General features: G+C 46.9%; 2 protein-coding genes across 2 annotated transcripts in view; both read left to right on the plus strand.

The window, feature by feature from the left end:
- Nucleotides 1-24,201: 24,201 nt before the first annotated feature.
- On the plus strand, nt 24,202-44,842 carry GASK1A (golgi associated kinase 1A). The gene is made up of 4 exons (XM_082638827.1): nt 24,202-25,503; nt 41,331-41,453; nt 43,456-43,559; nt 44,180-44,842. The coding sequence occupies exons 1-4, from the start codon at nt 24,256-24,258 to the stop codon at nt 44,388-44,390; spliced, it is 1,686 nt and encodes a 561-aa protein (XP_082494953.1). The 5' UTR covers nt 24,202-24,255; the 3' UTR covers nt 44,391-44,842.
- Nucleotides 44,843-67,608: 22,766 nt separating this feature from the next.
- Nucleotides 67,609-71,262, plus strand: part of POMGNT2 (protein O-linked mannose N-acetylglucosaminyltransferase 2 (beta 1,4-)) — a 19,226-nt gene continuing 15,572 nt past the window's right edge. The window contains exon 1 of the mRNA XM_082637690.1: nt 67,609-67,974. The gene's annotated coding sequence lies outside the window, so the exon portion shown is untranslated. The remainder of the gene's footprint in view (nt 67,975-71,262) is intronic.

Genomic DNA, 71,262 nt, shown 5'->3' on the forward strand with positions numbered 1-71,262 from the left:
GGCAGGCGGATTCTTAACCACTGCGCCACCAGGGAAGCCCGGCTTTGGGATTCTTGAGGGAGGTTTTTGGAGTGATGGAACTGATGTGTCCTGATTGTGGCAGTGGTTCTATGCACATGTTCAGACTTATAGAACTGTATACAAAAATTTTAGTTTTACTGAAAAAATAATAGAAGAAATAGTTAAAAAATAATAAGAAGAGGGAAAAGCAGTCTAGCAGAAGGAACGACATGAGCAAAGCCCTAAAGGCAAAGGTGAGCTATCAGAGTTGCCTGGGAGGGAGTTGGGGGAAACCTTCTGGCAATGGGGGAGGCAGAGGCTGGAAATGGGGTACAAGTGGTGTAGCCAGGAGGGGATTTGTGTTATTAGTCTGAGGACAGAGCGGGCAATGGAAAGACTTTGGAGCTTGGAGAGGTGGGACTGTGTTTGCATTTTAGAGAGCAGTTTCCAAGGGAGGGGAGAGTCTGGGGTGTGGGGTGGAGGGGGAGCGTCTGGGGAGCGATTATGATCCCAGTGGACCAGAGGGAGGAATGGCCCTGTGGCTGGCCAGAGGGAGCAGGGGTGGGAGATATTTGGGCAGGAGAACCTCCAACCCTTGGCAACCTGAGGGCAAGTCAAGAGCGACTTCTGTTTCTTGCTCAGGCATCTGGGTTCAGAGGTTTCTGTGCCTTTCTCCTCTCTCCTCATCTTTATTTTATTTATCTTATGGGGTCCTTTAACTAGTCACATTTAGAAGTAAGCATGATATAGAAGGTACTTATTTAAAAATGATACTAACCATTTCAGCTGTATAAAATGGATCACTATGGTATATTCTTAAGAGCCACGGTGAAGTGTTTGACATTTCTCCCTTCATCCTCTGGATTGGTTTTGCCATTATAATCATAAAAATAGGCTAGATATAGTTGCAATGGTAAGTGAGTACGGTGTTATTTATGCCGCTCCAGCCACCTTGCCTGCAGCCCCTGAGGCCCTCTGCCAGGCAGCACAGCCACAGAGGTCCCCTTCCTCCTGGCCCCCAGGCCCTGCTGGAGGGTGGGCAGGGCTGCGGCTGCTCCATCACTCCTGGCCAGCTTCCCTGCCTGCCATGGGCTTGGGCTTGGGTTTCTGCTAAGTGGCCACAGGAAGGGGCTATGTCACATGCTATTTACTTGCGGCCAGTTTTTGTTTGGCTTTCAAAGGTATTTGCTTGCAGTGAGCAAACAGCTTCTTCTAGAACCATCTGGAGACTTCAGATCCTTCCATCTTGGCTTGGGCAGCATGGTCATGGTTCCACGTTTAGAAGCCAAGTCGGGTAGGGGTTTTTACAAAAATGCCCTCAGCCAAAGAACTGGTCAAAGACAGCAGAGGGGTTAGGGCTAGAAGAGAGAAAGGGAGAGAAAAAAGAGAAGAGTAACAGCTGGAGGTGTATGAATGTGAGACAAGTAGACTGAGGCTCAGAGACAAAAAGGACGGCCCAGGGGAGGCCCTTTCACCCGTCGGCACGCGTGTGGAGCCCACAGGTGCCTCTCGAAGTCTGAGCATGCCAGTCAGGGGACACAGGATCGGGGCTGCGCTGGGCACAGTGCTCCGGACTGGCTTTCAGCAGCGTGCTGCCCTCTGGCAGAGCAATGATGCCTTCTGCTGGCCTGGCTGCCTAGGGCCGACTGCCACTGCCGCTCTGCGCTTCCTGTGTCCCCGTGTCTGCCCTGTGCTCCTGCCAGGGAGCTTTATCAGCAGAACAGACTTGGTTGTCCAGCGGCTGGCCTTGCCTCTGTCCAGACTGGTTTCGCACCAATGCTATGAGTTGCCTTCCAGTGCACTAGGTACCAGACAATTCTCAAGACATTCTGTCTCTTATATCTCAGTCTCCACGTTTCCTGAAAGGAGTTTATCCATGAAAGTCCAATCCTCCATTCCAAGTTTCCTTCATATACACACACAGGCAACTTATACCTCCCTCAGTGATTTCTACAACCTAAGTACTTAGTGCAGCAGTGTTGTGTATGGTCATGTTCTCACCTGGACTGTAAACTAAAGGCAGAGGCCGTGCCTTTCTTCTTCATTCTGGCCACGATTTAAAACTTTGCTCTAGTACTTTTGAATGCTTGGGGTCTTATTTGAGGTGGGAAGGGAAGACCCACATACAGTTAAACCTGTTACCTTAGAAGGTCATAATTTCAAAAAGTACAGGGTCCATAACCCCCTTCAGCCTTTTCTCCAAAGGAAATGAAGGAACTCCAGCCCCAGGGATAATGTGATAACTGGTTTCCAGCCAGGTGGATGGAAGAGGCAGGGGTGGGGGAGTAACAGACTCACGCTGTGCCCAGGCTGGGATGAGGGCTTTGGGTCGTGATGCCTGGGCCCAGTGGAGGTGGAGGCTGCAGCCAGTTTGAGGGCTTGAGGCTGGGATGGCCAGTGAATGGACCATTTGGATGCCCATCCCTGTTAGCTGGGAGGAGAGTGGGGGCAGGGCACACAGGCCTCTTTCTCCAGGACAAAGTGGCTCTGTTGTCTGTTCACACAGAAGCTCAGTGTGGACCTGTTGGGGGACCTGGTTCCCGGCTGGGGAACTGGCCACCAGCAGCGGTGGCCTCCTGGACAGTACTCCCTCCCGGCCTCCCCTCACACACAGCCACTGTTTGCAGGCCCCAGTCCGCGTCAGCTCCTACAGTTCTGTCTCACCCTCCTCCCCCCTGCTCTCCCCACTTCTGATGCCCTAGAGATCCTGTTGCAACTACAAAGATGCTATTGTATTCCTTCCTTTCAGAACATTATCTCTTGAAACTCTAGTTTAAATCCCCTCATTTCCCTTTCGGAAGGGCGTAGGGAGGGCTGGGCAATGCCACCCTGTTCAGCCACTTCTCTGGGTGTCAGGAAAGGCTCCTGGTCCTTGTTCACATTCACCCATCTCCTGGGCAGCGGCCCAGGGTGACTGGGCTTAAACTGTAATTGTCACAATATCTTACTTGGTATGGTTTTAAAGCATGAAGGATTCAGAGGTGAGTTGTAATCAGAACTGAATTCAAACCCTGCTTATCACCTGGGGCAAGTCAGTGAACCTTTAACCTCCTGGCCTCTGTTTCCCCTAAGATAACACTGCCTCCTTGTGGGGTTGTGTGTTCGACCTGTAATGAGCATAAAGCACCTCATACAATAGTCATCAGCACATAGTAAGTGCTCAGTTAATGGGAGCTGTGGTTACCTTGTCCCTAGACAACAGATAGAAGATGCAGCAAGGAGATGCAGCAAGGACTGGGCCACTAGGACTGTTAGTAGGATCCTTCAGTGCATCAGGGGAGCAGGAGTTGGGGGGGGTATCCTTGGGCCCTAGCTCCCATGCAGAAGAGGTTCTGGAGTGGGGGAATTAGGGGAATATGTGCTATAAAGGGCCTGCCTTTATAAGCCATATGGATCTATCCCTATAATGGTGAACTAGAGAAAGGCAGAATCAAATGATGCCAGGTCAAGGGTACCAGTTCAAGGATTCTTGACTGGAATCCATGCCTAGAATTCAGAGGAGCCCTAAACTTGGATGAAGAAAAGTTCCATCTTTATTTTCGCTAATCTCTAACGGAAATTCAGCATTTCTTCAATAATGAATGTAGGCACTGACCACAGTAGCGTTAGCAAGACCTGTGACTTTGTCACCAAGAGGAATCAGAGAGTTTACAACATGAGAGTAGAACCAGATCCTTTGAAATATAGTCTTTACTCCTCACTACTTTGAAAGTGCATTGGTTATTAGATGTGCTGACAGATCTCATTATTTAATGGGTTAATAAAGAAGCACATGCATTATTATATCACAAATTTGTTTTTTGGAATATTTTGATGACTGTGTTTCAGTATAATCGGTTGCCTTTGTAACCCTATGCCTTTTATTTGTACGTTAAAAAAAAAAAAAAAAAAAAAAAGCATCCTGAGAAAGAGCCATGTCTTTACCAGGTGGCTGAAGTAGTCTTTGGTACTAAACAGATTCAGAAGCCCTGCTTCTGTGTAGATGTTTGTCTGTGTGATCTGATCTTGGAATATGCCAAGAGTCCCCTTTGTCTAAAAATGTCTTTCCTCACCTTCTACTCCAGGATCATTAAAAAATAATCTTCAACAAACTTCTAGTGAGTGCTGGCCTCTGTGCTGGCTGAGGGAAGATCATTGCCCCTTAGAACTAATAACAACAAATATTTGTGTTGGGCTTTGTAGCTTTCCTATCCATTATCTCATTGAGTCTTTAATCCTTCAAGTGTTAAGGCTGGTATCATTAGATCCATCTTAGAGAGCAATAAATAAAGTAATGTAGAGATCAATGATGCTGTAATTGCTGAGTCATGCAGTTCATAAGTATGAAGGACTTTAAGGTGGACCCTACAACCAGAAATCTGAGTCTCTTTCCACTTGATCAACCTGAAAATTCTCACACTTAGATGCAGCTGTTTTCTTTTGGTAGCATCTATGGAAATTTCGTTGAAAGTAAATATTCTTGGAAATTAGTTTCTTGTGTAGAGCGTTACCCTGAGGGTCTGGGTCCCAGGAGTGTCTTGTTTAGACGTAGGGGAGGGAAGGGCAGGGGCTGGAGTAGGAGCCCTGGGAGTGGGCGAGATCTGGATTCGTGGAGAGGACAGAGGACAGCCTTGAGGGGCGTGAGGGCAGGAGACACAGGCAGTGGGGTGTGTTGGCGTTTGACTCTCCTTGTGTGTCTTGCTTGGGGAGCCTCTAACACTTATGCCAGACATCGAAGCAGCATCGCCATGACGGGGCTGAGAGAGTCCCGGTCTCTGGAGCCTCTGAGGAGACTGCGTGGACTGGGCCGAGAGGGCATGCAATGGGCAAGCAGAGCATTTTCTTTGTATCATGAAAACAGAGACCTGCTCCCCTTCTCTGGCTCTGAGAGGGTCCCTGTGACACCAAGGGGTACTTCCTGTCATCTCTGGTCGCTGGCTCTGGCTTTCTCCCTGGTTAGATAGTGAACCACTAGAAGGCAGCAGCTCTCCCCAGAGCTCCCAATGTGGCACAGACGTAGAACTCAACAGGTATCTTCACTGGATGGTAGCCTCCACATCTTATATTTAAATCTCTCCAGAGTCCAGCCTAGTATGACTTTCTGAGATGATGGAAATGTTCTCCTCTTCGCTGTCCACCACGGTGGCCACTACTCCCAGGTGACTGTTGAGTACTTGAAATGTGGTTCGAACAACCAGGAATGGAAAATTTTAATTTTAATTAATTTAATGTAAATAGTCACACGTGGCTCATGGCTCTCATATTGGACAGTGCAGCTCTGGACCAAGAAGTATCAACTGAAGTGCTTATGGAGCCTGGGCTGCTGGCATAAGCAAAAGAAGTGGGCTGGGTATAATGAAGAAAAAACCAATCTATGTTTTGTTTTCTCAAGTTGTCTTGAGCTGTGGTCAGAGAAGTGTTTATCTCCTATGAAAAACAATAAAGCAAGTGAGATTCCAAAGGCAACTGTCCTTCCTTCTCTTGGGAGACAGACAATAGGGAGTGGTGGAGCCTGTGGTGAATGGCAGAGAGAATATCATTGAGAGAGGGAGCCATACTCGACTCTGGCCATGTGAGAATGTGGGCCCAAGTTGTGGCTAGAACTTCCCCCTTTTCAGAGGAAGCCAGAAATCTGGATTTTTGTGGGAAATATCCTGGTTTTTAAACATTAGCTCGTATTTATTCAAAACATTTCAAGCCAGACAAAACACATCTGCAGGCCAGATTTGGCCCAAGAATCCCAGTTTACAAACTCTCCTCTAGGCCTTATTCTGGAGAAGTCCATATGACCTGCTATGACTGGGATGGATTTAAGGCAAAGAGTGAGGTGGATTTTCCCCTTAGTGTCCCTAATTGGCTCAGCCCCCTGTTGTCACGGGTTTGGTTGGAATTGGGGGGAAGTGTGTATGTAGGACACAGACCTGCTCCCCATCCCCCGCCAACTCTTCTCTGGGGCCGTGTCCTGGCCTCTGAGCAGCCAGAGAGTAGAAATCTCTGGAAGGCTGGCACAGAATGGCCCAGAGAGAAACTTTAGTTTTTCAGCCTCAATCCCCACTCCCAGGCCTGAGACCAAAATGTATGGCTATTAATTCCAAGGCAGCCAGAGAAAATTTCCAACAAATGGCAGGGTCTCGAATATTCCATCAGGCCTGCGGTGTTCCCACACTAGTGCTCTTGTGAGCTGGAACAAAATGGTAATTCAGTTATGGGTATGGAGAGGGCTCTTGGGGCAGCCAGTGGAGCTGGAAAAGCCCCAACATATAATCAGTGCAGAGATCGGGGCAGAGCAGCCAGTTGGCAGGGAGGCGGGGAGAAAGGACGTGTCGTTTAGCCCCCTCCCATCTCGGGAGTTGGGGGTTCGCACGCCCACCTGATGGGCATGGGTTGTGAGCGCAGGTTCCAGGAACCCTGCCATGGAGGTAACCCCATGGGTCCTGCCAGAAAATTATGATCAGTTATGAGTAAACATAACTATATTTCAGGTCCTGTTTTGAATGTTTTACCTACAACAGCTCATATAACTTTCACAGTACTTGGTGGAGTGATCTTATTTTCATGAGTGACAAGTCACATTTTTTTCCCCACCAGAATGTCACCATCATAAGGGGAGTGACTTTTGTCTGTTTTGTTCATGATGTTTCACTTCTGCCTGGAGCAGTGCTTGGCTCAGGAATATCTACTCAATGAGCTAGTGAACGGTCCACCCTATGAGGGGGGGTGCCATTCTTGTCGCCATGGTACAGGTGAGGAAATGGAGGCCCAAGTTCACACAGCCAGGATGCAGTGGAGCTGGGATCAACATTCAGGCAGCCTGCCTCCGAACCTATGTGTCATTAAGGGGCTGGTGGTGGTAGGTGAGCCTGGGGAGCTGCTGCATCCCTCTGGGCCCAGAGATGAAGCTTGCCAAACGGCTTGGGGACTGGGGGAAGGTCGTGGTGAGCAGATTTGCCCTGGGGGTTGGTCCTGAGGTCAGGGACTGAGTGGGGCCCCCGGGGTCATTTGGATGTGGGTGTTCAGTCCCTTGCTCAGCCTATACCCATGGGCTGTGGGCCGTCCAAACTAAGCCTGAGGGCAGGGGGCTCCCTGGAGAGTGTGCACAAACCCCAAGAGGCTGTTTGTCTTTCTGATGACAAGTAGGTCACTCTGTCCTGGAGCGGAGACCTGGCAGCTGTGCCCCTGCGGTGGGAAGCCATCTTAAAGACTGTGTGGCCCATCCCTGCAGCAGCCAGGGTAGGGACTGTATTAGTTTCCCCTTTCTGCTGTCATAAATTACCATCGACTTCGTGGGCTGAACCAACACAAATTTGTTCTCTTACAGTTCTGGTCAGAAGTCCGAAATCAGTTTCACTGGGCTGAGGTTAAGGTGTTAGCAGGGCTGCTTCCTTCTAGAGGCTCTAAGGTAGGATCCTTTTCCTTGTCTTTTCCAGCTTCTAGGAGCCACCTGTATTCCTTGGCTTGTGGCCCCATCTTCTATCTTCAAATGGCACCACTCCAGTCTCTGCTTCCATCATCATACTGCCTTCTCCTCTTCTGTACTCAAGTCTTCTTTCGCCTCCCTCTTATAAAGACACTTGTCATTACATTTAGGGCTCACCCAAGTAATCCAGGATAATTTCCCCAGCTCAAGATCCTTAATTTAATCACATAAGCAAAGTCCCTCTTTGCACATAAAGTAACTTTCACAGGCCCCAGGCATTAGGTCCTGGATGTCTTTGGGAGCCCTTATTCAGTTTACCATAGGAGTCATCGAGCTTCTGCTTAGAGGATCATGAGTTACTCCCCCCTCATTAGCTGGCCCTGTGAGGTCAGGCTCGGGCCGTGCTCTCCTACGGGTCCTGTGGGACCAATGTGACTTCAAATTCCCAAATCAGTAGTAATTAGGTATTTAACAAATAACTTCCAGAGTTAGGTTTACAGCTCTTCAATCGAGTTCTTTTTTGAGTCTGTGGAAACACGGAGCTGCAGAATCTCAGAAGTAGAAGGAACTTAGAGAGCTTATAAACCAGGGGTCTCAAACTGGTGGCCCCTGGGCCAAATTAACCAGATTCTCCAGGCTTGGTCCTTGATGCTAAGGAGAGATGAAGGAATCTGGGAAATTGGCTTTCAAGACAACAGCCTCATCTACAAGTCTGTGTATTTCCACATAATTCTATTTTGCATGTCAGAAGTTAGAAGGTCTAACTCCTTGTACCTTTTTGTAACATTCTTCTATATCATTCCCAGATAGATGGATAAGATGCAGCTCAGGGTCTCAGGAATGCAAACAGGAATTAATACTTTGTAAGCACTATCCTTCTTACACTTGTTTTAGAGTGCTACTCCCAAGAGATGAACTGTATAATCATCTAACAAGTGGCTGAGGTCATGGACAATTTCGTTTTAGATGTATTTGGGGATAGAATGGGGGCATAGAGGACACTGAAGACTAATTCCTCCTCCTTGCTAGTTTTGCCTTTTAAAGTCTTGCCCTGGACACACCTCCCCCACCAAATTTTACATTTTCTTGCAGATGGGGAAAAATCTCATTCTTTTGTCATACACTGGTGAGGTACCCAGCGGATGCCTGTCCCAGGAGGGAGATGGAGTTCAGCCATATTTTCCTGCCTAGGAGAGCTCTCTCCTTGGTTCCTCTTCCCTTTTTCCACCTCTGCCCCTCCCCCGGTGTGTCCACCGGACACACATCCCAGATGCTCCAGTGTTGGGAACACCCAGCACCAGATCTTCACCTTGGCAGAACTCTGTCTGACCAGGGCTCTGGCATGTTTGCTTATTTATTCATGAATACAAAGCTGCAGATGGGGGAAACACATCGATTGACTTTATCCCTTTCAAAGAGGAGAGCTGAGATTCAAGGTGGGGTGGGGGCGACAGCTCCTGACTTCCAGAAACACCTGATTTTGCCAGGAGCTTCAGTGAGAAATTAGGGAAACAACATAGGTAAAGGTGAAGGTGGGCCCCTCGGGGTTGTCATCAGAGGTCTGGCATTGGGGGGTGTCTGGGGCAACATTACTTTTTTTTTTTTTTTTTTTTTTTAGTGGCGTTACGCGGGCCTCTCTTTTGTGGCCTCTCCCATTGCGGAGCACAGGCTCCGGACACGCAGGCTCAGCGGCCATGGCTCATGGGCCCAGCCGCTCCGCGGCATGTGGGATCCTCCCGGACCGGGGCACGAACCAATGTTCCCTGCATCGGCAGGGGGACTCTCAACCACTGCGCCACCAGGGAAGCCCCAACATTACTTTTTAAAATTTACATGACCAGTGAGAGGGCAGTCAAGCTTGCTTTGGAGAAAGAATTTCTGCGGGCTAGAGAGGCTTCCTGCCAACTGGATCCTAGGCTCACTTCTTCCTCTTATCCTGCAGGCTGCTGCCCCTCTCCTCAGGCACCCTTCTTCCCACCTGAGGTTGTGTTTCCTCAAGGCCCCCAGCTGCCCTTGAGGCAGCTCCCTGACCTTTTTCAAAGTCACACACACACCCCTCTCCTTTTTGGATTCTTCTTATTACCAGAAACTGCACAACACGGAAACTCTGCTGATTAGAAATCTGGTGGTAATTATTGCTAGTCTTCTTCCAAATGTGAATGGAGCTAAATGGGTCTGCATTCAGACCTTCCTCCCCCAGAATCTCTTGGTAGATGGTCCAAGTGTTTCTCAAGACACATGGTCTCAGAGGCTGAGTGTGCTACTGGAATTTCCCAACTCTGTGGTTTTATTTGTTTGAGACAAAAGTCTCAGCCTCTGTTCTAAGGTTGGAGGAAAAATAGATGTGTATAAATTTCTTTCTTTCTTAAGGGATTTTCAAGGGGTAGTTTTGATTTAGACTTCATTTTTGCCTAATTTGCTCTATTAGAATCTAACTCTCCCATCAGTTGGAACCCCATCGCACTGCAATTTTTATGCTTGCCTTTGTGTTTGTGTTGACAGCTGCATTGGTCCAAGTGATCTGGTGCTGAGGAGTAAACCATTTGGAAACCTTGTATGTCTGAAACTGCTCTTATTTTACCCTCACAGTGGGATTGATAGTTTGGCTGAGTATAAAATTCTAAGGCAGAATATAAAATTCTAAGCCAGAAATCATTTTCTGTCAGATTTTGAAGGGTTTGCTCAATTGTGCTCTAGCCTTCCATGTCGCAGCAATGAGGCCAAAGCCTTTCTTATTCTTGATTACTTTGTATAAAACCTGTTTCAGTTTTTTTCTTTCTCTCTGGAAACTTGTAGTGTATTTCCCCTGGTGTTCTGAAATTTCACAATGATGATGTGTCTTGGTTTGTCTTCACCTGGGTTTCCAGTAGCTGAGCCTGAGGCAGAAGGTTTGTGTGCTATTGTTTTGTTGGAGAGTGAGTGCAAGCTCAAGGAACACACAGAGACGCAGGGAGAGATGTTAAGAGGATCCATTTTTAAGCTGGGTGCTGCTAAGTGTAATTGACTGCAGGATCTTACGGCCCTACCAAGACGCTGCACAAATTGAATTCAGGGCCACTTGAATTTATCCACTGGGTTCATTCCCCCAGTGATCAAAGGTTTGCTCCACTCGACCTGAATTTCGCTGTGCTTCCAGGTTGTGTACTCGTGGGTACCACCCACCTGCTAGTCATGGGGGCCAGGGGAGGGGCAGGTGAGAGGCATAGCAGCTGTGGCTAGGCTGTCAGGATGTGCCTATTGGTGGCTTAAAGAGCCTCAAGTAGCCACTGCTGTGGAAGCTTTGGCTTTTAATGGCTGCAGCAACAAACTGACTCCATGACTATGGGGACGAGCCAGGCCATCACTAGGGCTGATCCATCAAAATGCAAATGTGTGTGTATGGTGGTAGGATGCAAATAATTGTGTTCACTACAACTTGAGTCTTCTTTTCAAACATTTTCTTGGCTACTTGCGGGGGGGACCTGCAATATTTCAATGTTCAGTGTGTAAATGCTTTCTTAAAACTTCTCTTTTTTACTATAGGGCGGTATAGATCCCTGCCCTCAGTTGTGACAGATGCTCCCCAGTATACAGATTCCCTGGCTTTCTCTCTCCAAGTCCTTAGCCAGGTGCAGGGGTGCATTATCTGGCCAAGCGGCATGGAACAAGGGATCTGGGGGGCTAGCTTCTTCTTAAGTAGACTTTCAAGCAACCCTCTTGTTTTTGACTCAGCTTCACCCCCACCTCTGGAGGTACTTGGTGGCACCAGTTCTGGACATGTTGGAGTGGCTTCTGCAGGGTAAATCATGGTGAGTCTTACCCTTCTGCCTTCCTGTTTAGAATTCAGCCTTCGTGGTCTGCTAAGCCCATTGCCATTCACTCACCTATTTTCTAGCGTCCTGAATTTTGCTTCCATTGCATCCTGCCCAGTTCTCTTTATCCTTGTGGGTTTATCCCTTAAAAATAAGAGCCCTTTACTGTCATTTTTATGAGGTTTCAGGAGGGCAGAGAGGAATGGCATGTATTTATTTCATCCACCATTTTTAGATGAACAACAGCATTGCTTTTTCTAAATTGAATTGTTTGGCTCCAGTCGAGCCCTCACCTAGGTAACCCAATATCAGACAGAAAGCCTAGCTTAATTCACCTCTAGAAGCCTTGGCTTTTGAAAACAAAGGCTTTTTATTCTCTCTTGGGGCAGGATGAGGCCGGCTTTCCAGGTTTGCTTGCTTGCTTGCAGAAGGGTGGCAGGGAGGGAAACAACTCTTGTTCTTTGAGGCTTCTGTAATAGCAGGGACAGAATTCTAGTTAATACACTGATGGAGTCAGCCAGACCCAGGTTTGAATCCCACCTCTGCCACTTAGCTATGAGGCTGTGAGGACGAGACGCGAGCTCCCTGTGCCTCAGTTTCCTCAATGCCTGATGTGAACAGTGATGCCTTCCCTAGAGGGAGGTTGCAGGCAGTAAATGAGCTGTTGTGAGTCAAGTACCTGGCATGGAGCCTGGCACCAGGAGGTGCTCCACAATGCTGGCTACAGCCGACGTCATGGAGTTTCCTGGAGGGAGGACCTCCGTGCCTCCAAGCCGGTTCCATCTGTGCCCCTAGACATGGCTGCCCAGTTCCTCCCTAGTCCTTTTGAGCCCCAGGCCTCCTGCTGGAAGGAGCTCTATGCCCCATGGTTGTCGGGAAATGCCCCATGAGCCCTCCCACAGGAGAGTCCCTTTATTTCCCCTTCAGCCCACAGACTGCCCATCTGATAAACTTGCTCAGATTCCAAGGGTAGCTTTGTTTTAACCCTCCCAAGGGCTAATCTTCAAGGCATTTCAAGGCTGAGCCCTGCTCTCCTGCTGGCAAGCTTCTCTCCAAGAGTATTTAACCCTCTCTGGGGCTCCACAGTTGATGTCCAGAAGTTTGGGGCACTGGGCTTGCCAAGCCGGAGTCAGTGGCTGCTCTTTTGGTCACTTGAGCAAATGGTGGCTCTGAGGATATATCTTAGCATCAGTTCCTGAGACTTCCCAATGCGGCTTCCTCTCAACCATGACTTACCAGTCCTCAGAGTGCTCTGACTTAACCGTTACCAGCTGTTCACAGTTGGAGAGAGTGAGGCACAGGATAGTAATCTAAAGAAGGTACTGGAGTCGCAAAGTTCTGCAGGGATTTAATAATCCTGGGATTAAATAATAGTGCTGAGTAATCACGATAAAAATACATGCAGTGCCCTGTTCTTAGCACTTTATTAAAATTAATTGAATCTTCCTCACAATTCTTTGAAGTTGGTACCATTATCATACCCATTTTCCAGGTGAGGAAACTGATGTTATATGACATGCTCAGTAGTGGTGGAGCTGGGGTATGGACCTAGAGAGTCTAGCTCATGTGTGTCCCCTAGGGTGTCCTTTAGGATTCTGCCTTTCTGAAGTGGATGTTTGGTAAGTGTTTATTGAAAGATAATGAAGCCCATCATCTCCCGTGTCTCGGCTGGTATCAGGTTCCCATCTTGTGTAATGAAGAGACAGACGTAGGAATTTCTCAGGTCTTCTAAAGCCTTTTGCTGGCACTGGCTCCCCCATGTCAGCTGGGAGCATCAGAAATGCTTCTAAGAGAAAAACAAATACCGTATGCTAACACATATATATGGAATCTAAAAACAAAAATGGTTCTGATGAACCTAGGGAGGACAGGAATAAAGATGCAGATGTAGAGGATGGACTTGAGGACACGGGGAAGGGTAAGGGTAAGCTGGGACGAAGTGAGAGAGTGGCATGGACATATATACACTACCCAATGTAAAATAGATAGCTAGTGGGAAGCAGCTGCGTAGCACAGGGAGATCAGCTCAGTGCTTTGTGACCACCTAGAGGGGTGGGATAGGGAGGGTGGGAGGGAGATGCAAGAGGGAGGGGATATGGGGATATATGTACATGTATAGCTGATTCACTTTGTTATACAGCAGCAACTAACACAACATTGTAAAACAATTATACTCCAATAAAGATGTTAAAAAAAAAAAGAAAATGCTTCTGGATGAGCACCCAAGGGCCTTAGCTAATCCTTCCCTCGTGTGTTCCCAAATCCCCAGGCCTGGCTCCTGTGTGCAGGAAAGCACTTGGTCTCTGGAGGCTGAAGACCTGAGTTGGAATCCCAGCTCTTCTATTTAGTTGGTGTGCCACCTTGCGCAAATGGCTAGGTCTCTCTGAGCCTCAATTCCTTCATCTGTAAAATGGGCATGGTGAGAATTCCTTCTTCCCTTCCAGGGTTGTTGTGAGAATGTCTGGAAACAACATCCTTCTAGCCATATAGTGAAAAACACTAAACAGATGTGAGATGTTATCTGACTGTGGTGGAGTCCTCGGGGAGTGGCACCCAGCTCTGCTCCCAGGCTTTCTGTATTCTGCCATCTGCACCCCTTCAATCTGAGGAAGATAGATGCCCTGGATGTAGGCAAGGCCAGTTTCGTGGGGGGCTTTGGGGTGGCCAAAACAGTTTTGGGGCAAATGATTGTATCATTCACATTTTTACAATGAGACAGTGAGTTGCTTAAGGGCAGAGCCAAGCCTTCCTCATGCTCGTGTCCCTGTTTCCTGACCCAGTGCCTGCCTTATTGGGGTACGCACTATAAAAGGGTAAGATTGTGATGTAGCAGAATTTGGGGAGCAACACTTTTCCTTGCCTCAGCCCTTCACTGTCCCTTTGGAGGAAGTTGCCTGCCTCCTGCCCTAGGTACCTTGAATCCCCACACTTGTGCCCTGAGGGTCTCAGAAGTGCCTGACATCACATGGCTCTCCCAGTGTCCTCCACTTCATGGTGCTCTAGCCACGTGTTGGTTTCCAGGCAGTTGTAGATAACAGCTCAGTTACTACTGACAGAAACCACTACAGTGAACGATGGAGACTGAAAAGGCAAACCCACACTCAGGTGTTACCCAGCCAGAGCCTCCCTCCTGACGGGCGGTGTCCTCCAGTAGAGCTCTAATGCTTGCAAGGGCCACTTCCTAGGCTTTCTTTTTTTAATTTTTTATAAATTTATTTATTTATTTATTTATTTTTGGCTGCGTTGGGTCTTCATTGCTGCACACAGGCTTTCTCTAGTTGCAACAAGTGGGGGCTACTCTTCATTGCAGTGCGGGAGCTTCTCACTGCAGTGGGTTTTCATGCAGAGCGCGGGCTCTAGGTGTGCGGGCTTCAGTAGTTGTGGCGCACGGGCTCAATAGTTGTGGCTTGCGGGCTCTAGAGCGCAGGCTCAGTAGTTGTGGCACATGGGCTTAGTTGCTCCACGCCATGTGGGATCTTCCCGTACCAGGGCTCAAACCCGTGTCCCCTGCATTGGCAGGTGGATTCTTAACCACTGCGCCACCAGGGAAGTCCCCTAGGCTTTCTTAAATCCCCAAATCTGAAAACACCTCACAGCCCCTTATGTCCTAACTAAAATGCAGCCAAGTGGGTGCAAAGAGTTGACATTTCAATTTCTATTAAAGTTCTTGAAAAATAATTTTTATTTTGGCTGAAGCCTTTGCTGAAACAATTTCTTGAATTGCTTTTCGTATTTTCATAAGGGTGTGGCGAATTCATTTGGATCATAGATGTCTGCTATCTCGAAATGTAACATTCTTCTCTTGTTTTTAGAGCTTGTATTTTCTGGGGTTCTCCCCGCTGTTTCTTTTCTTTCCCCGGAATGAGAACCATCACTTTCTGAGATTTCATTTGGTCTTCCTTTCTATCTCTAGCACTAGCTATTGCCATTGTTCAACCAGGAAGTTTCCATCACATCACAGGGTTACTATGTGCCTGAAGTTATGCTGTGGAAGCCAAGCGGCAGAACCTGGGCAGAGAGCCATGGACTCATTTGCTTGGGGTGAATGAGATTCAGATCTGAGCCTTAGGAGAGCTTCAATTTATCCCCCATCATGAACCTTTAGCCCCCGTCTCTGCCATAAATCCCCCAAGGCCGAATACCTGTAGTGCCTTTATGTGTTCAAAATGCTTTATTTCAGGTGTGCCAAGGAGAGCATTTACTTGGGCAGATTAAGGAAAGGTGAAGAGGTAATGAAAAGAGATTTTCATTTTTTAAAAAAAATTGCGGTATAGTTGTTTACACTGTTGTGTTAGTTTCAGGTGTACAGCAAAGTGATTCAGTTATATATATATGTATCTGTATATATATTCTTTTTCAGATTCTTTTCTGTTATAGGTTATTACAAGATATTGAATATAGTTTCTCATTGTTTATCTATTTTAAATGTAGTAGTGTTATCTGTTAATCCCAAACTCCTAATTTATTCCTCCTCCCACCCCTTCCCCCTTTGGTAACCGTAAGTTTGTCTTCTATGTCTATGAGTCTATTTCTGTTTTGTAAATAAGTTCATTTGTATCATTTTTTTAGATTCCACATATAAGTGATATCATAGGATTTTGTCTTTCTCTGTCTGACTTACTTCACTTAGTATGATCATCTCTAGGTCCATCCGTGTTGCTGCAAATGGCATTATTTCCTTCTTTTCTATGGCTGAGTAATATTCCACTGTATATAAGTACCACATATTCTTTATCCATTCCTCTGTCAATGGACATTTAGGTTGCTTCCATGTCTTACCTATTGTAAATAGTGCTGCAATGAACATTGGGGTGCATGTATCTTTCTGAGTTACAGTTTTCTCCGGATATATGCCCAGGAGTGGGATTGCAGGATCATATGGTAGCTTTGTTTTTAGTCTTTTAAGGAACCTCCATATTGTTCTACATAGTGACTGTACCAGTTTACCTTACCACCAACAGTGTAAGAGGGTTCCCTTTTCACCACACCCTCTCTAGCATCATTTGTTTGTAGACTTTTTGATGATGGCCATTCTGATCGGTGTGAGTTTTGATCTGCATTTCTCTAATACTAATTAGTGATGTTGAGCATTTTTTCATGTGCTTTTTATCCATCTTCTTTGGAGAAATGTCTGTTTAGATCTTCTGCCCATTTTTTGGTTGGATTTTTTTTGTTTGTTTGATACTGAGCTGTAAGAGATGTTTGTATATTTTGGAGATTAATCCCTTGTCAGCTGCATCATATGTGAATATTTTCTCCTATTCTGTAGGTGTCTTTTCATTTTATTTATGGTTTCCTTTGCTGTGCAAAAGTTTTTAAGTTTAATTACATCCCATTTGTTTATTTTTGTTTTTATTTCCATTACTCTAGGAGATGGATCCAAAAAGATATTGCTACAATTTGTGTCAAAGCATGTCCTGACTATGTTTTCCTCTAGGAGTTTTATAGTATCCAGTCTTACGTTTAGATCTTTAATCCATTTTGAGTTTATGTTTGTGTGTAGTGTTAGAGAATGTTCTAATTTCATTCTTTTACATGTAACTGTCCAGTTTTCCCAGCACCACTTATTGAAGAGACTGTCTTTTCTCCATTGTATATTCTTGCCTCCTTTGTCATAGATTAATTGACCATAGGTGCGTGGGTTTATCTCTGGGCTTTCTATCCTGTTCCATTGATCTATATTTCTGTTTTGGTGCCAGTACCATACTGTTTTGATTACTGTAGCTTTGTAGTATAGCCTGAAGTCAGGATCCTGTAAATCTTAATTTCTCTAGTTGTAAATTCATCATATTTACAGTACATACTTTGTGGAGTTTTGAGTGTGCTTAGGGTATGGTATATGTTTGGTAAGTGGCTGTTGTTCATAAGATCTGCTATAGTCACTTCTCAAGTCAGATATGTTCAATTTCCTGGCTACAGTCTTGAGAGTGCTTGAGCTGAAAGGAACTTGGGCACCATCTTCTTTTGGATGGAGCAGGAGACATAGAACCTGCATGGTTTTGAGTCAAGCCCTAGATTTAATTTGAGGACAACAGATTATTAGAAACCCGCTTCTGATGTTACCTCTCAAGTATGCCCAGAGTTGAGTGGGTCAAATGGTGGCATTTTGTCACTGATATTCTTCTATTTAATAAAGTAGAGCATGAAACACAATAAGTTATTTTCATTTTGAAAGAAGAATAAATGTAGCCTGAAAACATTTTATTTTCCCTCAACTTGTCCCAGTGCAAAAAGGCTGTCACCTACCATTGATCTCACTCAAGCTTCATTTTACAGATGAACTGCCCAATCCCAAAGAGCTAAACCTTTGAGAGCAGGGCCCACCCCTGAGACCCAGTGCAGTCCTCTGGAATCAGGGCTGGAGCAGGGGCTGTGGGTAGCAGCCCCTTTCCAGAGTGACTCATTTATTAGGTCACTGGCTCTGGAACCAGATGGCCTGGGTTCATGTCATGACGCTGTCCTCTGTGAAGTTTAGGTCACCTCATTTCTCTATGCCTTGTTTTCCTTGCCTGTAAAATGGGTTAGTAATCCTCATATCTACCTCGTAAGACTGGCATACAGATTAAATGAATTAATAGAAGTAAAGTTCTTCAAATAGTCTCGGGCTTATAGTGAACACTGAATAAATGTTAATTATCATTCCTTTGGGTTTCCCCTGCCTAGAGATTGGCCGGACCAGAAATTACAGGGGTAAAAGTTCCTTTCTTGTCTTGAAGTTGCTGATGTGGAAGGAAAATCACAAGTCTCCAACGGAGCTGAGCAAGGGGCCTGGCTGGGTGGTGGCTTAGGAGACAGGCAGCCTGGGGTTCTGCCCACAGTAGCACGAACAACTCTGGCCTCCCAGGACCCAGAGATCTGACTGGGAGAGGGACGCCTTGTGCCTGGAGGGTCCAACTGGCTGTGCCTGTCGCCTTTGCCCCCAGAATCTTGCGCCAGCCCAGCTCCCCCTGCCTAGGGCCTGATTCTGGGTTCAGCCAAGGGAAGCAGACTTTGAGCAGGTCTAGCCTACAGTGTTACTCACAGGACCAACATGTGGTTTTAATACAGCCCTCTGAAAATATGCTTATGTATTCCCTCTCACCCGAGCCATGGTTTTGTTATGAAAATTATTTAACTGGTCTTTAAAAAATGGAACAGAAATTCCAAATTGCAAAATCTCTGCCAGTCACCCAGAGTCTGAGTAGTGATGAATCAGTGATCAGCCAGTGGGGGCTGCTGAGTAGAGGGCAGAGGTTGGGGGATGGAACAGAAGGGGCTGTCACACCTTAGTGATGACTCCAGAACTAGAGCCAAACTTGATGCTTCTTACACACACACACACACACACACACACACACACACCCCATGTGGCTTCCCTCTGCCCCTTCTCCCACCCAGGAAACTCCCACCAAGAAAACCCTGTACAAGTGCTTTGTGATTCTGTCTGTCGTGATGGGGAGAGGGACATGCGATCTCTGTATTCTCCCCACCTTCCCTGCCCTGCATGTTATCCCACCTGCCAAGGCAGTTCAGTGGAGGACCAGGTTTTCGCTGTCTTTTTTTGACATCCGGGAGTTGAGAAGAGATGGCTTTGCCTCTGTCCCTGCCAGCTCGTTCCTGTGCAGCAGCCGGTGAAAGTCATATTTGATGAGCCTGGGATGTCAGAGTTTACAGCAGGGCGTTCTGGGAGGTGGTCTGGGGAAGGGAGGGCTGGTGTCCCAAAGTGAGGCCAAGTCCTGACTAATTTTCCCAAAGAGGAAGAGCATTCCTTTTCCTGTGGCCGTTTAGAAATGAGAAAAAGTCTCCTGCTGGTGGTTACAGTACTAACTGTAATCGAGTTCTTTTCTCTAAATGTTCTAGTTTCTCAAACTGTGTCTGTGCAAAGGCCACCAGTGTACGTCGGAATTTTTCCAAAAAGTTCTTCTCAAAAGACCGCTCTGGTTTTCATTTGACAGAAGACGTCCTCCATGCCATCTGCCCACCTCATGGGGGAAACTGATTCACGGGATGTGTTCGTGACCAGGTTGCACCATCATCGTCGTCAGAGCCTGTCATGCATCTGTAATGACACCACTGTGCCCTTATTAGTCAAGGGAAGGACACTACATGACTAAACTGCCTTACTGTTTTCTGACAAAGGGCACACACTGAGCCCAAAAGAAATCACCAAAGGATCTGTATTAGTTAGGGTTTGCTGTGATCATGCTGCATAGCAAACAGCCCCACAATCACAATGGTTTACAACAATATACACCCTGATCTTGGTTCCAGGGCTGTGGGTATGCTGGGCCCAGTAGGGGGTGGCTGGGTTAGGTCCAGGCTGGGGACTGGGTTCAGGTCTGCTCCAGGTGCCTTGCCTGGGACATGCTCCTGTCATGGTGGAGGACAAGTTTGCAAAGTGACAAACACCACACAAGCACATGTAAAGCCTCCAGTAGGACATGGCCTGTGTGTTGTCCACTTATATTCCATTGGCAAAAGCAAGTCACCCAACCGAGGTCAAAGACAGTGGGTGAGGAAGTGTACTCCATCTTCAGTGAAGCCATGGCAGGGTGAGGAGGAAGGAATAGTGAACAAATGATTCCATCAATGGGGACTTCCCTGGCGGTCCAGTGGTTAAGACTTCTCCTTCCAATGCAAGGGGTGCAGGTTCAAACCCTGGTCAGGGAGCCAAGATCCCACATGCCTCATGACCAAAACAAAAACCAGAAGCAGTATTGTAACAAGTTCAATAGAGACTTTAAAGAAATGGTCCACATGATTCCAAAAGTGACACTGTCTTTCACTTCATGTTTAAGAGCTGCCTGCACCCTGTATGGAGGGAGGCGATGATGGGGAGCTTGGTGGTGGCTCCTGTGTCCAGCCCAGCACAGCCCGCAGCTTCTCAGTGGACCGGGCTCTTTACTACTCTCCTGGGTCCCCTTCCTACAGTTGTTAGGGAAGCCAAAATCTCAGTCTTTTCCTTTTAGGCCTTGTGCATATGTCCTTCTTGGTTCCCACCCTTTCTCTCCTCAACTTCCCATGTACTTTTTTTTTTTAATTTATTTATTTTTGGCTGCACTGGGTCTTCGTTGCTGCGCACGGGCTTTCTCTAGTTGCAGCGAGCAGGGGCTACTCTTTGTTGCGGTGCACGGGTTTCTCATTGCGGTGGCTTCTCTTGTTGCGGAGTGTGGGCTCTAAGTGCGCAGGCTTCAGTAGTTGTGGCACGCGGACTCAGTAGTTGTGGCTCGAGGGCTCTAGAGCCCAGGCTCAGTAGTTGTGGCACGTGGGCTTAGTTGCTCCACGGCATGTGGGATCTTCCCGGACCAGGGCTCGAACCCGTGTCCCCTGCATTGGCAGGCAGATTCTTAACCACTGTGACACCAGGGAAGCCCTCCCATATACTTTTAAACCAAGTGATTCCTTCCTGTTCCATCCTGGATTATCTTTGGATGGAGCCTCTGCAGGGCAAGACCCTTCTCACTGCCCAGGTGGCCTCCTCCTAATTTATGCTTGTGGTTTTATGATGAAAGAGTTTCTCTTTCTGTCTCTGCCTTGAGCTGTACTCCCAAATGTCCCCATTGCAATATGCCAAAACCCAGGAAGGGGTGGTGGTGGAAATTTTTCAGATCCCAGAAAAATGGAGGGGGTTCGGAAAGTGGGGACAGAAACCCTGATCCTACCATGTAAATGTACCAAACTATGTAGTGGGTCCTTTCTATGTTTTGACTCATTTTTTTCTCATGCCAGTCTTTGGAGGGAGGAATTATCTCATTCTCGCCCATTTCATAACTGAGGAAATGGGGCAGAGTGGTTGTGTATCTCACCCATTGTAACTCAACCCAGAAGGGCACAAGCTAATCTAAAACTCAAATGTGTCTTTCCCAACATTTTTCTGGCTACTCTGTTTTTCACCCCGCTTCCTCTGCAGCTGGGAGTGGAAGTGACTACTGGTCTAGTGGGCATTTTCTCTGAGAAGTTAAGGGGGGAAGTCTTGGTGAAAGGGTGGGAGGTGAGATTTGAGGAGGGAGGAGAAACAGAGCAACTGTAGAACCAGACACCATTCTCCTTTCCCTACTGCCACCAGCGTCGCAGGAGACCGTGCGTGTGTTTCGGATGGGAGAATTGGGGGCGGGTTCCACTGGCCAGTGTGTAGCAGTGGGGTCAGTTGGGTTCCACCAGCAAACTTTCTAGTACGTCATGCATCATTCCCTTTACTACTTTCTCTAAAGTGCTCTTTATTATTCAGCTGAATGTTTCTCTTCAGAGGATGTTTTTATAGTTTAATCAAAGCAGCTTTTCTTTTCCCAAAAGCTTTGCTTGTGTGGCCCTACAGGGACATCTGCTCACGGCCGTTTTGAACCTTTCTCTCTGCACAACTGCACAATTGCCAACTTTCCCCAGGTTGTCTGAAGCCAAGTGAGGCCTAGAGAAGGATCAAAACAGTCTGTCTTCTTGAAACATTTTTAAAGGATGATTTATTTTTCCCTGTTGGTATCCAGAACTTTGAGAATCCAGATTATGAATCCAACTTGAAAACATAGTTTTCTTTTTATTGTAGAAGGAAAAAAACAAAACCAAACAGACTTCTTTGTCCATGGCCATTTCTACTTTTAGTTTTAATTAAAATACTGGTATACTTGTCAGCTGTGTGACTCTGGGCAAATTAGCACTCTGGACCTTTCAGTTTTCTCTTCTGTAAAATAGGAAATGGAATAATTCCCTGATGCAGGGGGCATGGGTTCGTGGCCCGGTCCGGGAAGATCCCACATGCTGCGGAGCGGCTAGACCCGTGAGCCATGGCCGCTGAGCCTGTGCTCTGCAACGGGAGAGGCCACAACAGTGAGAGGCCCACGTACCGCAAAAAACAAAAAAAAAAAAGGAGGAAAAAGAAAGAATTCTTAGGGCTCCTAGGCAGGATAAAAAGCCAGTCTAATCTTAGATTTCTCCACAGCATCATTTGATGTTAGAAAACTGTGGAGCAGAACCTACAAGCTATTCCAAGAAAGAAACTGTGAGCAGTATTTTATATCTTGCCAAACTTTCTTTCAGGTATGAATGCTATAGAAAAATAGTTTTGAACATGCAAGAACCCAGAGACTATTATACTCATGAGTACTTCTTGAGAAAATTATGGAGTTTTAACTTCAGTCAACCAAGAAATAATGGAAAACTAGGGCAAAAGGGGACAGGCGTATGCAAAGAATATATTTAACTGAAGAACTAAGACCGAACAAATGTGAGTATTGGAGTAATAGAGTAGAAGGGACATATTTTATATCCTAACAATATAGAAATGACTCAAATAGAAAACTTTGGAAGGTGAATGAGGGAAAAGTGGGAGAAAGAATAAACATGCTGTTTGTGAATAATAGCTGGGGACCAAAGACTATTATTTAAAACTGACAAAATATAGTAGAAATGTAAGCATTTTTAATTGTACAACAGCAAACATTAAAAAAGATAATACTAGTGATTAAAATCGAATAGCAAAAGAATGGTGGGGAATGGGGGAAAAGGAAATAATTTTATGATTGTTCTTACTAGGGTTTAAGAGCTACTGTTTAGAGAACTAGACATTTAAGGGCATATAATCATAAAGGTAATCATTAGGATCCAAATAAAAATTCCCTAAATGTTATAAGAAATATACACCACAAACAAAGTAAACATAACTGAAGACATAGTGAAAGACTTCAAAAATTATAAATACAAAAAATATACCATAGAATATTATGACAGAACAGAGACTAAACGTGTATGGAATCTTAAGTAATGGAAACGGGCTAAATCCACCCAGTGAAAGAAGAACAGAGAGCTCGGCCAGGTCAGGACTGGAACCAGAAGCTTCAGGAAGCTGGGCAGGTGCTCCCTCCTGTTTGGGTTTCTGGTTTGCAGCTGTTGCTTCTCTCTCCCTGCAGACTGGCTCTCAATAGTATATGGCCGCTGCTGTCATCGTTAGCTGGGCAGCCATGTGCCCCTGAGCTCAAGTTCACGAGCAGAGCAAGCCAACCTTGCTGACTTGTCACAAGCCTTTGTTCCTGGGGCAAGGTTGGGGCTGAGGAGTGATTTGGCCCAGTGTAGATCAGGGTCCAGGATGGCCCCATCAGCTTTGGTCAGGGGTCAGGGTGCCTGGACGGATGTAGCTGCTGGGGTGTTGTAGGGGATGGAGATGGCGCCTCAGGCTCACAGTTAGGGGGCCTCCAAAATACAGTGGCTTAAACAGCTCTTGCCGGTTCTGCTCCCATGGGGTCACACAAGCTCCCAAGTTCCTTCCTTCTGGTGGCTCCACGGTGCCCAAGCATCAGAATCACCCGGAGAACTTGTTAAAACACAGGTTGCTGCGCCCCTGTTTCTGATCTAGTGGTTCGCAGGGGTAGGACCTGCGAATTTGCATTTCCAACAAGTTTCCGGGTGATGCTTATGCTGCTGGTGCAGAGATCACATGCTGAAAACTCACTGCCCCAGGGTGTGTCCTTGCCAAGATGTGTGGAGCTGGCACTGCCACACCTATGTGCCCAGAGAGGGGAAAGCCGGGGCAGCCAACCTCCTTTTGGCTGCTTTGGGCCATAGGCAAGGACTTAGTCCCAGGGTCACACTTGGCTGCTAGGGAGGCCGGGCAAGGTCATCTATAGCTGGGCGGCCGTGTGCCCCAGAAAAGGGAAGAGCGTGTTTGTGGGAGATGACTGCAGGTCCGCAGAGTGGGATCATGTGGAGATGAAACGACAGGGGCCCGCACTTAGTGGTGGGGGAAGATGGGGAAAGGCTGTTAGTGTGTTTGCTGACTAGAGTCATAATGGCAGTTTATTCAGAGAGGAGAAGCCTAATCTGCCTGCAGGCATCGGCCAGGGCTGTCCTGGAGACGAAGCAGGCTGAGCTTTGAAGCAGGAGCGCGGTTGGCTCCCACGCCTCTCTCGAGGACCGCTAGGTGGTACCCCGCCTGGCTCTGCTCTTTTCCCTCTTCGTTCACCCAAGATGTTCCTTCATCCACCGTCCTGTTGCTTTGTGGGTTAGGGCTGATGTTTTCGCAAGTCTTAAGCTTTCTTTTTCTACCCCATCCCCCAGGCATCTTGGCTCTGGAGAAAGCTGCGTGGCAAGAGGCGGTTGGTGATGGCATTCTGCCTCTTAATGGCTCTGTCTGTGGTGGCTGTCACCCGCTTCCCTCCACAGCACCCAGCCGCCAGCCCACACCCTGGTCCCGTGGAGCCCCAGCAGGTAACTGGTGCCCCTGTCCCCCAGAGCAGACAGGCTCTGAGCTCCAGCTGGAGGCAGCGGGCAAGAAACCTGAGGTTCCGGAGAGGCTGGGCCTTGCCTGGGAGCTCCATCCTGGTGTGTGCTGAGGAGCAAGGCCACGGAGGGAGCGTGGACAGCAGCAGGCAGTCCCCAGGAGTGGACAGCAGGCGTCCAGGGAGGGTTAAGAGGGGCATTACTTTGGCACCTCCAGGAGATTTGAGACTCAGTACCCGGCATCTGGTGCTCCTGAGGGAGGATGAGGTCAGGGGTCCAGGAGCCAAAGACCTGGACCTCCCCTGGCACAGTGGTCCCCTCTGGGAGGCACAGAGAGAGACAGGCACCCCAGATGGCCCCCTCGCAGGGCACAACATGGCAGCATTACAGACTTGGAGAACTGCTGGACCGACCCTCTGGCCTCATCCAGCAGAAGGCGGGGATCTGCCAGGAGTGAGGAACAGAGCCTTGACTGGTGGACGACAAGCAGGGGGTCCCTCCCCGGCCACAGTGTCTCGTCAGTGGCCTGGCTCTGTTGGGGAGCTGCAAGGATCTGTGTGGTGTGACGCTGAGACCCCCAGGCTGTCGAGTGGCTTGAGAACCAGTGAACAGGTGCCCCCGTGGTTCACAGAGCAGGATGTGCAGACCCTCCAGCTGCTGGCGCAGGGGCAGGTGGTGGGCAAAGCCAGGGTCCCTGGCCACGGGCAGGTGCTGCAGGTTGGCTTCTCCGCCAAGGGTGCCCTTCAGGACCTGTCTCTGGGGCTCAGCCACCTCTGCTCCCAGGGGCTCTGTGGCCTGATCAAGAGGCCTGGGGACCTGTCTGAGGTCCTGTCCTTCCACGTGGACCGCGTGCTGGGGCTGCGCCGGAGCCTACCTGCCGTGGCCAGGCGCTTCCACAGCCCCCTGCTGCCCTACCGCTACACGGACGGTGGCGCAAGGCCCGTCATCTGGTGGGCACCCGACGTGCAGCACCTGGGTGACCCAGATGACGACCAGAACTCGCTGGCCTTGGGCTGGCTGCAGTACCAGGCCCTGTTGGCACGTGACTGCAGTCAGCCGGGCCAGGCCCCATGCCTGGGCATCCACCGCGCCGAGTGGGCACGCCTGGCACTCTTCGACTTCCTGCTGCAGGTAAGTGGGTCCAGGTGGGGCGGGGGTGGGGAGCAGTGGAGGTAGGGAATTTGAGGTGAATTGAGACGCCTTAATTGTCCACCTGAGGATGGATGGTGACTTTCCCCCTAGTCCTTGTCTTTTGATCACCAAGCACCCGTTTTTGTTATTTTTCTGCCTCTGAGTTCATTCATCCAGTGGTGTGCTGGAATGAGCTCATGTAGGCTCACAAGAATTTCAGGAATTTTATGACCTGGCTGTGAAACACAGGCATTATTAAAATTTAAATTATATAAACTCACAATATAATAAGTTATATTAGAAACAAAGGTAATAAATACTCTGAACTCATCACTTCATAATTATTTTACATGGTACTATTATCTGAGCTCTTGAGGTTTTTTGCATCTACCTAGTAAATACTACATAATGCTGAGTTACTGCATATCTCTTGCTAGCTCCACATTCATCCATGTTGGTAGCTTGAAATTAGCCAGCGTAGGAGTATTTACACCAAGGGAATCAGCAAATGCTACAAATCAGGACTCCTCCCTATTCCCTGAGAGCTGGTTGTTAAACAATTATCAGCGTGCTACTGTTTGTAATATTTTATCCTTGAATCAAGAAGGATTCAAGATGGTTGCATAATTCGGAAAAGAAAGTCAAGGTGGAGGAGAGACAGAACGGGAGAGGGGAGAGATAAAGGGATGATAATGGTCCAGCTTGGGCCCTGAAGAATGAGAAGGAAGCCACAGGGCCAGCTGAGGTCCCTGCTGGGCCAGGAGTTAACCCTGGAGTTTTCGGAGGTCCTGGAGAAGGGGTTGGTGGTCAGGGCCCAGGGGTTAACAGGGGGACTGCAGGCATCAGCTATTTACTAAGTGACCTGTGAACAGCCAGTGTGGCTGTTCCGGGACCTGTGAGCTGGATGTTAGCCGTGGAGACACGAGTGGGGAAATGTGGCCAGAAAGAAAGACAAAAAACGATTAGAGCACAAAGCAGGTGGATATGTGTGCTAAATGCACACCAAGACAGCCCCCATTTCTGTAGGGACCCCTGTTGAGGAAAGAGATCAATACTAGCCCTAAATTTACCTACTGGGGTGAGTGGACGCACCACAGAATGAGTTCAGTGCCATAACCGGCTAGCCAGGGACTGATGCGTCCTCTTTGGTCCATATAAGGTTGGTTCAAAATGTGTTTTAGAAAATTATCAGACCACATTTAATACTTTGGAAATTTCTCATGAAAATCCCACTTCCTTTGAAACATTGGATTGTTTAGTAACATGGGGCCTTCATTCCCATGTGGCAGGAATCCTCCTGAGCTGAGTAGCTGCCTCCCCCTTTAAAGGCTGCCATACTCTCCTTTTGGCCGAAGACCATACCTCTTAATTGTCTGACACCCACCCCCAAACGCTTGGATGTTACCTGTCTGCCTGTGGATCTTTGTCTCCAGTCACTGGACTAGCTGGGCTCCCACGATACTCGCAGCTCCTCTAGTCCTTGTCTCGTGGCTGCCCTTGTAGAGGGAGGAGTGTGGGCCCTGGTGGTTGGCATGGGCTTTGGCATCAGACAGACCTGGACTTGAACGCCCTGCCCACAGGCCACTTGCCACTGTGTGACACTGAGCAGATTAGTTTGCCTCTCTGAGCTTCACTTCTCTCACCTCTAAATGGGACTTGGTGTCCCAACCTTATGCCCTTGGGCACATGGTAGCTCTGAATTGCCAGCACCTGCATCTTTGGGCTTGCTCTGGGCCCTGAGCCTGCTCTGCCCAGGGTGTGACAGGCTGAGGGCTGGGAATTAATGCCCTCCAGATAGTGTGACCTGCCATCTAGCCTGGGATGGAGGGGTTTCCCAGACTACAGACTTACAGTCCTGGTTAATCTGGGAGAGCTGGTCACACTCCTTCCAGGAGCTGCCCTCCTGTGACTGATGGGAGCTGGTGTGTAAAAGCCCCGGCTCCCTGACTGGGGTAGCTCTGTGGTGCGTATTCCATATGTCTCTCAATTCCCTACCAGGACCGAGCCCTAGTTACCCACAGTGGTCATTGCTGGCCCTCCCTGTCTCCCTTCCCTACTCCTTGCTTGTGTTTTTGAATTAGCTCACAGATAAACTGGTTTTGCTTTGAATTCTTGTCGCAAGGTCTGTCTCTGGGGGGAGCCCAGCTTCCATCAGATAACACTGACCTCGTGTGGTTTCTGCATGCAAGATCATTCACGTAATGTACTTCATACAGCGCCTGGTGGGTGGCCCAGGCTCAATAATAAACAGGCACTGTCTCCAATACTTTACAGGAATTAACTCGTCCAATCCTCATGGCAACCTTACCAGAGAGATACTGCATTTCTCCCTGTTTTAAAGTTGAACAGTTGAGGCCTAGAGAGGTTAAGTTACTTGCCCAAGGCCATGGCTAGTGGAGCTGAGACACAGCCTGGACGATCTCACTCCAGAGCTTACCCACTTACTCACAGAGTCCTCTTCATCTAGCCATGAATGAGGGCAGGAAGAGGGGGTGCTTACAGGGATGCCCTGGGGCTTTGAGCTCGGAGGCCCCTCCTTGCAAAGCCCCAGTCCAGCTGATGTGCATGCAGCAGCTTTCTGCCCACACAGAGCCCCTCTGTCTGTCTTTGGAGGCTGTGGTGTGGAGCCTTTCCCCAGCTGCCAAGCCCTGCCATGGGGGTGGAAGGTTCAACAGCCAAAGCACACGCAGGTTGGGTGTGTGTGGTCAGACGCAACTCGGCTGGCCTCGTGCCACCTCTTCCTGGGTTTGCTGAACACCAGGCAAGTCAAACACCCCTGTCTGGAGGATGCCGCCTTCCTAGAAACCACGGGCAAGTTGGAGAGAGGCGGGGCTGTGGGTTTCCCAACCCAGGAACCTGAGGTCCCTTCTGACCAGAAGCCAGGTACAAACTCCACATGCAGCCCACTCTGCAATACGCTTGCTCGTCTGTTTTGTCTCATCCAATCTAAGCCCTTGTTATTCTGTGTTTATGTACCACAACATAACATTTGCCCAGACACAAAATACACAAACACTGTACTCAGACACATTCCTCGTATCCCACAAACCATACCCTGTGCTTTGCAAATCCCCCATAACACTCTGTATTAGTGATTGCTGAAATAATGCCGTGTAACAAACCTCTCCAAAACTCAGTGGCTTGAGATACCAGCTCTTGATTTCTTGCTCCAGGGTCTGTGGGTCAGCTGGGCTCAGCTGAGCTTGGCCCAAAGCTGTGGGTTCAGGTCTGCTCGTCGTTTCTCATTCTGGAGCCCAGGCTGAAGGGGCAGCACCACCCGGGGCAGACCTTCCGACGGGGAATGGAAGAAGCCCAAGGGCTCAGCCAAACTGCAGAAGCACATTTAAGGCCTCTGCTGATGTCACTTCTGCTAATATTCCCTTGGCTAAAGTTAAGTCAATGGCCAAGCCCAATGTCAGGGAAGGGAAGTACACTGTGTTCGGAGTAGAAGGGGGAGCAAATACTTGTTAGACAATAGTCAAATCAGTCACACACACCCCCAAAACACACACTGTACATGAACTTACACATGAACATAGCCACATACATGCTATAGCCACATATGTGCACACCATTCACATCAACCCACATACTCTCCATATGGTGCCCAGACACTGCTGTGGGCAACTGGGGCTCAATCCCGCTGAGACCTTTGGGGGAGTATGTAGAAAACACCTCAAGTCGTCCCACCCAAGGGCCAAAGAAGCTGGGCCACTAGCTCCCAGCCATCACTGGTTGAGACTGTTCCTGAGGGCATTGACTTCCTGGAACCTCTAGACTGGTCCATGCTCCTGCAGCCAGAAAGGGGCAAAGGCAGAGAGCTGCAGGCACTTGCGGTAGAAAGCCATCAGTATGCACAGGAGTAGTGAGTGCCAAGGAGCGGGGGTGGGTCCCAATAGCATCTGCTGCTTCCGGTGAATGATAAGTCAAAACCAAGTTTCAGCAGGCCGGCGTGACCAGGATGGTGTTCTTGGTTAATAAACTGGTTTCTCTAAGAAAGATAAAGGACTGATAGTGAGTGGGTGCCCTCCCACCCCACCCTGGGCTGTGTCATCGGGAGAAGTAAGACCAAGAGAGAGGGTCAGTGAGAAGCTGGTTGTACTCACTGGACACAGTGGGTGGGAGAGTGTGTATGTGTGTTGCTGGGGGGAAGGGGCTCAAAGAGCTCTACTCGCCTTCCTGCCAGGGCTACTTGCTGCCAGAGTTGCATTCACTCTGGTGAGAGACACAAAGTCCTCCTCCTCTTGGGACAGTGAAGGTGGCACAGCCAACCGTGTTTGGGAGGAGCTATGACCATCACATCCGCCGTAAGCCAAATCCAACCCAAGGGCTGTTGTGCCTGGACCCAAGAGGGCCTTCTACCCAGAGGCCAGAGGGAGAGAAGGAAGTGCTGGGGGGTTGGGCACATTTGCATTTTTCCCTTTTAGACAGGCTTCTTTTCTCATGCCCTGCTTCCTCTTACGGGGCATGTGCTTGGCTCGACTGGGTGAGAAGCTGTGGAGAACTCGGACAGCCTGTGAGAGAGTAAGGTTCGCTCACGGAAGTCATTCTGCAGCTTTTGCTTATGAAGGGCCTTCATGTTCTGGAAAGTCCAGACCCCAGAAAGCCTCGGCTCCCACCAACCTGGTCCAGGCAGCCATCTTTTCTTACTTGGACTTGTCTCCCCACCTCTGCTTATGTCCCCCTCCAATCCAGTCTCCTTACAGAAGCCAGAGTGATGTCTTGGTTTCATTTCCCCCAGGCAGACCCTGAGACCAGGATTCCACTGTGGTGGTTCATCTGCAGGGGGACCCCAGGAAACACCTGTAGGGAAGAGGAAAGTGAGATGGAGGGAAGGCAGCCAACAAAGGGCGTGTCAACAAGCAGGTCACCACTGTGGGCGACTGGGGCTTAGTTCCACAGGAAAATTCTGAGAAATGGTATAAAATACACGTTCAGAGTTAGGCCACGAAGAGGTGAGGGATGCGAGGTATTTATAGTGAAATCTCCCCTTGGTCTTTGGTTGAGGGCTGTTCCTGGAGGTGTTAATTCTCTGGCATTTGGAGAAAGCCCCTGGGCAAAGCTTACAGCAGCTGGAAGTTGGAGGGAGACCTCTGAAGTTCACAGACAACTGGTCAGGTAGAGAACATACCTCTTTTATGATTGTAAATCAGACTGTGTTACTTCCTCGTTACTGTAAGGCAAAGCATCTCAACGCCCTCGGTATCAGGTTCTGCAAGGACCCACGTGATCCATCCCTGTCTGCTGTCTCTAGCCCCGCCTCTTGGCACGTGGCCTCGGTCAGTTTCTTCAGGTGCAAGGGCCTCTAGCTCCGACGTGCCTCCGACTCCTCCTCCCCGGGGCCTCAGCTCTCCTGACTCTACTTCCCCGTTGTTATCCTCTTTCTCCTTCGTGCTATCCTATCTGTTTCCTTTCTGACTCCCAGCACAGTATGTAAGTTTTATTTTATTTATTTGTTCATTTCTGTCTCTGTGTTTTGTTCACTACCACATCCCCAGCACCTAGCACAGGGCCAAGCTCTTGGTTTGGTCCTAGATAAGCACGTGTTGAATGAGTGAACGAGTGGATGAATGGATGAACAAATCAATGAATGAATACAGGGTCCCTGTATGACTTCCTATCTAGGTGCTACTGTGTTCTGTTTCCTCAAATATCACTCCTTCCTCTAGACTGAAAAGAATCCCAAGGCCTTCTCCATTTCTTTTCAGGTCTGGTAGAGAATCTTAGAGGCAGAAAACAATGTGAGAGTCGTTTGTCCAGCCCTTGCCTCTGGCACATAATTAACTTATGCATCCGGAACAGATGATAGCATAAAATGCTGCCTGACATCCTCCACATCAGGTCCTGTGCCAGCACTTAGCATGTGTTGATGCATAACAGCCCTAGGGGGGTCACAGTATTTTTAGCTCCTTTCCACAGGTGAGGAAACAGGTTTAGAAGGGCTAAGGAACTTGCCCACAGTCACGAGGCCTTAAGTGTTGGAGCTGGGATCGCATCTAGTGCGGTTTGGCCATAGAGGGCATACCCTTCCCCTCTTTGCTGACTTAACTGACTCTGGAAAAGTCATTTCTTCTAGGTCTCTTCTGGGTAAGGTTGGCCCATTTCCTTCCCAGGGAGCCGGGTTCAGTCATTTGTGATCCTGTGTGTGTTCCTTATTTTGAGTTCAAGTCTCTGGTTCATGGCATCTCCTCTGGCTTGGGCTCCCTGGAACATCAGGTGTTGTGGCAGTTAGAGAGGAGCCCCGATCCGTGACCGCTGCCGACCTCTCAGGCTTCCAGCCGGTGACATGAAATATAATAGTAGCTACCGTGTATGGAGCGCCCACACATGAGCTCCTTCAAGTCCTACAACAGACCCAAGAGACGGGTGCTGCACTCCTCCCTCCTGCACAGATGGTGCGGCCAACCGTGGAGGGTGAAACAGCCCTCCCGGACAAGGGTGTTTAAAGGGCGACATCAAGCACCTTTACATATATTTAGAAGCAGGACCTCGATTAGGGTGAGGTGTGATGGGCAGAATTCTAAGATGGTCTCCAAGATAACCACCCCCCTTAGCGTTAACTCCTGTCCTTGAGTAGGAATGAGACCTGTGAATAGATGGAATATCATTTCAGTGATTAGGTTATCAGTCAGTTAACTTTGGGTGTTTTTTTTTAATTGAAGTATAATTGACCTACAACACTATGTTAGTTCCAGGTGTACAACATAGTGATTTGATATTTCTGTACATTACAAAATGATCGGCAAGATAAGTCTAGTTTCCATCTGTCACCATACAAAGTTATTGCAATATTGTTGAGGTTACTAATCAGTTAACTTTCAGTTCATCAAAAGGGAGATTCTCCTGGGTGGGCCTGAGCCAGTCAGGAGAGTCTTTCAAAGATGAAGCATCCGAGAGATTTTCCTGAGGGCCTCGAGGAAGAAAGTAAACAGCCACGCTATGAACTGCCTATGGGCAGGGGCGGCCTCTGGAAGGACCCTGAGATCTCGGGGGAACATAGTCTTAAAACCACGAGGAATGGTTTCTGCCAACAACCTGACTGAGCCCAGGAGACGAGCCTGAGTTACAAGAGATGTAGCCCCGCCTTGAGTTCAGCCTGAGACCCTGGGCAGAGAAACGGGCAGAAACGGGACGGAATTCCGACCCACAGAAACTGAGTTAATGAGTCATTTTTAAGTGACTAAGCCCGTGGTCATTTGTTATGCAACAATAGAAAGTGAGTTCATGAGTCAAGGGAGGGGCCCCAGGTGCAAACATTTTAGGAGTGCCCGTCTCAGGGGCCGAGCCTGCTGTGCATGTCCCTGACAGCAAGAAGCACTTTATTCTTTTTTTTTTTTTTACATCTTTATTGGAGTATAATTGCTTTACAATGGTGTGTCAGTTTCTGCTTTATAACAAAGTGAATCAGTTATACATATACATCTATCTGTTCCCATATCTCTTCCCTCTTGTGTCTCCCTCCCCCACCACCCTCCCTATCCCACCCCTCTAGGTGGTCACAAAGCACCGAGCTGCCTCACCCTCGTCCTGCCTCTTTTTAGATTTTTTTTTAATCGTTCATATCCTTTGCCCCATTTTCTGTTGGATTGTTGGTCTTTTACTTAATGACTTTAAGAGCTTTATATAGATTAAGGAAATTAGTCTTTTGTTTTCATTGCATGGTAATGTTTCTCTCAGGTTCCATTGTCAATTAAACTTTGTTTCTAGTCTTTCTGCTGTGCAGAAATTAAAAAATTTTTTTAATGTTGTTAACATTATCAGGTTTTTCTTTTCTGATTTCTAGGTTAGTGTACTATGTTTTAAAGGGCCATCCTCATTTCAGGGTTATTTAAAAAATTCTCCCATGTGTTTACATATATTTTTGACCCATCTGGAAGTTATTTTGGAATAAGAGATCAGGTGCAAAACAATGATTTTTTTTTCAGATGGCAACCCAAATGTCCCAGCACCATTTGTTGAAAAATCATTCTTTCCCCCAATTTGAAATGCTGTCTTTATCATATAGCCAATTTCCATATGTACTAAAGTCTATTTCTGGACTCTTCTGTTCCAGTAAAGGTCTGTCTATTTATGTGTCAGAATCACACTGTTTTAATTATCATGCTTTATATTTTAAGTTAATACCTGGGAGTGCTCGGTCTTTCTTATTGCTCTTTGTAAGGATTTTTCTGATATTCTTGCATACTATTCTTCTGTGAAATTTAGAGTCAGCTTGTTACTTCCTTTGCCTTCCCAAGTCCTTTTGGGACTTTACTGGAATCAAATTAAATTTGCATGGACTAACATAGAGAGAATTTACATCCTAAAATACAGGGTCATTCTAGCCAAGAACAGGCTGTGTCTTTCCATTTATTCCTGTTCCTCAGAAGCATCTTGATGTTTTCTTGAGCTAGATCTTCACTTCCATGTTGGGATGATACTGTTATTTCCTCTTCTTGTGACCACTGAAAATGGCCTCTTTCCTTCCATTATATTGTTACTGACCTGGGTTCTGGGACTGTTTAATCAATAGAAAATTTTTTAACATCTTTATTGGAGTATAATTGCTTTACAATGGTGTGTTAGTTTCTGCTTTATAATAAAGTGAATCAGCTATACATATACAGCGAAAAGACAGCCTTCAGAATGGGAGAAAATATTTGCAAACGAAACAACTGACAAAGGATTAATCTCCAAAATATACAAGCAGCTCATGCAGCTCAATATCAAAAAAACAAACAACCCAATCCAAAAATGGGCAGGAGACCTAAATTAATAGAAATTGATAAGAAGTCAGATGAGAAATTCAGGCAAGGCTTTCTTTATTGGAGCTCGTGCTGCAGCACACGGGAGCGAAAACAAGAAACAGGTGCCCTTGCTCACGTCCCAAGGCGAGGGCGAGCTGGTCCCTTAAATGGGGTGAGGCTGGGGGCAGATGGGTGGGTTGGACAGGAGGCATAGATTAGGTGGTCTGCCCCCCACCTTGGTGGTGCTGTGTGCAGGGATCATGCATGCGGGGCCCTGCTTTTGCTCCCAGCACCTCAGAAGTGGCAGTTGGTTTGTGACCTTTTTGTATCTTATTGTTCATAATTTGCCCCACTGAGCCTGTGTGCAGTTATTTTTAAGCCCTTATAGTTTCTTTGTATTGCAAGCACTCTGGCAAAGGGTCCCAGGTCCCAGCCTATCTCAATATGTTCTGGCCCGTAGCTCTTGGTCTGTGTGAAGGATATTATTTTTGTGTCATAGTTTGGTCACTGGCCTCTTGCTCACTTTGTACTGCTTCTAACAGTTGCTTGGTTTATCCCCTGGGTTTTCCAAGTATACGATCGTTTCTTCTGTAATGAATGCACTTTGTCTTCTCATTGCTTCTTCTTTCTTTCTTCTTACCTCACTACAGTTGTGGTGCCTCTAGATTAATGGTAAATAGTAATGGGATGATGGACTTGACTTGTTTCTATTTGGGACAATTTCTAGTGTTTTGCCATTAAGCATCATGCTAGCTTTTGACTGAAGAACTATTTGCTATTCTTGCTTTATTCAGAGTTTTTTCTTCTCAGGAATGGATGTAAAAATTATATCAAATGCCTTTTGAGTATCCATGGAGGAGCTCACAATACTCCCCCCTCTAGTGTATTGATGTGGGGACTTTTTGTGAAAGGTGTTCCCATGGTGACTCATCCCAGTTTTCTTGATTGGAACCTATTTTGCTGTGGTGGATTCATCTTTTCACGGCTGCTGGGTTTTGTGTTGATGTTTAAAATGTAGGGTGATCTACAGATGTCTTTTTAGATAAGGTCTAGTTCTTCCAAAACCATCTCCTCAAAGCCCACCAGCCAGTCTATTCACCCACATCCAGAGCTGGTGCTGAGACCTCTGGCCTCAGGCTTGGGGCAGATGAGGCATCCAGATGTTCCTCCCCAGGGCCTCTGGGAAGGTTGCCCTCTGTCAGGACACAAGGGGAGCACTGCAGAGGGAGTCATCAGAGGAGAGTAAGAGTCAGTGCAGAGTAACCCACTCCTGCCCCACCCCTGACCTCCCCAAAGCCTCACAAATTCTTTAACAGACCAGCCTGCTGCCCTCCTTGGACAGAGATGCTACCACTCTGGGACAATCTGGCAGTGAGCTGGCCCGGCCAAGAGCCACCCTTTCCATCCAGAAGAACCTGGGCCTGTGACTGTCCCCAGGTGGGGGGAAGGTCCTGCATAGGGGGCAGGGCCACCAGGGACAGCAGGCAGTTCTTCTGGAATCCACCAGACTCAGTTCAGGCACTGGCTGAGGAACGCGTCTTGGCCCAGGAGCCTGGTGGATGGGTTAGAGGACTCGGGCCACCCCTCGTGCCCTGTGCTGGGCTCCTCCCAGACCTCCCCTCCCCACAGCTGGGCCTGATGTCCCTCTTGGCAGACTGCAGTGTCTTGTTCCACCAGATGTCCTGTTTGGGGGCCCCAGAGCCAGGCCTCCCCCTGAAGCCTTCTGGTGTTGGTATCCTGGGCAGGGATGTAGGGCTCACCTGACAGGCAGGCTTTCAGTGATCAGTCCTCATGTGAAGCACCCCCCGACCCCAGCCCCAGATCCTTCCTGCTGTCAGCCAGCCACGCGCTTCATTCATTCATCCTTTCACTCAAAAAACCTCAGCTGAGTCTCGTTGTGCAAAACAAGTGCTGGGGATCAGGTTGAACCATATCTTCTCCTTTGCATTGGGGAGCATGTACTCTCTGGTGCCAAAAAAACATGTACCTGCCACCCAGTCTGACTCAGTGGTCAGAGCCAGACTTGCCTGGGTCTGAGTCTAGGCGCCACCGCTTTCTTTCTTTTCTTTTTGGCTGCGCGGGCATGTGGGGGTCTCAGCGTGGCGTGTGGGATCTTGGTTCCCTGACCAGGGTTCAAACCTGCGCCCTCTGCATTGGAAGCGTGGAGTCTTAACCACTGGACTGCCAGGGAGGTCCCTAGGTGCCACCACTTTCGCTCTGTGGGGCCCTAGGCACGTTACTAGCCTCTGTGACTCAGTTCCCTCATCTTTGAAATGGGGATAATAACAGTATCTGCCTCCTGGCTGCTGGGAGGGGTTAAATGAGTGGTGATGGATAAAGCACTCAGAGCAGTACCCAGCACAGAGTAAGGGCTTCACAACTGTTTAACTAGAATTAAACAAAAACTTCACGATCATCCAACTCTCCTAGGTTCATCAGAAAACCAAAACTGCAAAGGATTATCATTTTTTCTCGGTAACTCCTCATTTTTTCAAAAAGGGGAAAAAACATCAAATCCTGAAGCGATTTGGGAATGAAGCTTAAGCTTGGTCCTGCTTGACTACTGCAGTTTAAACTGAATTTCTCTTCAGTGGAAAAAAGTTCCCAGACAGCGTGGCAAATTCATCACACTGGCAACTGCGCCTGGCGAGCCCCTTCCTGTTCAGCATTCAAATGGGTGTAGATTTGGGGACGCCAGTGCCGCCCGTATCATATGGGCTGTTATTCCTTGTAGCTTCCAGCATTTCAACTTGCAATGCTGCAGCGAGTTGAAATCTGCACAGGGTCAGGGAGCGTTTGGCAGGAGAAAGGGGGTTTGGCTGGCTGTGCGTGAGGCATCACGTGAAATCCAGAGCAGTTACTGTATTTCAGTCTTGCTAGAACCGTCCTGGCATTTATTCTCCCAGCCAAAGAGGACTTGGTAGGTGGTGTCCATCTCACAGATTTGTCTGCACTCCAGAAACCAGGCCTGCACGTAGAAGAGAGTGGCTAGATTGTCATGACGCTGCTTTATTTCAGACTCTGGTTCTCAGGCCTATAGCTGGGGTGAGGCCGGGGCTTCTGGAGGGAGGAACCCCTGAGATTCCTCCAGGCCTTTGGGCCTGTCCCTTCCAGGGCCCTCCAGGACAACCACCCTTGCTTTGTTTACATCATGACCTTGTGTGGTTCTCAGTGAGGTCCTGAGGGAGTATCACTGCTCCACTTTGTGGATGAGAAAACTGAGGCGTAGTGGGGTTAACTAACTTCCTTAGGTCATGGAGTTAGGACACAGTGGAGCCACGATTCACCCCCAGATCTACTGGGCTCCAAACCAGGGTCACAGGCATGGCCCAGATTGTAGGCCAAATTCCCCTCTCTGCATTTCTGTATGGCCCATGAGCTAAGAATGGTTTTAGCATTTTTAAGTGGTCGAAAAGCTCAAAAGAAGAATATTTTGTGACATATAAAAATTATATGAAATTAAAATGTCAGTGTATGTAAATAAAGGTTTTTTGGAACATAGCTGTGACCATTTGTTTGCATATTATCTAGAATACCTACAATATGCACTACAGAGGCAGAGGTGGGTAGTCATGACAGAGACCATATGGCCTCCAAAGCCTAAAGTATTTACTCTCCGGCCCTTTATAGAAAAAGCTTGTGAATAAAGAAGATGTGGCACATATATACAATGGAATATTACTCGCCATAAAAAGAAACGAAATTGAGCTATTTGTAATGAGGAGTCTGTCATACAGAGTGAAGTAAGTCAGAAAGAGAAAGACAGATACCGTATGCTAACACATATATATGGAATTTAAGAAAAAAAATGTCATGAAGAACCTATGGGTAAGACAGGAATAAAGACACAGACCTACTAGAGAATGGAATTGAGGATATGGGGAGGGGGAAGGGTAAGCTGTGACAACGTGAGAGAGTGGCATGGACATATATACACTACCAAACGTAAAATAGACAACTAGTGGGAAGCAGCCACATAGCACAGGGAGATCAGCTCGGTGCTTTGTGACCACCTAGAGGGGTGGGATAGGGAGGGTGGGAGGGAGGGAGACGCAAGAGGGAAGAGATATGGGAACATATGTATATGTGTAACTGATTCACTTTGTTATAAAGCAGAAACTAACACACCATTGTAAAGCAATTATACTCCAATAAAGATGTAAAAAAAAAAAAAAAAAAAAGCTTGCCGACCCCTGTTCTAAACCTCTGTGTGGGCAGCCTCAGAAGGCTCCTGCTGAGGAAGGCATGTGTGTGAATGCATGGAGGAGGACCACCCTCACCCGCTAAGTTCTAGGACCATATGGAGAAATATGGGGGTGTGATACTAGCTTCAGGTGGATTTAAAAATAGTTGGAGGGCTGGGAGGTCTCTGGGGCATGCCGCAGGGCTCCTTAGCCCTGTCCCGGTCAACACTTCTATTACGAGCCTGAGTGAGGATACTGGGGCTCCAGTGAACCCAGCTGATTGCTCTCGTTCCTTCTGCACAGAGCCCTGGTGTGATTCACCTTCCCCCCATGCCTGGGCTCAGAGGTCTGTGCATCCCTGGCTGCCACTGGACCAGGGATGATCCTGTGTCCAAATATGGTCCAGTCAGGCTGAAAGGAAGGACTTCTATTCCGTGATTGTGGGGGATAGCTTCCTTTTCTCTCCTCGCCTCCCCGCCCCTCCCTCCCTCCCTTCCTGTGTCTCTATCTCCTTCTCTCTAGAGATAACAAGGAAAAACATACCCACAACAGCCACCTGCAGGCTTCCTGAGACAACAAAGGGATGTCCTTAACATTGTGCGGGTATAGTGAGAAGCAGAAAGAAACCCGAGTCCTTACCGTGACAGTAGGAGCTGCTAAATCCCCCAGCCTGCCCTATCATGAGACTTCCTGCGGTAGATGATCTTAATTTCCCCTACAGTTAAAGCCATTTTGAGCCAGGCTTTTCTGTTACTTGTAATTGTTGTTATCCAAAGTCTGGGAGACCAAAGCAGTGACTGTCTGCACCGGGGGCTCATTCATGGGCTCACTGCCTGGATAGGGCTCTGGTGGCCGTTTGCCCCCGGCCAAGCTGGGCCTGTCCTCCAGGTTTGGGACAGTAGTTGGGACTGTTTAACACTGTCTCCTTTCTGGACTCTGGTTTTGTGAGGTTGATTGGTGAATAGAACTGTAGTTATTTTCTGGCTTGTGTAGAAGGAAATCAGTTTTGTATTTCTTCAGAACATGTGAGAATTTCCTACAAAGGGAGATGGAAATGGAGGGAGACCTTTTCCGGCCAGCGCTGAGCTGGGGCTGAGTGGACTGCGAGGTGGCTGGCCCGGCTTTGATGAGTGCCTCATCCTGGGGGTTATAGGTTGTGTCATCCCCCCAACCCTGCCCCCGTCCCCTCTGCCATTTGTGGAGGAGGTTGGCTGCACGTGGCCGAGGGAGGCACGATGGTGGTGCTGGCTAAAGCTGGATCAGGTCTGCGGCTTGGGTTGGAGAACAGCGACCACAGAAGGTGGATGTGGACCATCCAGACAGCCCCGATGCCTGCTGCTGCGTCAGTTGTAGTCATGGAGGAGGAGGATGGGCTCTGACACTTCTGGTTCCTCCTCTGCCTCCTTCACAGTTTTGAAAGCTCTTCTCCAGCCTTAACTAGTGTACTGATGGGGACCTCACTTGACCTCTAACTGGCTCACCCTTCCTGACCTTCAGGGAAGCAGGGCAGGATAACGGAGAGCACTGGGCTCAAGCCAGGCAGACCTCGGTTCAAATCCCAGCTGTACTGCTTTCACATGTATGACCTTGGGCAAGTCTGGGGTCAGTGTCCCCCTGTGTAAATGGGGACAATAATGTTTCTATTGCAAGGCTGCAGTGAGGAGTGGGTGAGATAGATGCAGCAGTGGTGCTGGTCATCTGAGTGATGTCTTCTGACCCCACCAGTTCTCCAGCTCCAACTGGGTGTACAGTTTGATTCTGACACTATCCACCTGGACTCAGCGTCAGGTCCCACAAGTGAAGGGCTCATTCCCACAAGACTGCTGATTCAGATGCCAGTCACAGATCCTGGGCCACCCGGACTTCTGACCAACTGGCTATAAATTGGGGGTTCTCATGACCCCCTCCTCATGTTCAATAATTTGCTAGAATGGCTCATAGAACTCAGGAAAACACTTTACTTATGTGTACTGGTTTATTACAAAGGATGTAAGTGAACAGTCAGTTGAAGAGGTACATGGGGTGAGAGGTCTGGAAGGGTCCCAAGTATACAACCCTGTATGTCCTCATGGAGTCGGCGTGCATCACCCTCCTGGCATGTGGGTGTGTTCTCCAACCTGGAAGCTCCCCAAATCTCACTGTTCAAGAGTTTTTAGAACCCAGTTTCCAGCTCTCCTACTCTTCCCAGAGGTTGGAGGTTGGGGTTGAAAGTTCTACTCTCTACTTGTCTATCTGGCAATCAGCCTGAAGTTATCTAAGGGCCCCGCTGAGTCACCTTATTAAACTCTGATATGGTCAGAGGGTTTATTATGAATAACAAAAGACACTCATATCACTGAGCAAATTGCAGGGGTTTTAGGAGCTCTGTGCCAGGAACCAGGGACAGAGACCAAATTTCTTATTAAAGCACATCATGATCAACTCTGAGGGAGTGCCATTGCTCCCATTTTAGGCATCCAGTATAAGAGGAGCCAGGAACAGGAATGCTCTCCTTCCTGACTTTGATTCAGGCCTCCTGCAGGGTGAAAGCACTGTCCTAGAGGCAGGAGCTGCCTGGATGGTCATTAAAAGATTTTTATCTCTGTAAAGGGAGGAATCCCTGATGTAACATTTGCTGATTAAAGAAAAAGTGGTCATGTGTGGGTCTCCCCAGGTAGACCAGACAGTCAGCCCCAGGCTGGAGCTCAGGGCCAGTGGCAGAGATTAAGCAGTGAATGTTGGGTGGAAATCCACGCAGTGTGAGCAAGCAATCCTGGTGCAGGGCAGGCTGGCTGAGGAGCAAGCAGAAGCCCCATCACAGCCGGAGGCCAGCAGCAGAGCTGACCAGCGCCAAGATCCCTGAGGATGGCCCCCAGCGTGTGGCCCCAGGGCTCCGGTGGCCCGAGTGCTGGGCCCTCAGAGGACGGTGTTCCCACAGGTTCATGACCGCCTGGATCGCTACTGCTGCGGCTTCGAGCCCGAGCCCTCGGACCCCTGTGTGGAAGAGAGGCTCCGAGAGAAATGCCGGAACCCGGGGGAGCTGCGGCTGGTCCACATCTTGGTATGTCCCCAGGTCGCCCCAGACTCAGGTCTTCCTGTCTCCATCAGCAGATGCTGTTGGCAAGTGTCAGAGATCACGTGACCTTGGGGTGTCCCAATCCTGTTCTTTTCAGCAGCAGAACCCTTTAAATGTTTTCAGGAAGCCTTAATATATAGAACGGACACAGGTGGAGCTTTGAGGATGTGGTTTAGGTAGGTATAGGGTGTGGGCTGGAGCTGTTGTCACTAACTCCTCTGAGCCCTGAAGACTCCGGGGACGCCCTAAGGCTCCAGGAAGCAGAGCGTGATAACTGTGTGTCTAGTAGGACGTCCTTAATGTGCCAGTAAATATGGAAATTGGGGCCTGGAGCAGGGAAGGGGGTTTCCCAAGCTGCATGTCTGGTTGGTGGCAGTGACAGGGCGCTCTCCTGGCCCCTGATGGCTCACAGGCTGGGGCTGTTGGAGGAACACTGTGCTGCCTCCTGTGAAAACTACAGCCCAGGGTGGGAAGCCATGTGCCGAGGCCATCGGTGAGGGGCTGGTGGGGCAGAACAGCCGCTTCTCCTGCACGAGGAGCAAAGTGCCACCCCGGGGAGGGGCTGCTCTGTCTTCCCCCAGTGAGGCTGGTGTCCTCACCGCCTCACCTTGGCCAGCTGCTTTGGACGGTAGCCGTCAGATGCTGCCCTGGGCCGAGCGTCAGGCAGCCCCACCAGCCCGCAGGCCAGGGCTGCCTCGTGGTGCTGCTGGGCGGTGGGAACTCTCCCTCCCCTGCCCCAGAGCCACCTCTCTCCTTCCCCAGTGAAAGGCAAATATTCCTGGGAGAGGGAGGGCTTTTATATCCATCCTTTACCCCTGGTGGGCAGCTGTCTCACAGATCCTTCCCAATAGCCGTTTTTGGAGGGAGGAGTCATCGGGTTTCGAGAAATAGATGATCCCCGGTGTGTGCAGGGGGGTGAGAGGTAGAAGAAGCAGAGAGAGGGGAAGCTGGGGTCCTGAAGACAAAAGTTCATAATTTAAGCCCAGGTTGCTGAAGAGAATTATGGGAAACTACCAGGGAATCTTGGCGAGTGTGTAGGAATGGAGTGTGTGCATGGGGGTGGGAGCCGGAAGAGGTGGCCTCCTGTTCCCACCGTACCAAAGTTTTAAGGTGCTAAAGAATTCCCTGCTGCTGATTTCAGTGTTTTTTGGTTTTTTGGGGTTTTTTTGCCGTACGCGGGCCTCTCACTGCCGTGACCTCTCCCGTTGCGGAGTACAGGCTCCAGACGCGCAGGCTCAGCGGCCATGGCTCACGGGCCCAGCCGCTGCGCGGCATGTGGGATCTTCCCGGACCGGGGCATGAACCCGTGTCCCCTGCATCGGCAGGCGGACTCCCAACCACTGTGCCACCAGGGAAGCCCTGATTTCAGTTTTGAAGAGTTTTTGGAGGCCCTACAACTGTGGGGACAGAGGATGGGCAGTGCTACCTGAGGATGGAGGGTGCCTTGTGTCCTCGGTGATGCTCAGGGGAACGCCCGGGACAGGGGCACAGGGGGCACGTGTGTGATACATCCCGCAGCCTCAGCCCCTGGGTGGGCTACTTCTGCCCCTTCCCATTCCCACCCGTGCTCCTCAGCCCTTCGGCCACCAGAACAGGAATCAGTCCCTCTGCCTTGCAGTTTTGCAGAAGGTGCTGTGCTTGTGGCTACGGGTCCAGGTTTGAACCAGCCAGCTACTTATTAGCTGTGTGACCTTATACAAATTTCTTCTTTGTGCCTCTGTTTCTGTAACATGAGACTAATATCAGTGGCCACCTCCCAAGGTTGCTGGGAGGGTTCACTGAGAGGGTGCCTGGATGTCCTAAGCACGGCAGCGGCATGGAGTGAGCTCACTGCTCGGTGCGAGGGGACCATCTGGGCGAGTAGCAGGCTGGGTGGTGGGACTGACAGCTCAGGGCCCCCCAGGCTGCTGAGCCCCGACAGAGTCCAGGGGTACCGGCTAGGCTGCTCCCTGACTCTCCTCTGTCTCTGTCCATGTTCTTGCCTGAGGTCCGGAGCAGTGATCTCTCTCGTCTGGTCTACATCGATAACGCTGGCAACCTTCAGCACCCGGAACACAAGCTGAATTTCCGGCTGCTGGAGGGCATCAACGGGTGAGGGTCAGAGCGGTTGGGTGGAGGTTCAGGGGCTGAGGCTTGATGGCCCTGCTGTAGACCTTGAACTGTGGCTCCAGAGAAGTCCACAGTCCATCAGACAAAAGCTGCTGGATGAGCCTCTGAAGTGGATGAGGAGTCCTGGAAAGCTGAGGGGATGCAGCCAGCAGGCCCTTCAAGTCCAAGATGGGCTGCCCCCTCCCCAATATCCAGAGGGCCTCCTGGCCCTGCACAACATGGGCTGCCCTGCTGGGGAGTAGGCAGGCTGGCCCTTCCCTGGCTGGGAGCTAGCCTGGGAGACACCTTCCCTGCTCACACCTGCAGCGGCTGGGCCTTCCTAGGGCTCCTCCTCACTTCACCCGGGCCAGCAGAGTGGATTCACCCACTCAGGGGGGTGGGACCCATCAAAAGCTCTATCCCCTGCCTGTTGTCACTGCAGAGGAGCGGGTGGAAGGGTTCCTGGATAACTAGTCAGCAGGTGGCCCCGGAGACTTTGCGGGCTGGCTTTGCGGGCCCCAAGCTGTGCAAGTTCTGGCCGACTGGCCTGGCCTTTCACGGAAACTCTCTGAGATGGCTTTTGCTCTTCCTTTCTGTTATGGGACTGGGGGACCTTCCTTCAGGTTTCCTGAGTCTGTCGTGAAGGTTCTCACATCAGGGTGTCTACAGAATATGCTGCTCAAGTCGCTGCAGACAGACCCGGTGTTCTGGGAAAACCAAGGCGGGCAACAGGGCCTACAGAAGGTCCTGCAGACCCTGGAGCGGCGAGGACAGGTCCTGCTGAACCACATCCAGATGCACAACCTGACACTCTTCAGGGACGAGGGCCCATAAGCCCCCCACGGTCTGGGCGGGACTCTCACCTCACTGCAGGGGTAAGAAGGGGGGGCATCTCACGACATGACCTGAGTGGATAAGTGCCCATCCTCACGGCCACATTTTCTTGGGTTTACCCATGAAGACAAAAGAGAAAAGCCAGAAATCAGGAGGGCACCATGGATTCCACAGAACGTGTCATCTGCTTGAGATGGTGGAGGAGGTGGTGTGTGTTGGGTTTTCAGTCTCATCACATTCTTTTCTGCCTGCTCAGCTCTGGCTATTTACTCCCTTGCACCAATAAATACACAAGAATGTTCTATGAACTGCCCTAGGTACTGTAAAGTCGTGCGTTCCACATCACATGTGGAGCTGGACAACTCTGTGTGTGTGTGTGTGTGTGCATGTGTAGAGGTGTGTGGTAGTTGTGCACGTGTGGTACGTGTGTATACCCGCATGCATACATAAGATGAGCCTGATAAAGGATTTTCACAGAGTTGTACTTGTGGCCCAGAACTCCTCTGGCTGAAAGTGAACTCAGGTCCAAGAAATGAAACACTAAGCATTTTGTCTTTATAGGCTTTAGATGTTCAATCCTTATTCACTTATGTTTTTGGTTTAAGAATTATGAAAGTAATACATGCTCACTAAAAACAGATTCATAAATAATAGAAGCATGTAAGATAAAAAGTGAGAGTTCCAGAAACCCCTAGAGATGTGATATGCATTTTAGTCACACTCACACTGCATGCAAATGAAAATATAATAAAGTAGGATATCTTTGTTTGTCAACTCACTATTTGTACTTTACTATATTTACTATGTTCTCTGTCTGCCATCTGGGTTGACCCAATTCTTATTCATGACTGCATGGAACTCCCAGGCAGAGACGTATCATATTTCATTTAGCTGTTCTCATTATGATGAACATTTAGATGGCTCAGACTTTTCACCCATTCTGGACAATGCTGCCGTGAACATCTTTGCATGGTGTGCAAATATTTCTGCTAGCTAGGTTTCTATGGGTGGGTTTCTGCATCAAAGTATATGGGCATTCTTTATTTTCAGAGAAACTGCCGAATTCCCTCCAAAATGGTGGTGTCAATTTACCCTCCCACACAGAGGGTAGGGGACTTACTGTTTTCCCTACACCTCATCAACACTTGCTATTCTCAAACTTTTTGTTTTTAATTCATCTGATAGGGAAACCTATTTTTAATTTTCATTTTTTACTGAAGTATAGTTGATTTACAATATCATGTTAATTTCAGGTATACAGCAAAGTAATTCAGTTATATATCTATAGTTTCAGATTATTTTCCATTATAGGTTATACAGGATATTGAATATTGTTCCCTGTGTTATACAGTAAATCCTTGTTGCTTATGAGTTTTATGTATAATAGTTTGTATCTGTTAATCCCAAACTCCTAATTTATCCCTCCCCATCCCTGTTCCCCTTTGGTAACCATAAGTTTGTTTACTATGTCTGCAAGTCTGTTTCTGTTTTGTATATAGATTCATTTGTATTATTTCTTAGATTCCACATATAAGTGATATATAATATTTGTCTTTCTTTCTCTGGCTTACTTCACTAAGTATAGTATTCTCTAGGTCCATCCATGTTGCTGCAAATGGCAATATTTCATTCTTTTTAAAAAAAATATTTATTTATTTATTTATTTAGGCTGCGCCAGGTCTTAGTTGTGGCATGTGGACTTCTTAGTTGCAGCATGCAAACTCTTAGTTGTGGCATGAATGTGGGATCTAGTTCCTCAACCAGGGATTGAACCCAGGCCCCCTGCATTGGGAGCATGGAGTCTTACCCACTGGACCACCAGGGAAGTCCCAATATTTCATTCTTTTTTTTTTGTGGTACGTGGGCCTCTCACTCTTGTGGCCTCTCCTGTTGCGGAGCACAGGCTCCGGACGCGCAGGCCCAGCGGCCGTGGCTCACGGGCCCAGCCGCTCCGTGGCATGTGGGATCCTCCCAGACCGGGGCACGAACCCGTGTCCCCTGCATCGGCAGGCAGACTCTCAACCACTGCGCCACCAGGGAAGCCCTTCATTCTTTTTTATGGCTGGGTAATATTCCATTGCACATGTATACCACATCTTCTTCAATCAAATCGCCTGTTGATGGGCACTTGGGTTGTTTCCATGTCTTGGCTACTGTAAATCATGCTGCTATGAACATAGCGGTGCATGTATTTTTTTAAGTATAGTTTTGTCTGGATATATGCCCAGGACTAGGATTGCTGGATCATATGGCAACTCTATTTTTAGTTTTTTGAGGAACCTCCGTACCATTCTCCATAGTGGCTGCACCAATTTACATTCCCACCAACAGTGTAGGAGGGTTCCCTTTTCTCCACACCCTCTCCAGCATTTGTTATTGTAGACTTTTTAAGGCTGGCCATTCTGACCAGTGTGAGGTGGTACCGCACTGTAGTTTTGATTTGCATTTCTCTAATAATTAATGACGTTGAGCATCTTTTCCTGTGCCTGCTGGCCATCTGTATGTCTTCTTTGGAGAAATGTCTATTTAGGCCTTCTGCGCATTTTTGGATTGGGTTGTTTGTTTTTTTAATAGTGAGCTGCATGAGCTGTTTGTGTATTTTGGAAGTTAACCCCTTGTTTGTCGCATCATTTGCAAATATTTTCTCCCAGTCTACAGGTTGTCTTTTCATTTTGTTTATGATTTCCTTTGCTGTACCAAAGCTTGTAAGTTTGATTAGTTTCCATTTGTTTAGTTTTGCTTTTATTTCTATTGGCTTGGGAGATTGACCTAAGAAAATATTGGTACGATTTATGTTAGAGAATATTTTGCCTATGTTCTCTTCCAGGAGTTTTATGGTGTCATGTCTTATATTTAGGCCATTTTGACTTTATTTTTGTGTATGGTGTGAGGGTATGTTCTAACTTCGTTGATTTACATGCAGCTGTCCAACTTTCTCAACACTATTTGCTGAAGAGACTGTTTTTTTCTTTTTCCCTTTCTTCCATTGTATATTTTTGCCTACCTCTGGATCTATTTATATTGTCTGATTTTTTTTCCTCCACTGTCTCTCGATATCCTGGGAATTTTGGTTGAATGTCAGACACTGTGTATAAAATATTGCAGAAGCTCTAAATGAGCCTTTAGCTTATGGCAGGCAGGTAGAATTAGGATAGATCGTTTTAATCCAATCACAGAACGGATTGGCTATCAGTCTTTATAAGATTTGGTTTATTTTTTTTTAAATAACTTTTAAAATAATTTATTTATTTATTTATTTTTGGCTGTGTTGGGTCTTTGTTGCTGCATGCGGGCTTTCTCTAGTTGCCGCGAGCAGGGGCTACTCTTCATTGTGTTGGCTTCTCTTGTTGTGGAGCAGAGGCTCTAGGCACGTGGGCTTTAGTAGTTGTGTCATGTGGGCTCAGTAGCTGTGGCTCGTGAGGTCTAGAGCGCAGGCTCAGTAGTTGTGGCGCACAGGCTTCGCTGCTCCGCGGCATGTGGGATATTCCCAGACCAGGGATCGAACATGTGTCCCCTGCATTGGCAGGTAGATTCTTAACCACTGGGCCACCAGGGAAGCCCTGGTTTACTTTTAGTTCACTTTTATTCCTAGGGTGCAGGCCTTTAGGAGTTCCATTTGAAAGCGTGAGGTGCTTACCAGAGTCTCTCTCTCTCTCTCCCTTTTTTTTTTTTTGGCCACGCGGCTTGCAGGATCTTAGTTCCCCAATCAGGGATTGAACCTGTGCCCCCTGCAGTGGAAGCATGGAGTTCTAACTACTGGACCGCCAGGGAAGTCCCAGGAGTCTTCCTTGTCAGGACTTCAAAACCGATTTTTATCTCCCATCCTTCTGAGGCCACAAAACTTCTGTTGGCTGCCACTTTCTGCTTTGTTTCTCTCAGCCTGCACTGTTTGTGAACTGGTGAATGCCTTGAGATGGTAAACACGTCATTTTTCTGTACCACTGAGAGGATCTTAGCCTCTCAAGCCATAGCTTTCTTAAAAGCTTGGAACTCTAATTTTTGCCTCCTCAGCCCCTCCTCAGACTGCTGACATCTTTGCTCAGATTCTGTGTCACTTAAGAGCATTTCTTTGTTGCTTAGTCTTTTTGGCTGTACCATCCAAGAGCCCACATATGCTTTGAGGGGAAAACAGCATAGAATGTCAGACTCACCTTAATTACTTTTCCATATATCTCTAATCTCAGATCCTCAAACTGTGACTGTCTTGGTAACTCTCCAGTCCCCAAACAGATTTGTTTTAGTCCAGCCTTTTTAGCTGTTTTCAATGAGAGTTTTTTTTTTTTCCCTGCAACAAATTAATCTGGCGTTATCCTCCTTTTCTTTGTTACTCTAAATATTGCTTCAGTGAACATCCTTACACATAAACATTTGTCTGTATATCTCCTATTTTCTTAGGGTAGACTTGCCATAATGAAAATTTCTGAGTCAAAGCGTACACATTTTTAAGGCTTTTGATACATATTGTCAAGTTGCTTTCCAAAAAGATTGTATCTATTTACATTGCCACTGTCTGTGTGTGAAGGTGCCTAACCCAAACTGTTAATTATTACTCTCTTATATAATATGCCAAGCTTCATAATAAGCAAGGATAGCTTCAAATGCCTGGGACCAATTTATTTTTACCCTTAAAATCAGAGTCGATAATCCAACATGTGTTGAAGATGGGAGCAGATGTAGTTATTGAAAACATATAATGAGATAGGCATGTTGTATATGTTACAAGAAAATATTTTGTTTTGTAGAGGGAGCAGATTGGATTGCTGCCCCAATTCTTGGCCTATCGCTACCTGTGTTCTTTGCCACGTGCCTTTTCACTTCAAAGCAGTGTGGTGTACATTTCTATCCCTTGATTCTGAGTTCAGCAATGTGACTTTCTTCGGCCAAAAGAATTGTTAGCAGACACGGTACAAGCAGAGGTGTGAAAAAGCACGCATATACAGTTGGGCCTGTGCTCTTGCTGTTTTGCCACATTCTTGAGAAGGTACACGCTTGCCCAAGTCCGTTGGATCCAGGAGGAGGGTGAGACATATGTAAGAGAACTGCCCCAGCTAAGCTGCCGCAGTCAACTCACAGACTCATAAGCAAACCGACGGAGGTCAACCAGGGCAGTCCGCTGCCTGACATACACACACAGGAGTTGTAATAACAAATGACTGTTACTGTAAGCCTGTGAATTTTGGGGTGGCTTGTGGTGCAGCAACAGCCAACTGATAAGAAGGTATCATTGTATGTATTTTACAGAGGAAAAAACTGGGGCTTAGATAGGTTCAACAGGTTTCTAGCTTATATTATCATATTAAGATGTCTCAGTAACCTATGAAATACATCCTATTAATATTATTACCATTTATGGAGAGCAAGCAATTTGCCCAAGGTCACACAGTTAGTAAGTGGTGAGTCAGATGTTGAAGCCAGGCCTCTCTCATTCTAAATTCCATGCATCACCCACCTCATTGTGCTGCTTCTACTAAAGTGGGTATAAAAGGGTGGTGTGACATAGGTAGAGGCATAAGTTAAAGATCTTGCACCCACAGAGCTTACAACCCAAACGAGAATACAAAGTGTACAGACACAAAACATTAAATTAAAGTATATGGTAATTTTATATCAGTGCCAAAGACTTTCAAGGCCGTGTCTCAAGACCACTTCCTCTAAGCTTCCAACATAGTGACCTACAACTACCTGCTTGACATCTCTTAGATGTCTCAATCGTTCCTCGGACTCAATATGTCCAGAACTGACCTCATCATCTTTCCCTACATAGTCCTCTGCCAGCCTTCCCCATCTCAGTGATTGTCCACACATCCAAGCAATTGCTCAAGCCATTAATACAGATGACAGCCTTGGTACCTCCCTCTCCTTTCCTCCCTGTATGCAATCCATCACAACTATTGCCAGTTACCTGCTAAATATCTGTTAAATCTGTTTACTTTTCTTCATCTCCACCATCTCCAACAACTTGGTCTAAGCCACATCGACCCTTATTTTTTAAATAGTCTTTTTGAGATATAATTGAAGTAGAATGAATGGCATATATATAAAGTATACAAGTCAATGAGTTATGGCATATGTATCCACTCATGAAACTATCACCACAATCAAAACAATCAACACATTCACTCCCCAGAAGTTTCCTCATGTCGCTTTGTAATCATTTCTTCCTGCCCTTCCAGCCCTTCCTGCCTAGGGAACCACTGATCTGCTTTCTGTCCCTATAGACAGAAAGCAGATCAGTGGTTTCTAGAACTTTATCTAAGTAGAATCATACAGTATGTCTGACTTCTTTCACTCAGCATATTTATGTTGTTACTGATATCACTAGTCCATTCCTTTTTGTTGTTGAGTAGTATTTCATTGCATAGATAGACCACAGGTTATCTATTTACTTCTTGACGGATATTTGGGTTGTTCTACTTTAGCTATATGAGTAGAGTTGCTGTGAACATTTGTGTACATGTCTTTGTATGGATGTTTGCTTTCTTTTATCTTAATTAAATACCTAGGAGTGAAAGGCTGAATTATGTGGTAGGTGTATGTGTAACTTTTTAAGCATTTACCAAACTGTTTTCCAAAGTGGTGGTACCATTTTATTCCCCTTAAGTAGCATATGATAGTTCCAATAGCCCCACATACTCACCAGCTTTTAGTATAATTCTTTAATTTTAGTCATTCTAATATGGGAGTAATAGTATCTCATTATGTTCTTAATTTGCATTTCCCTAATAACTAATGATGCCAAGCATCTTTTCATGTGCTTATTTGCCAGTGACATAGCTTTTTTGGTTAAGTGTCTGCTCAAATCTTTGCCCATTTAAAAATGTCTTGGGACTTCCCTGGTGGCGCAGTGGTTAAGAATCTGCCTGCCAATGCAGGGGACATGGGTTCAAGCCCTGGTCCGGGAAGATCCCACATGCCACGGAGCAACTAAGCCCGTGCACCACAACTACTGAGCCTGCGCTCTCTAGAGCGAGCCACAACTACTGAAGCCCACATGCCACAACTACTGAAGCCCGGGCACCTAGAGCCCATGCTCCGCAGCAAGAGAAGCCACTGCAGTGAGAAGCCCGTGCACCACAACGAAGAGTAGCCCCTGCTCACTGAAACTAGAGAAAGCCCGCACGCAGCAATGAAGACCCAACGCAGCCAAAAGTAAATAAATAAATTCATAAAAAATGGTTGTCTTTCTATTGTTGAGTTTTAAGAGTTCTTTATAAATTCTAAATACAAGTCCTCTGTCAAATATATGTTTACAAATATTTTCTCCCAGTCTGTGACTTGCCTTTTTCATTTTCTTACCAGTATCTTTTGAAGAGCAAAAGTTTTTTGTTTTGATTAGGTCCAATTTATTAATATTTTTCTTTTAAGGGATACTTTATAGGGTTATCAAGTTATCTATTTTTTCTAGAATTTTGATACTTTGTATCTTTCAAGTTTCTATGGTTTTTAACTTATTGTCATTAAATTGTTCATAACTTTTCCTTATCAACCTTTTAATATCAGTGAAATCTGTATGATGTCGCCTCTCTCATTCATAGTATTGGTAATCTTTTAATTTTTCTTTTTATTCTGCTCAGTCTTGCTAACGGCTTACAAATTTTGATATTCTCAAAGAATCAGCTTTGGGTTTCATTGATTTTTCTCTATTGTTTTTCTGTTTTCTATTCCTGCTGTTCTGATCTATCATTTCCTTTTCATCTGCTTACTCTTGGTTTAATTTTTTTTTTAAGTTTCTCAAGGTAGAAGCTGAATTCATCAATTTGAAAACTTTTTTTTTTAAACCTAGGCCTTTAGTGCTATACATTTCTCTTTAAGTACTGTTAGTGACATCTCACAAGTTTAGTATGTTGGGTTTTTGTTTTCATTCATTCATACTTTCTAATTTCCTTTTTTTTTTTTTTTTCCCCCGATACGCGGGCCTCCCACTGTTGTGGCCTCTCCCGTTGCGGAGCACAGGCTCCGGACGCGCAGGCCCAGCGGCCGTGGCTCATGGGCCCAGCCGCTCCGCGGCATGTGGGATCCCCCCGGACCAGCGCACGAACCCACGTCCCCTGCATCGGCAGGCGGTCTCTCAACCACTGCACCACCAGGGAAGCCCTAATTTCCTTTTTGACCCATGAGTTATTTATAACTGTGTTATTTAGTTTTCAAAAATTGGGGGATCTTCCAGGTATGTTTTCATCATTGATTTCAGATTTAACTCCACTTTGGTGAGAGAACCTACTTTTTTTTTTTGCTGTACGTGGGCCTCCCACTGCTGTGGCCTCTCCCATTGTGGAGTACAGGCTCCAGATGCGCAGGCTCAGCGGCCATGGCTCACGGACCCAGCCGCTCCGCGGCATGTGGGATCCTCCCGGACCGGGGCACGAACCCGTGTCCCCTGCATCGGCAGGCGGACTCTCAACCACTGCGCCACCAGGGAAGCCCGAGAGAACCTACTTTTAACTTGAACCATTTTAAGTTTATTAAGACTTATTTTATGCACCAAAATATTGTCTGTCTTGGTAAATGGTCCATGTTCATTTGAAAAAGTGAATATTCTACTATTTGGGGTATTCTTTAAATATCAGTTAGGTCAAGTTGGTTGTCTTCTATATTTTTACTTACATATTCAAGTCTTCTACATTTTCAGTGATTTTCTCTCTGCTTGTCTTATTAATTATTCAGAGGGAGGTTCGCAATCTCCCAGCCCCGTGTGAGCTCTGGGAACTATTCCCTCTAATCCTTTTAGGTGATTCTTTCTTTGGCCTCTGGGAGTTTCCTCATACACATACACTGATCGATATTCAACCAAAAATTTGAAGGAGACCCTATCCAGAGCTCTAGAACTCTCTCTTTTACTTTATTTTATAATTTTTCAAATTGAAGTATAGTTGATTTACAATGATTCAGGCATATAGCATAGTGACATATATATATATTTTTTTCTTTTTTAGATTTTTTTCCATTATAGGTTATTACAAGATATTGAATATAGTTCCCTGTGCTATACAGTAGGTCCTTGTTGTTTATCTATTTTATATATAGTAGAGTGTTAATCCCAAATTCCCAATTTATCCCTTCCCCCGACTTCCCCTTTGGTAACTATAAGTTTGTTTTGTATGTCTGTGAGTCTATTACTGTTTTATTTCTTTCTTTTTTTCTTTTTTTTTTTTTTTTTGTGGTACGCAGGCCTCTCACTGCTGTGGCCTCTCCCGTTGCGGAGCACAGGCTCAGGCTCAGCGGCCATGGCTCACAGGCCCAGCCGCTCCGCGGCATGTGGGATATTCCCGGACCAGGGCACGAACCTGTGTCCCCTGCATCGGCAGGCAGACTCTCAACCACTGCACCACCAGGGAAGCCCTCTGTTTTATAAATAAGTTCATTTGTATCATTTTTTAAAGATTCCACATATAAATATTAGCATATAATATTTGTCTTTCTCTGTCTGACTTACTTCACGTAGTATGATCATCTCTAGGTCCATCTGTGTTATTGCAAATGGCATCATCTCATTCTTTTTTATGGCTAGAGCTCTCTCTCTCTGTTTGAGTTCTCTCCAGTACTCTGCCCTTTGAACTCTGGCTGCTCTGGCTCCCCAAGAGTTCCAGCTCTTTTTCTCAACTCAGGACTCTGCCTGGTTTCCTTTTCTTTTGGCCTAGAAACTCTCCATGCAGTAAGCTGGGGAAATTATAAACTCTACCTCATTTGTTTATTCTCTCTCAGGGATCACTGTGCATCGTTAAGCATGCTCGATGTCTTAAAAACCATTGTTTCATATGCTTTGTTCAATTTTGTTACTATTTCAGGCTAGAGGATAAATCTGGTTCCTGTTACTCTATTTGGGCTGGAGCAGAAATCCTGCCATCAACTCTTGACTTCATGACTTCTTCCACTCTTTCCTACTCTGACCCATTCTCTGCCCAGCAACTATCTTTTCTTTTTTAAAAATCTAATTACATCACTTCCTAGCTTAACAATCTTCAATGCCTTCCACTGCTGTAGAACACAGACCAAAACCTCGAGCACACCTTACACAGCACTGCACAGTACATTTCATGCTTACCTTTTTAGCCTTATTTAGCCCCAAATTGTCCTCTTGCTCTTTGACCTCTAGCCTCACTACTGTGGTTCCTGGTGCCTCAGGGACTTTGCACATGCTATTTCTTCTGCCTGAAATGCTCTTCCCATCTCTCTCTCACCTCTAGTTAGATAACTCTCACATCTTCCTCAAAGAAGCCCTCCATGATTTCTCAAGGCAGAATATGTTTTCCTGCCATCCTTTCCCTGAACTCGCAGTTCTTTTATTCTACCTCACTTTTTCACTGATTTTACTGTATATTTGCATGCTTATTTAATCAACATTGGACTTCTTTGCTAGATTTTAAGCTCCAGGAGATTGCAGATAGTGTCTGTGTTGTTCTTCATTGCAGCTACAGGATCTGGCACAGGGCTTCACACAGAGTGATGAGTTAGTGAATAAAGGAGGGAACGTACAGCAGATGCTGTCATTGCCTACCCACATCACCTCAACCTTCCCCACTCCCTTGTATAATGATGGTTTCTTAAGGAACACACATGGGATTCTCCATCTGATGTCTTTCTCCATGAGTGCAGGGCAGGAAGTTCTGAGACTCCTAGAAACAGCTCCTGCAAAATGGATAGGAGGTGAAGGATAAAAGCCTCCATTCCTACCCCACTCAGGGAAGATGACAGCGAGGCGGGGTCTGTGCAGTCTCCAGAGCTCCCCAGTGGGACTGAGACACTGATTCCCACAGTGGTGGTATTAATTCCCCCTATATTAGCTTCTTTCCCTTCCTGTATCACTTCTCCAGCCCTTGGCTGGAGCTTCCTGGTACCGCCTCTCAAATAAACTACTTTCTCTCAAATTCTTCTTTTGGGGGAACCCAACTTAAGAGAATGATACAACAAATGAAAGTCATAGAGGAGTGAGAGATTCCTGTAGGTGGGGATGATCCAGATGGTATATGCAGCATCTGGTGTGTTCACTGGGCTTTGGAAGTCTGGCATTGGAGGAGGAACAAGGAGCGAGCTCTGTGTGCAAACTCCAAGGGCAGATGTGGGAAATGAGCAGCCTGTATTGGATTTCCTTCTCTGCCCCAGGAATGGAATGACTTTTCTGTTCCAACAAGCTATCTTTGTTTTCTTTTAAGAATTCTCCTCTCTCATCTTCAGGAATAATCTCCCTCTTCTGAACTGATGAATCTTCATATGCCAGTGAGATCATTTGCTCTTTAAGCCACACTGGTGACATCAGCCTTATTACTACTTCTGCTTTTACAGAATGTCTGTTTCACAAGCCAGGATCAAGTTCTTGACAGAGGAACAAAATATGGGACAGAGCAAGTTGAAGAGCCTGGTCTTCATCCCCCCAAACTCAGGCCGAGGGCTGGCGATTTCTCCTGTGATGGCAATCTAATGACAGCAGGACAAACAGAGGGTTTCTTTTTCCTCCAGAATGATTTAGAATGTCTTTCAGATGATTGCCCCCTTCTAGCTTGGCTATGAATCAGGTAGATTCAATCAGACTAGAAGAGTTTTTTCCAAAATTAAAGGAAGCAAAGCCAGCAAGCCTTCAACCTTGTCTTTGATGAATGTAAGACAACTGTAAGACATTTGGCTCAAATGCCTTCTCTGAGGTTATGTAGTCTGAAAATACACATTGAAAATTCCCCCAAAACACTGATAAATACCCCCAAATGATATATTGCACAGAGTGTTTGCTGAATGAAGGAAATTGTTGAAGGATGGTGTTCCCCATGTAGAATTAGAGACCCAGAGCTCCTCTTAACTTCAGTGGGAGATTCCCAGCAGTGAGCAGTGCTGTTCCGCATCGCGTCTGCGTGAAAGTCAACTTGCCTATAGCTGGGCCACCACAAACCAACTACCCCTCTAATCAGCAGACATTCTCTTGCTAGAATCTGTGTGTGGTGCACAGTGTGGATTGTTTAGGTAGTTTGAAAAAAAAATAGAGTCTCCTTGGGCAACTAAGCACCTGAGCTCATCTGGGGCATCATCCAAGGCAGAGACGTTATCCATCTTGCTGTCTCTCTGAGGTTTCACGTGGATATAGTGCATTCTCTAGTCATGCTGCCTCTGGAGAGTCAACCAAAAAATGGTGAAGGCTGATGGAGATACACAGAAGAAACTAAGTCAGGGACTACCGACAACTCTGGAGTCTTGTGAAGGGCTGGCTCATTCAGAGGTTTCAATAGGTAGAGTCGATGGTAAGTGAAGTTGGTCATTCTTGCAGAATGAAAAGACGCTTGGGGAGAAGTGAGATGGACCACAGGAAGAAAAACATTAAAGATGAACACTTTCATTAATGGAACCTCCCCCTGTTCTCTTTGCCTGTTCTCCTTAAGCACCTTGGGTTGGAACTCCCACCCTCCCAACCTTGAAGGGCCAGCTGGAAAGGTACCTTCTTACTGGTTAATAGTTAACATGTACTGAACACTTACCATATGACAGACATTGGCCAATAGCTTCACAGCCTTATTCTATCTGATTTTCATGCTGCCATGTAAAAAGACAAAGAAAAATGTCTTCAAATCTGGCAAGAGAATTCCTCTTATGAGAGGGACTGTCTTTTGAAAAGCAGCTACCTGAGGTGCTTGGTGAGGGTAGCAGATACAGAAGTCTGCACTCATCAGGATCCCACTCTGCCCTCACTCCAACCCCCTGCCACCAGGCTGTCTGCACTGGAGATGGAGAAATACAAACTCCATCTCCCAGACTCTTTGCAACAAGGGATCCCTGGGACCAAGGCTCCACCAAGCAGATGCACCCTATAAAACGTGGAAGAAGGAAGAGAACGCCATGAGGTGGTACCCCTGCCGGGGGAAATGGTGGCAGAGGACTGTGGTTTCTCTATAGCTGGCAGAGTCAGTGGTAGCTTCCATCCCCTGGCAGAGCAGCATGATCCCAGAGGTGGGGAGGCAGCTGCTCCCTGGGCAGTTCGGTTCTCAGACATTGCGGGAATTGTTCCTAGAAAACCAGTCTAGAGTCTGTTCCTCATCCATCCCAGTGAATCTCTGAGTCACCTAATATTCCTTAATAAATCCCATTCTGCGTCCTCTTAAGGGCTGCAGAGAAACATTTATGCTCCCCTCCCTACTTTACTACTTTGGCTGAGACGGAACCCCCAGCCACATTCCTGTTCCCTGTCTCTACCAACCTCCTCCTCGGGAAGAGAAGTTGCTAATCCGATGGGTCAGAGCCTGACATTCACTGAGACATTGCACTTAGTGAAAATGCATGTCCATGAATCCTTTCCTGCTGTAAGAAACAGCTGTGGTGTGTAAGCACGTGCACATATATGAGAACACATCTCCAGTATAAATTCCTAGCAGGAGGATTTCTGAGTCAAGAGGTAAGTGTATTTAAATTTTTAAATTTTGATAGCTATTTCTGAATTGTCCTCCAAACAGTCTGCACCTCATGGCAGCCTACCCAATATCCATTCTCCCTTACTCCCTTAATAATCAAAAAGCTGCATTTGGGGGCCTCCCTTGTAGATGGGGTGGCCAGTGAGACGGAAGCAGAAGTTTCTGTTGTTGTTGTTGTTTGCGGTACGCGGGCCTCTCACTGTTGTGGCCTCTCCCGTTGCGGAGCACAGGCTCCGGACGCTCAGGCTCAGCGGCCATGGCTCACGGGCCCAGCCGCTGCGCGGCACGTGGGATATTCCCGGACCAGGGCACGAACCCGTGTCCCCTGCATCGGCAGGTGGACTCTCAACCACTGCGCCACCAGGGAAGCCCGGAAACAGAAGTTTTGAGTGAGACTTCCAGGAAAGTTCTTTTTGCTTCCAGTCCTTTTTCCTCTTCCAAATAGTCTCTGTTGCGATGGCAGGAGCTACAGCAGCCTTCTTGTAACCTTGAGGTTACACTAAGGAGAGGGGAGCAGGGAGGCCAAATGAGTCTGGGTGCTTGAAAGTCCTGTTAGAGCTTTCAAACAGCTCTGGGCTGTTTCTCAGACCTGAGCAAACAAAGTCTTAATTGTTCTAAGCTACTGCAGGCAGCCCTCTGTTGCTAACGGCCCAAAGCAGTCCCTGACTTATTCACACTGATTTATATTCTCATCTGTAGTGTGTGACAGCACCTTTCCCCTCATACCCTCACCATCTACTAGGTATTACAACGTACCCTATTTTTTTAGCATTTAATTAATTTTTTATTGAGGTATAACTGACATACAACACTGTATTATTTTCATGTGTACAACATAATGATTCAATATTTGTATATATTGTGAAATGACCACTACAATAAGTCTAGTTAATATGCCTATACATAGTTCAGAATTTTTTTTCTTATGATGAGAACTTTTAAGATCTGTCTTAGCAACTTTCAAATATGCAATACAGTATTATTAACTAATCACCATGCTGTACATTACAGCCTCATGACTTATTTATTTTATAACTGAAAGTTTGTACCTTTTGACTCTATACACCCCTTTCACCCACCTCCCACGCCCTAGCCTCTGGCAACCACCAATCTGTTCTCTGTGTCTATGAACTTGTTTTTTTTTTCAGGGGTTGCGTCCTAGATTCCACATATAAGTGAGGTCATACAGTATTTGTCTTTCTCTGTCTCACTTATTTCACTTAGCCAATGTTCCCCGTTTTTAACCTCTAAGTTTCCAGCAAAATTATCCTCCAAGAAATTCAGGACATCGGGTAGGAGAAAGTGAAGTAAACCACTGAGCTGGAGATTTCAGGAGCAGCCATGTTCAGGGGGTAACTGCAGCTATTTGCATAAATGAGCCAACAGAGGAAGACAAACAAGTGACCCAGGACCGTCCTGTAGCAGGTGGGGCAGCCAGTTTGCCAGATTCTCAGGTATTCCCCATGTATGTGTACCAAAGGCACTGTTTTTTCTTTGTAACTGTGAGCATTTGCCACTAAAGGATGTGTCTTCTCTCTCACATTCAGAGTAAAATCTTCTGGTAGCATGAGCAGGACAATTAAAATAACAGGCATTGGCAGGAGCAAAAGGAAAAAGGCAGTGTTGGGGGAGAGGAGATGAAAGAATGGGATGATTTTGAATTATACAAATTTTACATCTTCCTCCCAAACTTAAAGTTTATTAAAGGCAATCGTTTGAGCTTCAGTTTCAGGAAATTAATGTGTCTTTTATAATTATCCCTCTTCCTAGGTAGCACTTAATTATCTATAGAAGTCAGTGTGTAGTGGGGGAGACTCCCCAAAGCTGTGATTATACCTCCTGCTTATCTGTGGGGAGCGCTCCCTGTGGGAGGAGAAGTGGAATGTCCCCATGGCAAACAGGCTTGGAGAGCCCAAATACTAGCAAAATGTCTTAACATGCCATCAGTGAGCTGGGCAAATATAACCTAAAAACATACACTAGGGGAGGTTTACAAAAATTATATTTCCTCAAAAGTAATTATTAAAATTTTAAAAACATTTTTTAAGTGAATGGTTAATTTTTTTTTTTACATATAAGTTTATTTATTTTTGGCTGCATTAGGTCTTCGTTGCTGTGTATGGGCTTTTTCTCTAGTTGTGGAGAGCAGGGGCCACTCTTCATTGTGGTGCACGGGCCTCTCATTGCGGTGGCCTCTCTTGTGGAGCACAGGCTCTAGGTGCGTGGTCTTCAGTAGTTATGGCTCGCAGGTCCCAGAGTGCAGGCCCAGCAGTTGTGGTGCACAGGCCCAGTTGCTTTGCGGCATGTGGAATCCTCCCAGACCAAGGCGAGAACATGTGTCTCCCTGCATTTGCAGGTGGATTCTTAACCACTGCGCCACCAGGGAAGTCCTAAAGGCACATGTTTACAGCCATTGAAAACCTCATTCCGCTTCCATAGCCAGAGAAACCAGCCCGGGATTAAAGGCTGGGTAGAAGGGCTCTTGTTCTCTCCCTCTTCTCTTAATCCAGCTCTCCGGGGCCTTGCCCTGGCCTTGTTTTCTGATCTGGGCACAGATTCCATTGAGATTATTTGGCTTCCTGTTTAGCCATTTGCTTTGAGCTTGCAGATTCCTTTTAAAGATCCTAATACGGTAGATGCATGGGTTTCAAACTGAGTACAGGAGAGCTATAACAGGTTGCTAGAGTTTCTTCTTTAATTTAACAAATATGTATTTTTTTAGTCATATTTTTGGGAACCACCCTGAATCAGGACAGTAGAGGCAAGGTTGGAAGAGGATGAGGGGGAGGATAAACATGGCAGGAATTTACACAACTTGGTGGTGAGGAGAGAGAAGGTGAAAGTGACTTGGAGGTTTCAGGGCCCGGGAGAGTGTGGAGAGGCTGGGATGGAGTCATGCTAAGCTGGGTTCCATCCCCCTCCATTTGCTAGCTGCTTGCCCCTGGGCAAAATGTTTATTGATTCTTAGCCTTTCTCATCTATAAACTGGGGACAAATATAATCTAGGAAACCATAAACAAGACAAAAAGACAACCCTCAGAATGGGAGAAAATATTTGCAAACGAAGCAACTGACAAAGGATTAATCTCCAAAATATACAAGCAGCTCAATATCAAAAAAACAACCCAGGGCTTCCCTGGTGGCGCAGTGGTTGGGAGTCTGCCTGCTAATGCAGGGGACACGGGTTCGACCCCTGGTCTGGGAGGATCCCACATGCTGCGGAGCGACTGGGCCCGTGAGCCACAACTGCTGAGCCTGTGCGTCTGGAGCCTGTGCTCCGCAACGGGAGAGGCTGCCATAGTGAGAGGCCCACGCACTGCGATGAAGAGTGGCCCCCGCTTGCCACAACTAGAGAAAGCCCTTGCACAGAAATGAAGATGCAACACAGCAAAAATAAATAAATAAATTAATAAACTCCTACCCCCAACATCTTCTTTAAAAAAACAAACAAACAAAAAAAACAACCCAATCCAAAAATGAGCAGAATACCTAAACAGACATTTCTCCAAAGAAGGCATACAGATGGCCAACAAACACATGCAAAGATGCTCAACATCACTAGTCATTAGAGAAATGCAAATCAAAACCACAATGACGTATCACCTCACGGCTGTCAGAATGGCCATCATCAAAAAATCTAGAAACAATAAATGCTGGAGAGGTTGTGGAGAAAAGGGAACCCTCCTGCACTGTTAGTGGGAATGTAAATTGATACAGCCTCTATGGAGAACAGTATGGAGGTTCCTTCAAAAACTAAAAATAGAACTACCATATGACCCAGCAATCCCACTACTGAGCATATAGCCTGAGAAAACCATAATTCAAAAAGAGTCATGTACCACCAATGTTCATTGCAGCACTATTTACAATAGCCAGGACATGGTGTCCATCAACAGATGAATGGATAAAGATGTGGCACATATATACAATGGAATATTACTTAGCCATAAAAAGGAATGAAATTGAGTTATTTGTAATGAGGTGGATGGACCTAGAGTCTGTCATACAGAGTGAAGTAAGTCAGAAAGAGAACAACAAATGCTAACTCATATATATGGAGTCTAAAAAAACGGTACTGGGATTTCCCTGGTGGCACAGTGGTTGGGAATCACCTGCCAATGCAGGGGACACGGGTTCGATCCCCGGTCTGGGAAGATCCCACATGCCACAGTGCAACTAAGCCCATGTGCCACAACTACTGAGCCTGTGCTCTAGAGCCTGTGAGCCACAACTACTGAAGCCCGTGCACCTAGAGCCCGTGCTCAGCAACAAGAGAAGCCACCACAGTGAGAAGCCTGTGCACTGCAACAGAGTAGCCCCACTCGCTGCAACTAGAGAAAGCCTGTGCGTAGCAATGAAGACCCAATGCAGCACCACCCCCCAAATAAATAAATAAATTTTTAAAAATACCGGTACTGATGAACATAGTGGTAGGGCAGGAATAAGGACACAGACGTAGAGAACGGACTTGAGGACACGGGGAGGGGAAGCTGGGACGACGTGAGAGAGTGGCATGGACATATATACACTACCAAATGTAAAATAGATAGCTAGTGGGAAGCTGCTGCATAGCACAGGGAGATCAGCTCGGTGCTTTGTGACGACCTAGAGGGGTGGGATGGGGAGGGCGGGAGGGAGACACAAGAGGGAGGGGATATGGGGATATATGTATGCATATAGGTGACTAACACAACATTGTAAAGCAATTATAATCCAATAAATATGTAAAAAAGTATATAATCTACTGCATGAGGTTGTTGTGAGGATTAAATGAGATCATTTCCATCTAAAGCCAAGCACATAATAAGTGCTGAACAGATGATATCTCTGATTATCATTATGGTAGCCAGCCTCCAAGAGGGTCTTCAAAGATCCTTGTCGCTTGGTATTCGTACCCTTGCATAGTCCCTTTCCACATGAATCAGTGTCAACCTATGTGACCAATAGAATACACAGACGGGACATGGTATGAGGCCTCTGAGGCTAGGTCACAAAAGGTATTCTTCTGCCTTGGTCTCTTCTCAGCTTCTGCCTTGGTCTCTTAAATCACTTGCTCTGGGGAAGCAAACTGCCTGGCCACGGGGACACTCAAGAGGCCCTATAGACAGGTCCACATGGAGAAGAGCAAGCTTTCCAGCCACATGAACCAGCCCCCTTGGGAGCAGATCCTCCTGTCTCTGTCAGCTTTCAGTTGACTGCAGTCTCAGCCAACATCTGATTGCAACTTTATGAGAGACCCTGAACCAGAACCAGTGAGCCAAGTCATTTCCAGATTCTGGCCCCAAAGAAACTGTGAGATATAATAAATGATTATTGTTGCTTTAAGCCAGTACATTTTGGGATTTGTTATGCAGTGTTAGACAAGTGTAATACAAGGATATTATTTATCTAATGTTTCATAACCATACTCCAAAACATAGCGGCTTGAAAATCACAAAAATCATATATTACTTATTGTAATTTCCGTGGGTCAAAAATTTAAACAAGGGCTTCCCTGGTGGCGCAGTGGTTGAGAGTCCGCCTGCCGATGCAGGGGACATGGGTTCGTGCCCCGGTCCGGGAAGGTCCCACATGCCGCAGAGCGGCTGGGCCCGTGAGCCATGGCCGCTGAGCCTGTGCGTCCGGAGCCTGTGCTCCACAACGGGAGAGACCACAACAGTGAGAGGCCCGTGTAATGCAAAAAAAAAAAAAAAAAAAAAAAAATTTAAACCAGACAGCAGGTACAGCTTATCTCTGTTCTGTGATGTCTGGGGTATCAGCTGAGGTAGCTTGAAGGCTGGAGGGTAGAATCACCTTAGGGTTCATTCACTCACATGTATGACAATTGCTACTGGTTGTCAGCTGAAGGCCTACCTGGGGTCGTTGCCTGGTACACCCATTGTTATGGAATGAATTGTGTCCCCCCCCAAATTCATATGTTGTAGTCCTAACCTCCAGTACCTCAGAATGTGACTGTATTTAGAGATAGAGACTTGAAGAGGTAATTAAGCTCAAAAGAGGCCATTTAGAGTGGGCCCTAATCCAATCTGATGGACTTGTGTCCTAATAAGGAGAGGAAGAGACACCAAGGACGCTTGTGCACAGAGTAAAGGCCATGGGAGAACACAGAGAGAGGGGGGCCATCGGCAAGCTAAGGAGAGAGGCCTCAGGAGAGAAACCAAACCTGCCATCACCTTGGTGTTGGACTTCCATCCTCCAGGAATGTGAGAAAATAAATGTCTTTTGTTTAAGCCACCCAGTCTGTGGCAGCCCTAGCAAACAAATGTGCCCATGTCCTTTCCATGTGGCCTGAACTTCCTCATGACATGGCAGCTATGTTCCAAAGGCTACCAGAGAGAGAGACAGAAACAGAGGTGTAGATGCTATGTCTTTTTTAAGACCTAGTTTCAGAAATCACATCGTATCGCTTCTGACATATTTTATTTATTAGCAGTGAGTCATTATATTATGCCACTAAGTGAATCACTAAGTTATTCAAGGGAAAAATAATTCAACTTCACCTTTTGAAAGAAGGAGAGTAAAATAATTTGCAGATCTATTTAAAATCATTACCATCATCATCATGTTCATCACATAGACTTTAAGATGCTGTCAGGTAAGCCAGGTAGAAATATGCCCCAAGCAACTTGATCAGAAGTGTGGATCTGGAACTCAGGACTAGAGGTGTGGATTTGAGAGTCATCCACATATAGAAATAGAAAGGGAATATGACCCCAGAGGAAGGGAGAGGACTCAGTCATGAGGAATGCCAAACCCAGCTTGGTGCTGCATAAATACTTGAATTATTGAAAGTATTGGTTAAGGCTTCAAAAAGACAGCTACTCAGCCCACCTTGGGTATTTACTACAAAGGAAAGTACTTGTTTTTTCCCAGTCTGTCAAAGCTTCCTACCAGCAAGTAAAGCACTACCTAATGCTCCACAACCAGAATAGTTTTTAAAACATGATTGGCTCATAAAATGAAACATCATCCTTGTCTGCAAACTGGGTCCTAGAGGACCCACAGGCTATGTCCTTTGCGATCTTAACCAGAAGACTCTGCTTTGTCCAGAACTCAATCCCTTCCCACCTTTAGTAATGGGCTGCTTTCCTGGGCTGCTTTGTGTCTCTTTCCATCGGCTGACCACTGCTGACTTTCTTGTAGAGCAGGGTTCCCCAAGCCCTGGGCCTCGGACCAGGACGGGTCCTCGGCCTGTCAATACCTGGGCCGCACAGCAGGATGTGAGCAGCGGGCAAGGGAGCAAAGCATCCCCACCTCCGCCCCCCGCCCCCTCCGTGGAAAAAGTGTCTTCCGCGAAACCGGTCCCTGGTGCCAAAAAGCTTGGGGACCGCTGTTGTAGAGAACGGTGAACTCAACCTAGGAGCTTTTTTTAAAATGAAATACGACTTAAATTTAAATCCTAAATTTAAAATACATGTTCATTGCGGGGGTGGGGGAGAAATATATATATATAGGTAATGAACAAGATGAAAATAAAAATCACCTATAATCTCACTACACAGGGCATGTGCTGACATCCTTCTGGACTCTTTTGCACAAATATACTCTTTTTAAAAAGGGGTCACTTTGAATGTTTTGGTGCTTTTTAAAAATTAAATATGATATAATATGAAATATCTTCCAAGTGTTAAGTGAATATTATTTTGCAACATTCTTTTAATGATTTCTCAGATGGTCCATGATGTTATTTAATCAATCCTGTATGGCTAAGGACCTAAGAAATGTCCATGGTTTGTTTGTTTTTTTTGTTTCTTTTTAAAAACTTTTAATTTTGAAATAATTATAGATTCATAAGAAGTTGCAAAGATAGTAGAGAGAGGTTCCATGGAACCTTTTATCCAGTTTCCCCCAATGGTTACGTTTTACATAATTATAGTACAGTATCCAAACCAGGTGTTTGACGTTGATATAAAGTTGTGTTTGGTTCTGTGTCATTTTATCACATGTGTAGATTTGTGTAACCACCACCACAATCAAGTACCTGAAAGATCTCCCTCCTGCTACCCTTATATAGTCACACTCACCACTTCCCCCTCTACCCCACCCTAACTCCTGACAACCACTAATCTGTTCTCCATCTCTACAGTTTTATCATTTCAAGAATGTCATATAAATGGAATCATATATATGTAACCTTTTGCGATTGACATCTTTTCACTCAACATAATGCCTTTGATATCTATCCAAGTTGTTGCCTGTATCAATTGTCCATTCCTTTGTAGTACTGAATAGTATTCTATGGTATGGATCCGCTATGGTTTGTTTAACCATTCATCTGTTGAGGAACATTTTGTTTGTTTCCAGTTTTGGGGTATTACAAATAAGGCAGCTGTGAACAACTGGTACAAGTTTTTTGTGTGAGTTTTCATTTCTCCGGGATAAATGCCCAGGAGTGTGATTGGTGAGTCATATGGTAAGTGCATGTTTATTTTTTTTAAGAAACTACCAAACTATTTCCACCAGCCATGTATGAGAGATAGAGTTCTCTGAATACTCACCAGCATTTGATATTGACATTATTTTTTAATTTAGCTGTTCTCATCATGGTATTAATTTGCATTTCCCTAAGGGCTAGTGATGTTGAGCATCTTTTCATTTTTCATGTATTTATTTGCCATATATATCTATATCTATATATATATACATTCAGTAAAATGTCTATTAATGTCTTTTGCTAATTTTTATATTTATGGTCCAGGATAGAGTTTATTTTAATATATATACAGTGGGTGTTTGAAAAAATGTGTATTCTTTTGTTGTTTAATGGAGTGTTATGTAATGTCAATTAGATCCTGTTGGGTTTTGGTGTTGTTGAGCTTTTCTGTATCCTTGCTGACTATTTGCTTAGTTGTTCTATCAGTTGTTGAGAGAGGATGTTGAAGTCTCCAACTGTAATTACAGGTTTGTCTATTTCTACTTTTAGTTCCATCAATATTTGATTCATTTATTTTGAGGCTCTATTGTCAGGTACATTCACATTTAGGATTATTATGTCTTGTTGGTGAATTGACCCTTTTGTCATTACATAATATCCCTTCTTATCCCTGATGATTTTCCTTGCTCTTGATTCTACTTTGAAATTAATATAGCCACTCCAGCCTTATAACTTATTATCATTATAAACAACACTGTTCAGCCTTTGCACTCATCCACACTTATTAGAATTTCTTGGTTAGAGGTCTGTATGTTTTTAAAGGCTTTTGACCATATTGTCAAATTGCCCTGCATAAATTTACGAACTTTTACTGCCTCACCACTTGGGCCTTATCATTTGAAATAATTATAAATGAAATACAGGGTTTTCCCAATTCGAGAGACAGAAGTGTTATCTCATAGATCAGTGGAGGTGCAGGTAGTCATAGTTGGTACACATCTAAATGAATAAAATTTTCATCTATACTAGCAAAAAGTCAAGAGGTCTAAAATTCATAAATGAAGAAGTAAGGAGATATATATATCAATATATATGTCGATATATATATATATATATATATATATATATATATATATATATATATATATATATATATATATATATATATATATACCGACAGTCGGCAGTAAATGCCAAAATGAACAGCAGCCATAAGACTTGGGAATGTTGCCTTAAGGAGCAGGTCGGTCCTGGTGGGATAGAGTGGGGCTGGGGGATTGGAGCAGAGGAATGGTGCTTTTGCACATAAGTCCCCCGTAGTATTATATATTTTTTAAAAGCATGTGAAAGTATTAATTACTTTGATTTGATAAGTGACATCTGCTTGTTGGTTTAACTTGCATTTAAGTTTATTATCAGGCCTCCCATAATTGTATAAATTTTACATCAAGCAAAACCGCCTCTCGACGAGCAAACTACAACTCCCAGGATTCTGCGGATTGAAGGAGCGGTCTGTCACCGGACGCAAACTGCAATTCCCAGAATTCCGCGAGCCAAGGAGGTGGGTCTGGCCTCGGGCTCAGGAGGCTGAACTCAAGAGCCTGCGCACGTGCACAGGTGACGCGCGGACTCGCCAGCTGGGCAGGCGCACGGAGGCCACCTGCGAGCCCCGCGGCGGCTGACCAGACGGCGCGGCGGAGCCTGCACCCCCTGCCTGGACCTCCACGGCTCAGAGCGGGCGGCGGGGGCGGGTTCGGCCAAAGCCAGCTCCTCGGAGGGCCGGCCTGGAAGCTTCAGCCTCGCGGAGCCCGGCTGCGGGGTGCAGGTGAGATGCGCGCCCTCGCGGCGGACGAGGGTTCCGCCACCCGGCTGGGTTTGGAGTTGAGGGAGCGGCCCCCTGACGTTCCTCGGGTGGGAACGACCGGAGCGCTGGGGTGGAGAGGAGCCGAGGGGAATTTGCAGATCGGAGGAGTGACGTGTGATGGGGCTGAAGGAGGTGCGGGAGGTAGGCTAGGGTGAGGGGAGGTGGACCCTCGGGTTCCAGGTGCTGCGGGCCCTGGCGTGTCAGCTGAAGCCCTTAGCTCAGGACTGGCACTGGCAGCGGGTGCCCACACCCTTTTGCTGGAGAGATGGTGCGCATGAGGCGCGGGTGGCGGGGAGCCAGGCAAGGTGCACCGAGGGGTCCGGGGCCTCCTGAGCTCCCTTTGGAGGCAGTACCTGGGCAAACCACAACGGATCCCTGGGCTCCTTGGGGCTCCATAGGGTGCCTACTGTGTGTCTAGTGATGAGAGCCTGCCACGGCCTGCTTGATAGTGCTGGGGTAGCCTCTGAAGGAGGGACCCGATGGACTCCCGGCCCTATCATGTGTGTGGGAACCCGTCTCGCGGTCACTGATGGGAATCCTCTGCTAAGGTCTAGGGTCTTCAGGCCAGAGTCCTGCACCTGGTGGTGGGCGGCTAGGGTTGGCTTACTTTATGCCAACCAAGCCTCAGAACCTACTTTGGGGGGAAGGGAGAAGGGAATGGAATCGGTTATGGGGTGAACTTGATAGGACTTGGTGGCTAAGAGCACAGACAGAACAGGGTTCATTCACCAAATGTTTACTGTTACATGTGCTGGGCCTTCAAATCCTGGCCCTCATTTACTAACTGTGTGCCCCTGAGCAAGTCACTTATCCTCTCTGAGCCTCTGTTTCTTTTATGGAGATAAAAGTACCTTCATCACAGGGTTACTGTGAGGATTAAATGAAATCATGCTGCACAAATCCGAAGCCCAGTGTCTGGTGTACAGTGAATGTGCAGCAAATTTTAGCACTTATGGTTGCTAACAACAGAAGATGTTAGAGGTGAGATTGGAACCCAGGCCCGTCTCACTGGAACTAGCTGCTCCCTCTGACTCTCATGGATCTTGGAGATCTTCAGCTCATCCTTTCACAGTACGAATATGAGAAATGAGTCCCACTGGGTGGCAGAGCCAGGAAAGAGCACAGGTCCCCTCTTCCCTGGGGATGGACAGCACATCAGTTCCTGAGTCTTGGGCCCCTGGGTGGGGTGGGGTTGGTGGCGAGGAGCAGCAGAGTGGAGATCCTCAGCAAAGGGGAGGATGGGGTGCTGGTGACGGTGAGTGTGGCCCCCCACACTGTGGCATGTGAGCATTCTGGTGGTCTTGATGTGGCAGGTGTCAGAGTGTCTTTCAGACTGACTTTCTGGTTGGCAAGTTCTTGCCTCTGAGCCTTGCTTTAGAAAATATTTAGCAATAAACACAGGCTTCTAGTGAATATTGAGCGAACCAGAAAATTAAATTACCAAATGCGCCAATCCCCAAGGGTCCTCGTTACTCTCGGTTGTCAGTGGATACTCTCCCCCAGGACCTGCTTATCACCTGATAGGTTTTTTAATTGGGTAAGATCATGAGCACGAAAGGCAGAGACCACAAATGTCATCGTAGGCTTTGAAGTCAAACTTGGGTTCAGATCCCAGCCTCACCACTTAATAGCTGTGCATCATGGGACAATTCACTTAACGATTCTGAGCATACTTCCTCAAACGTGGAATGAAATTGGTAACACCTGTTTTAGATTTGTAAGCGGGAACAAATGAGATAATTCATGTCAAGCACTTAGCATTTTTCCTGGCCTAGAGTAAGGGCCAGTGAATGGGAGTTATAGCATTATTATGATTAATAATAATTCTATAAAAATAATTGTCAGGCACTGTGCTTTGCCTGAGTTGTCTCTTTGAATTCACAAAACCACCCCGTGAAGTAGGTATAATTGTGTCTTTTTTCAGACCAGGAAATGGAGGTTTGCAGGGGTTAAGAATTGGCCCAGGCAGACACAGGGCAAATACTACATGATATCACTTAAAGGATAAATTTAAAATAGTCAGACTCATGGAAGCAGAGTGTGGAATGGTGGTTGCCACAAATTGGGGGGAGGGGAATGGGAAGGTATTAGTCAAAGAGTGTAAAGTTTCAGATAGACAAGATGACCAAGCCCTAGAGATCTACTGTACGGCATAGAGCCTATGTTAACAATACTGTATTATATACTTCAAATTTTGCTGTGAGGGTAGAGCTTATGTTAAGTGTTCTTATCACAAAAAAATAATAAATAAGAGGGCAGAGGAAACTTTCTGAGGTGATGGATAGGTTATGGCATAAATTATGGTGATGGTTTCATGGGTATATACTTATCTCCACACTTATCGTGTCATATACATTAATCATGTACACCTTTTTATGTGTCAAAAAAGTAAAAAGAAGAATCGGTCTACAGTTACGCAGCTGCTAAGTGTCAGGACCAGAGCTCATATCCTGGAATCTCAGCTGCAGAACTGATGCCATTTAATTCCCTTCCTCTGCTGCCTGGGGTCTTCACGGTTCTCAAAGTCCACCTGTGACCTGGGGCAGCCTCCAGTGTTACAGCAGGGGGTCTTGGACCGCTTGGAGAAGAGGCAGGATCCTGCAGCCTGACTGAGTGTGCTTCCTCTCCAGGTCTAAGGTTAGCCGAGGCTGGAGGGTGAAGCCTTAGGAAGAGGCAGCCAAAATAAGCCCTGTGGCCCCCAGAGACTCTCATCACTGGACCACAGGGCTGGGGAAGGGTGTAATCTGGGTGAGACCCAGAAGCCTGGTTTTGAGAAGAAATGATCTTGTCTAGGGGCTGGGAAGAGTCCTGGAGCCATGTACTTCTTCTGGGCCCGATGTCTGCTTCGGGGAGGGGGTCCGCCTGCGAGCTGTGGGTGTGAGGACAGCCAGCACCCTCCTCTTTTCGTCTCAGCTGCCTGTGAGAGTTCCCACTGCCTCTCAAGACCTTTTATAAAATAAAGAGTTGGAGCAAATAATTTCTAAGCGCTCTTTTAGCTATAAAAAGCGGTGGTGGTAATTCTAAATTGGTGGATTAACCCTGTCAGCACAGCACCGGGGCAGGTGGGATAATTATCACCCTACTGTGCTCTCCAGACCTTCCTTGGGGTGAGAGAATGGCCACAGCTCCCTGAGCCACCTGCCACCGCCGGGAATCTCTCTGCCTGGCCGGGTGGGGAGTAGTTACACAAGAGAAGCCTTGGTTGCTAAGTTACAGTTGAGGGCCTGTGGGTCTGCATTTCCAGAGCAT

The sequence above is a fragment of the Mesoplodon mirus genome (genome assembly GCF_964341445.2).
Source record: "Mesoplodon mirus genome assembly, chromosome: 12".
Lineage (NCBI taxonomy): Eukaryota > Metazoa > Chordata > Mammalia > Artiodactyla > Ziphiidae > Mesoplodon > Mesoplodon mirus.

Bases quoted from the DNA above. Each gene is read 5' to 3' on its own strand.
- GASK1A (XM_082638827.1), top strand. From the start codon at position 24,256: ATGGCATTCTGCCTCTTAATGGCTCTGTCTGTGGTGGCTGTCACCCGC. The intron at 41,454-43,455 runs GTATGTCCCCAG...TTCTTGCCTGAG, and splicing joins TGCGGCTGGTCCACATCTTG to GTCCGGAGCAGTGATCTCTC. The intron at 43,560-44,179 runs GTGAGGGTCAGA...ACCTTCCTTCAG, and splicing joins CTGCTGGAGGGCATCAACGG to GTTTCCTGAGTCTGTCGTGA.